The following is a 50,724-nucleotide window of genomic DNA, read 5'->3' as shown; positions in this document are numbered from 1 at the left end:
GTGTGTGTGTGTGTGTGTGTGTGTGTGTGTGTGTGTGTGTGTGTGTGTGTGTGTGTGCATGTGTAGTATTGTGTACGTATATTCATAAATACATGTGTGTATTTGTGCATGCGTGCGTGCGTGTTTGTCTGTTTGTGTGCTGGGGTTTGAGTGCGGTGGTGTCAGAAACAGATCAGCAGTGGTGGGGGAGTGTTAAATCAATGTTAAGTCAATTCTGGGCCGTCGATGAAGGGTGCCGTCGCAGCGCACACACGCCAGACCTTCAGGTGTCACACGCTCGCCCACACCAGGTGCATCACAGATGGGAGAGCATGGCAGGAAAATGTGGTGTAGGCAATGGTTACATTTACATGCCACACAATCACACACACTCACACACACACACACAAACACACACACACACACACACACACACACACACACACACACACACACACACACACACACACACACACACACACACACACACACACACACACACACACACACACACACAAATACATACACACGTACACGTACACATACACATACACATACACACACACTCACATAAAGACACACACACACACACACACAAACACAGACGCACTCCTCAGATGGTGTTGAGAGTCAGCTGTACTCAATCACTGTTTACACTTACAAGTTAGCCGGGCACTATTTATACTAATGGGGTAGGACACACATTCATTGTTCACACCGAACATAGACACTCTATGAACCATTACACAACGACACACACACAAACACACACACAGATACAGAGACATGGGGCCCACCCCTAGAAGGCCCTCATTACTCAGTGGTTCAGGCTAGGTGGTGGTGAACGTGAAGCAGACTGCACGTAGCGGGACATGCATTACAGGACCTATCTCCTGGCCTTATTTATCAAATCCCCTTTTCCTCATCCCTCCTCCTACCTTCTTGAACCACTCCCATCCTCGTTCCCTCCTTGACTCTCCTATTTGCTCTATCTCTCTCTCCCAGGTGTGGATAAGTGATGCATGATTTAATCCCATTCCCTCAGGGCCTCTCCAGTTCAGTCAATAGGTCGGCCGTCCTTGCCTCTCTCTAAGCCCACTGTCCGTTCACACACTGCAGTTCCTATTGGGTGAACAGCCTCCCCCGGGTCATCCAATCAGACTCCAGGGTCAGGCTCTGGGACTATGTTCGGGGTCTAGAATGCAGAGACATTAATTGGGTGCATTATTTATTTCAGCGATGGAGTCTTGGGGGTGATTTTTTTCTCTGTTTTTCTTTCGCCTTTTGCTTTCTCTTTCTTTTTGTGTCTCCTGGTGATTGGACTTATACTGTGACTGATGGCCTGTCAGCAGTCAGCCAATCACATATGGGCGTACATGCATGACTATGCTTACACACACACACACACACACACACACACACACACACACACACACACACACACACACACACACACACACACACACACACACACACACACACACACACACACACACACACACACACACACACACACACACACACACACACACACACACACACACACACACACAAACACACACACACACACGAATACACATACACATAAACACACACACACACACACACACACACACACACACACACACACACACACACATACACACTCACACACACAGGCTGGTGTTTTTCTCTTTGCTTGTTGTTTGTCTGCATCTGTGTCATGGAGCTCTGCATCAGTGTCCTGGAGACCTTGGGAATAGTGCTTATTTAAAGTGCTGCTCTATGAATCCAATTTCACACAAATAAGATACATTTTACAATACAAAACAGGGCAGGAATTGAAGATCAGTCTTTGTTTTCCTGTTTGTATACCTTTCGCTATACACACCACTTCATTTTCCCAGAATTCATCGTGGGGAAAAACAATAACCAATACATGACGTGGGTGTGCATACACGCGCACGACCTCAGGCGCACAAAGTTGTGTCTCATCCTAAATGCATGGTGCTCTTTGAAGGTGCTTGGCTTGAGTGTCTACTGCTGTTGTAGTGGACAACACTCTTCTTTAATTTACTCTGTGTGTTGCATTTGTTGACTTGTCCTCTCTGTCTGGGAGTATGTGATGTCAGTGTGATCATAGGCCTTAATGCTCTCTTTCTCTTTCCTTTTATATGATTAAATGTGTTTCACTTTCCCAAGACCATCATGTCTCTCCCTCTGTCATTCTCTTTTCTTTCACATATTAAAATATATTTATCTCATTTGTATGCTCTGTCTTTCCCCCAATTCATCTTTCCTTGTCTCTCTACCTCCCACCCTCTCCCTCTCCCTCTCTAATCATGTCTTTCTACGTGTGTTTGTGTGTGTGTGTGTGTGTGTGTGTGTGTGTGTGTGTGTGTGTGTGTGTGTGTGTGTGTGTGTGTGTGTGTGTGTGTGTGTGTGTGTGTGTGTGTGTGTTTATCTCTGTTTCTCTCTGTCTCTCTCTCTCTATCTCTCTCTCTCTCTCTCTCTCTCTCTCTCTCTCTCTCTCTCTCTCTCTCTCTCTCTCTCTCTCTCTCTCTCTCTCACACTCCATTTCTCTCTTGTCATTTCGCTTGCTTTTAAAATATTAAAATACATTATTCTCAGATATTCCTTCACTCCACAATACAATTTTGTCCCCCACTCTCTCTCTTTCCCTCCACCCTTGTCTAACTTGATGGGTCTGTCTCCCTCTCTCCCCCAGACCCTGGTGCAGTGGTGGAGACACACAGTGCAGTACCGTATGCCGTCATAGGGGGCGTCCTCGCCCTTCTGGTTTTCACAGTCATCTGTGTCCTCATCGTCACCATCTGGTGCTCTGTCCGACAAAAAGGTAATACACACTCTCTGTCTGTTGCACACACATGCACACACACACACACACACACCTACATACAGACACACACACACCGACATGCACACACTGACACAGAGACAGTCACACACAAATTACACTGTGTGAAAAGTAATATAATTTCCTTACGGCAGCTGTGCTCACCTCAGTGGCTCCGCTGCATTGCATATTTATAGCAGTTTTCACAGACGTGCGCTCTCATTTCGTCGCCACTTTCTAATAAAACACACCAAGGGGGAAATCAGTTGAAATGCGTTTCCTGGAAAATAATCCCTTCTACAGAGGTGTAAAAGATGGCAGACTAAAGTAGATAGTACAGGAGGCTGCGCTGTGCCAAGACGCTCGTCCGCCTGATGGACGACCTTGGTCGGGCCCAGACGGCGCGATGGGGCTGGGGCTGTGAAATGAGGGCGTGGCGTCAGTATTTTATGACTCTATATGTTGCCGCCGAGAGAGAGACCCGGTGCATTCAATAAAAAACAGGACTATCTCTCCGGCATTCCCTCGCTGTTGGGAAGTGCTGGCAGCTCATCGACCGCGCACCACATGCTGCCAAGAGAGCACTTGGGAGGGGAGGGGCGGGGGGGCGGGGGATCTCAGAACCGTCCGGCTCACAGCGTTCACGGCTGTGGCCGGAGCTGCTGTCAATCAAGGCTCCGACGGCCAATCGGGCGGGCGGATGGGAGTGTTGCTACGAATGGTTGCGGCAACAGGGGGCATGAGGGCCCTGTATTGGCGGGGGGGGATGGGGGTGGGGGGAGACGTCGCTCGTTGCTGGTGCGGCCAGTCAATCTCTCTGGCGCGGAGGAGAATGAAGGTGTCACTCACCTCCGGCATTGCTGGGGAGCGTGCCAGCGCTGTGGCGGGAAAATGATTGGAACGGTTTCTTCTTACTCTCTGCTGAACCACGGCGGTCTGAGCTCATTCATCCATTAATCATGAGGGCGAGAGGGAGAAGCCGAATTGTTTTCTTTACGTGGAGGGCGGGGGGTTTGGGGAAGGCAATCTTGAGTGACACAAGCGTGCCATTTTTCTCTTGTACCTTAACTGTCCCTCCCATTGTTTCCTGTCAATCTCACCCTCTCTCTCTCTCTCTCTCTCTCTCTCTCTCTCTCTCTCTCTCTCTCTCTCTCTCTCTCTCTCTCTCTCACTCTCTCTCCCTGCTTCCCCCTCTTTCTCTTCCCCCGCCTCTTCCTCTCATGCTATTTTTGTGTATGTTGTGCGTATGAATTCACCGCCACCGCTGATAGGCTCGTACCGTACCAGAGAGCCTATCCTCGCCTGGTATTGACTTAATAATAATCAGTGAACTAATGAATTAATCCACCACAGGTATGACACTGGATAATATCAGCTCTCGTATTGGTTAGATAACGCTGCATGGCGCCGCAACGGTCATGACACTTTACTACCTAACCCGTCCCCGTTTTGTTTCTCATTTTGCTCTCTCCCTCTCTCTCTCTTGCTTTTGCCCTCTCTCCTTCTATAATACTTTCTATCTTTCTTTATCTCTGAATATCTGGCTTCTCTCTCTCCTTTCTCGACCCCTCTCTCTTTCTCTCCTTCTCACTCTCTCTCTCTCTCTCTCTCTCTCTCTCTCTCTCTCTCTCTCTCTCTCTCTCTCTCTCTCTCTCTCGCTCTCTCTCTGTCTCTCTCTCTCTCTCTCTCTCTCTCTCTCTCTCTCTCTCTCTCTCTCTCTCTCTCTCTTCTCTCCTCCCTCTCCCCCCTTTTCTTCTCGCCCTCACTCTATAACTCTCTCTCTCCCTCTCTCTCCTTTTCTCCTTTTCTCTGTCTCTATCTCTCCCTCTATCTCACCCTTTCTCTCTCTCTCGCTGTCTCTTTCTCACCCTTACTGTCTGTCTCTGCCTCTCTCTCTCTCTCTCTCTCTCTCTCTCTCTCTCTCTCTCTCTCTCTCTCTCTCTCTCTCTCTCTCTCTCTCTCTCTGTGTCTCTTTCTCAACCTTACTGTCCGTATCTGCCTCTCTCTCCCTCTCTCCTACTCTCTCTCTCTCTCTCTCTCCCGCTCCCTCTCCCCTACTGTCCGTCCCTGCCTCCCTCTCCCCTGCTCTCTCCCTCCAGGCTCCTATCTCACCCATGAGGCCAGCGGTCTGGACGAGCATGGCGAGGTGCAAGAGGCCTTCCTCAACGGGAACGACGCCACCCAGGGGAAGAAGGAATACCTGCTGTAGCACCTCTTATATCTCTTCCTCTCCTCTTCCCTTATCTCCTCTTCCCTCGTCCCCTCTCTTCCCTCTCCTCCCCCCCTCCTCGATTCTGTCCAGTCGAAAACACACAAATACACAAACAGACACACAAACAAACACACAAACACAACAAATGGCCATAAGAGGCAGCCTTCTGAAAAACGACTGTGCTACACAGCTACAGTCAATCCATACCTCTCCATTCCAGCCCACAGCCTTTACTCAATGTCACCCAGGGAAACGGAGACAGAGAGAGAGAAAGAGCAAGAGAGAGAGAGAGAGAGAGAGAGAGAGAGAGAGAGAGAGAGAGAGAGAGAGAGAGAGAGAGAGAGAGAGAGAGAGAGAGAGAGAGAGCACGAAAGGGAGGGAGAGAGGGGAGGGGTACAAATAGAGAAGAGGAGTGAGAGTAGGTCAATGAAATGGAGGAATGAAATGATACTGTAATTATTTTGAAAGAGCGGCAGCGCGGGAGCACAAAGACCCACTGCCTGCGGTGGCATTCATCTGGAAGGGGAGTTAGAGGCAGATGACTACCATCATTCTCCGCCCTGCAAAGAAAATTACCCTCGTTCTTTTTAGAGACCCATCTTTAACTGGACGAGGGAGGTTAGGGAGAGAGTGAGGTGGGGGAGAGAGGGAAGGGTGGGGGGGTGGTCAAACAGTAGCCACAGTCAGGGAGAAGAGGCCAGGAGACATTTTGAGCTTGACGCAAGCAAAATTCAATTATTTAAGGTTTTATTGTTCTTAAGCGCCAACATCGCAACTCCTATAAAGTTCCCCAGCAATGCTGAGTGAAAGTGCAGAGTCTCTAAGGGTATTCATAGTTTATGAACCGGTTAGTGATCCTCTGTATTTCGTCATCCCGCGATAGGCTATCTGGCCTACCCCCTGAGAGGAAGCCAAAACGAGCCGATAACTTAGATTTACTGCCACAAAAGTGCAGGGAAAAGTTCCTGTTGTTGTTTAATTTTGTGGGTGATTCATATCTAATGGCGTCCATCATCTCTGTTAATGGTGGGGTTTTTTACCACAGCACTGTACGGTACGTCACGGTATGAGAAGCGGTCTGATCCCGTGAAAATGGGTCCACTGTGTGGCGTTTCCACAGCTTCAAGCCAACAGAGATGTGATGGACAGGAGTGGTCTGTGGATGTCTACCTGTGCCCCTGTAGCTGGACATAGGACCTTCGACTATATGGCCGAAGTGTTGTATCCATTGATGTTCACTGTTTATATTCTGCCTCTTTGCGCTTGTGCTTGTCTGGTCTATTCTTAAGAACTGTTGCTGTGGCAGCCGACAAGGGGAAAAACATTATCTATTCCTAGAAACTTTGAACGTAAATCTTTTGTGAACACTATGTGGACATGATGTTCTTTTCTCTCTCTCTCCCCCTCTCCCTCTCTCTCTCTCTCTGTGAACCGTTCTATTATGTTCAAAAGGCTTTTCATTTTATTGGTTTTTAAAGTACACTGATGCCCACCCCCCATGTAAACATTCAACTGTTGATTTTGACAGTTGTGTATTTTTCCCATTATGTTTTCGTTTCCTCGATGTTGTCGTGTTGTCGTGTTGTCGCTGTCAGCCCTGTTAGACTCCCTGCTTCTCGCTATATCTCCTCTCTCTCTATATCTCGCTCTGTCTCTTTGCTCTCTCTCTCTCTCTCTCTCTCTCTCTCTCTCTCTCTCTCTCTCTCTCTCTCTCTCTCTCTCTCTTTGTTGGCTCATAATAATCGAAGGATTAGTCCTGGACTGCTTTTCAATTGAAGAAGAAAGAATAAGATTTGCTGAGGTGTTTAAGCAAAGCGTTCATTATTTTAAATGTCATTAAGAGGATGAAAAAGGTTCAAAGTATTACAAAATGGCAGTGGCGGGCTCACGATGAGATGAACTCCAATGAAATTGAATTGAGGGATATTTTTCTGAGCGCCACTGCATAGCTAAACACCACACACGCACTCACACGCACACACATAAACCCACACACATGCACATATACATGTAAACGTCATACCAGAACAAGTATACATATCTCTTTATTCCTTATTTGTATAAAAAAGATCAGCAAATATAAATTAAATGAAACTTTTAAGAAGACAGTTTACTATTGACAAATGCGTTATGAAGCAACTATACTAACAGAATATTAGCCTAGAGGTAAAAACCGAACAAACTATTGGTCCCGTGTTCTTTAAAGAAAAAAATGAAAAGAATAAAAAAATGTTTCATTTGTCTTTATGAAAAAAACTGAGGTCTTATTGTGTTCTTTTTTATTAATTATTATCATTATTTGAACAATTATGATTGTTGTTACTGTTATTATTATTGATGTTGGTATTATAATTGTAAATGTTATTATAATTGTAAATGTTAAATTCTACAGTTAAACTGTACACTTTCCATGTCATGTTTAGTTCAATCTACTGTAGAGAAATTGTTGTCTTTTTCACTATTTCCCACTCTTTCCCGGCCTTTCTATCTCCTTCTCCGTCTTTTGTGGCTAATTGTCTTCTCTCCTCCCCTCTATCTTTTGCTTTCCGTTATTTTAGACTCCATGTGTCATTGTTGATATATAGCTAACTATTTCTTTATAGGGGAAAGATACAAAGCACGACAAAATAAAAAAAACATTCTGAAAAATGCACCCCGAGGGGATTGTCTTTTGTGTTTACAGGCTAATTAACGGGAGGTCTTCTAGAAGAGCTCCTGAAAGGCACAACTGGAGACAGAGCATACAATCGGATCAATGGGTAATAGGGGAGTTATAGGTGGGAGGAAGAAAAAAAAAAGGTGGGCAGTGAAGCTGGTTCTAACTGGCTCTACAGCTAGACTAGACGGAGAATAAGCACAAACAGAAGGTGCTAATGAATCATCAAGACAGCTAGAAGCCAAAAGAGCAAGCAGCTTTTGAGTCAGAAGCAAGCTTGAGAAAAAAAAATGACTCCATCGTTAACTTTCCATGGGATCGATATAGAAGGGGTTCTGTCGGGAAGCACTCAACATGTCCATCTGTCTGCAAGGCCCGAGTTTGAAAAGCCGCTGGAGGTCGGCAGGTGATAGATCGATGTGTTTGTCTGCAATCGATGGCGAGGTTCCGCGGTCGCCTGTCATAAAGACAGACTGTCAAAGCACTATCAAAGTAATGGACTCCCTCAGACCCGCCGCGCTTCAGATGGCGCTCTGGGCAACAACTGATTAAACACACACACACACACACGCTCACACACACACACACGCACACACACACACACACACACACACACACACACACACACACACACACAGGCCCTAATCTTAATACAGGGAAGATACGACTTCAGTATAAGATGTCTGCAGATACCTCTGCTAGCTGGTGCTATCCGGCCCATCGTTGTGGGGAGTAGGTTATAAAATGAGAGAAGATTGCGTGTCGGTAAAAGCTAAAGCCCAAATTTGACCTTCGTGTAGGTGATGTATCCGCTGTTCTGCTGTTTCGAAAAAGACCACTGAAGGCTTTCTGCGGTAACATCTTTGCATAAGCAATTATTTTAGAACTACACTTGGACTACCCAAAGTTGACCCATTGTTAAGGGCTAAAGCTTTCAGTTCAAGCAAACAATGCTGCATCAACAATGGGGGAAGGGAGAATTAGAATTCATTTGGCTGCACATTTTTAGAAGGCCTTTTTTTGGCTAGCTGTTTCACTGGCTGTATTGCATTCTGGGAAACTGGCCATTATCCGGCCGTAATGATGAGGCCGTTCTGCCAACAAACCTGATGACATTTGGACCACCACTGTGATCATGAGGGTTATTTTCAAATCGATAGACATAACAGAAAATGAGCTTGGAACAAAACAGATAACAGTCAATTATACCCCCCCGCCCCACTGGATTTCATAACACGCAACACATGGACCATAATCCCGCCAAAAAGGACCCCAGCAGAGGTATGACAAACTCTGTGCTTCGCTTCTAGCGCGCTTGCATCCAAATTTGTGCCTCGCAAATGCTATAAAAAAATGTCTTGTTTACGAGCAGTTATGACGTTCATATTTCACTTCTATGAGGTTGCAGTCGACACGCGAGAACCATTTGGAACATTACCCCCTAACGCGCCGGTGGGCCATGAGGCCGCATTACACAGGCTGTTAGACTCCTCAAGGTTCACCTTGTTTCAACCCCACCCCCCCCCCGCGCTCCGGATGCGGAGTGACCGCGGTCGACCTTGTGTTATCTTGGTCGTGTAACCCTTCGCAAGGCTCAGAGTGCGCACGGTTTCAGGCTGCAGCCATTGATTGAGGCGGTTGAGTGTGTCAGGGCCTGGGTGTTATCGGGAAACAAGAGCTTTCAGGCAGTCACAACGATTGAACAAACACCAGACAGAGAGCGAGAAGGAGGAGATGCAGGCCTGGACATGTGGCTTTTTCTCCTCACCAGGTGTTTCCATCGACGCTGGGCGTTCCACTCAGCAAGATTGTTTTTACACCGTCGGAGAACCATCCGATATGATGAATCAATACAGCAACTATATTTCACCCTAAGTGAAGGAAAGCCGTGTGTTGTTCCCATGCCTACCATCAGGCAGCACAAACACAATCTGTAATAGTTTTTTTCTAAAATGAGCAAAAGTATAGTTTTTTTGTGAAGGCTATTTCAGTTCAAAAGACGGGTTTATCTTTACTGGGTTATGTAGAGTTCCCTTGAATAACTAGCAACTGTCTGAAAGGCCATTCTGTTGTTACTGATTATTTATTGTGTTTGATCAAAGTATTACTTGGTTGGTAGGACAACAATATGGGCTTACAGCGAGATCTCAACAAAGGGCATTTTATGGACACTGACATCTGTCAGTGGAGAAGTTGGCATTTGGAGTGTCATTTTTTCTCCCATTTAATGCGGTATTTCATTATCTACTAGCCTTTTTCATGTTGGATAGAAAGGCCATTTTTCAAAAATTAGTTGTTGACACAAAAAGTTAACTGAATATTATAATAAGCACATTTTATTTGGTCTACAGATTTATTCTTATGTGATCCAGCTTTAATGCACACAGAATAGAAGACCCCAACAATTACTGCTAATTCAAATTTTCACCCGATTGATGAATAACATATTGCGTGGAGCAGCGGAGACACAATACTTCCAAGGGCCGGCGCAAGCTCAGACATCTGGGCCCAGTTTGGGGGCCTTCAGGGAGTGTGTGTCTTGGCACCAGGGGGCCCTCTGCATGGTGTCACACAGAGCCATACCCAGGGCCTTCCCTCTGGAAGGGCCCACCACTGCAGATACCTGCGACACACCTAGAGGAAACGGAGGACCTCCCATCCATTTGGTACCGGGAGTGAAGAGCAGCGGAGGCACAAGACTGTACAACTGGGACAGGAACTTTGCCACAGGGTAAGCCCAAGTGTGGCTCCTGGTGTCTGGACGAAGGAGCCACAGTAGGTGGGTGGTGTGGAGGGGCAGACAGAGCAGAACCAGGAGGAGCAGGGACAGAGCCAGGGAATGGGCAAGAGATAGGTCGCCTTCGGTTGGTTCTGATGGATAGAAGTGGATCTGTCTGCGCCTGGTGCACAGGAGGTCCAGGTAAATGGAGAGCAGCCCTAAGAAGGGAAGCAGGAAGGTGGTCACACCGTGGACATACACCAGGAACTGGGGGCTGAAGACGGTGTCTGGGCCACAGACCCCAAAGTGGCTACCGTGGATCTCTGCGTAGGAGAAGTTACTCAAGTCCTCCATGTAGACCTTGGATAAGAAACCTCCGTACGGTAGGTCCTTCCCTATCACCAGGTAATTAAGGGGGTACCTGGGAGGCTTGGGAGTGGATTGAGGAAGAGGAGTATTAGGGGACAGGGAGGAGGTCCGGTTGTCCCCCAGACCCAGACCGGACGTGCCCCCTTCTGGATCGGCTGCACCGCTCCAGGTGTACAGCATGTCTGATCCCATCAACTGGGAGAAGGAGAACACCACTGAGCCCATCCAGCACAGCAGAACCACACACAGGGCCCGTCGACGGGTGACCACCAGGGAATACCTGGCCAACACAAGACATGGTTGATCCTATCATTATTAGTAACATTGATTTCTGAATAAGCTGTACGAAATGAAATCAGTTATGAAAAACAAGGCAACCAAAGGTCCATAATTGGTGTGAAACATGGCATTTATGAAATTGTACTGCGACAATCTGAAAGATATTGTGTTTTTTTTGTGCCTTCCTTGAAAGATTATTTCTTTCCTTTTGTAATTATTACCTTGAGGGCTCAAGGCATGACCCATCGCATTTCTTTTTCTGCTAATGAAAGAAAACCTGGCTAATGTTCTAATGCACTCTCACATAATTCTGGCTGTATTTCTGTCTCTAAGAAAGTATAAATTATTTGTTTTCGAATCAGTGATCTTAGACTGCGACTTCAAACCTATGATGGGACTGTGCTCATTAGCTGAACAGGTATGTGTCCTTGAGAGTGACCTAAACGGACGCGAAAGGACGGAGAAATGACCACACATTAGTGCATGCTGTGTCTAATTGGCTGGGGCAGTGGCCTTGAGGCCCAGCGCACATTAGAGTATACTGTTCATTAGCTAAGAAAAGTGGAAAGTTATGGAATCAATTAGGATGTTATAATACAAGGCATGCACCTCTGACATGTGCATTAACTGCCTTCTGCAGAAAGCTTTAGGATTAAGGACTCACACATCTTCAGACCTATTTATGTCTACTCTCTCTCTCTCTTCCTCTTTCTCTTTTTTTCTCTCTCTCACTCTCTCGCCAGCGCCCTTAACCTTAGTAGCTAAACCAGCATTAATAAAACTCCTATGGCATGACTTTGGCTATTTGTATGTGATGAAGAGCCCTAAAGACTTTAAATACCAGACTTATTTTGATGTAGCAATGATCCATATGGCTCTCTGACGCATCTGTTGCCCTCATTTTGCTTTGCCTTGCATTGATTTCCACTTCTTTAATGCTTTTAAGTGCACTGCAGGTCATGCAAGCTCACATTTAGCATTTTACGAATTCCCTGAGAAACCACTAGCACAAATTATGAGATTTCACAGTTATAGGCCAATGAGCACTTCACCAAGCCCTTCACTGCTCACAAAGCCTGAAGACAATCATTCGTTTTCAATCCTGCATATACGAATTGGCCAACTCTAATAGAACGGATTGATTGAAGCTCTCAATACATCTAATAGAGTCAGAACAATCATAGCTGTAGCATTGAAAACTAACAAAACACATTGGTTGACTTTGGTTAAGGATTTGTGTCAATTCAACAACAACAACAACAACAACAACAACAACAACAACCACAACAACACCAACCGACATCCCCCTCCTCCCCCTTGGCTCACCGGCCGGCCAGGCGCTGCTGCAGGTGGCCGTCCAGGCTGAGCAGCAGCAGCAGGCACACGGTGAACTGCCTGGCCAGCAGAGGGCAGCACACCAGGATCATGCACGTGTACAGGCAGCGCGGGGAGCGCATGTCCAGCAGCACAAACGCAGGCACCTCCAGTGCGCCTCCAAGTGCGCCCACCCAGCCCAGGCAGAGGCGGAGGCTGGAGGAGACAATGCCCTTGTAGTGGCCGGAGCCCCTGGCTGCGTCCCGGGACCGGGCCTCTGAGCCGGAGCCGGCCAGGGCCATGCACAACCTCACGCTCACCACGATCAAAGAGACAGAGAGGAGGCACTGGCACAGGGAGTAGAGCCAGGTGTATTCCATGTCTAGGGGGGGAGAGAGAGGGAGACAATAACACACACACACACACACACACACACACACACACACACACACACACACACACACACACACACACACACACACACACACACACACACACACACACACACACACACACACACACTCGTACACTCACACATGCACACATCACAAAAAAACACACACACACACATGCACACACACACACACACACACACACAAACACACTCGCATAAACATACACTCACATGCACACAAACCCACTCACACACACATACACTCACACACACCCCCCCCCACACACGCACACACACACACACATGGTCCCATGTGTATACAAGCACACACTCGGAAAAAAGCACAGACACACACACACATACATACAGAGACACACAATGATAGCAAGCAACGATAAATATGTTTTCAAATGGTTATTACTGCTCATGAAATAGCAAGAAAATCTATGAGGAAAGGGGTTACGGGGCCTTTTGCAAATCCTGTCACATCCACATCCATTCCCACTTCCACTGCAAGCCATTCCCTGTTTCCAATTGACTCCTCCATCACTGGTTACCCCAAGAGACTAACTCGCATTGTCCAGAGACGCAGTCAGACAGAGCGAGCGAGAGAGAATAGAGTGAATACAAATAGGATCACAGGGAAAAAATATAATAAAAATAGGTAGGAGGCAGACAAGTATTTGAGACAAACGTCTGGGATTTCGACAGAATAGTAGAATAGCTTGTGAGCAAGGGAGATGCAGAGATGGTGAGAGAGGGAGAGAGAGAGAGAGAGAGAGAGAGAGAGAGAGAGAGAGAGAGAGAGAGAGAGAGAGAGAGAGAGAGAGAGAGAGAGAGAGAGACAGGCAGGCGAGCTGGTGTTAGATGTTGTGAGGTATTGGAGAGCTGTAAACTTGCCTGCAAAGTGAAAAGGTCAGGCCAGCACAGGCTTGACACTACTCCCCCACAGAGGATGTGAGCACCATGCAAACACAGTGAATAAGCGCCGGGCTGGGTGGCAAGCACTCCGTTAACATGTGCTTTGTCTCTCTCCCACTCTTTCTTGCTCTCCCCACTGTTTCTCTCCCTCTTTCCTGTGACTGTCTCTCTCTCCCTCTCACTCTGTATTTTAACACGTCTCTTCCTTTCTCTCCCTTCTCTCTCTTTCTCTCCTCCCCCATCCCTCCCCCTGTGTCTCTCTCCCGATCTTGCCCTCTATCTCTTTCTCTCTATAGATTGTTACCCTCTCTGACATGCAGTTAGTTTGCTTCTCTAATCTCCCTTTGGCCCCACATTCATACACACATATTCAAATGTACATTCATGCTCCAAAAATAAAAACCATCGATATAACAATGGAGAAACATTTCAAGGCCGCGTTGAGCAATTTATACCTGCAAATGCATGCATTCAAATATGAATGGCAGGATATTTAATCAAATTCATGGGGGAAAAACAGCTTAACATGAGCCGAGACTATGAATATTGAAATAGCCGATTTTCTGCTCAAATATGCTGCCTGTCATTTATAAATAATTTCTTTGACCTTTTCGGATCACCCACTGATGAGCGTCAGTTTTCTATAATGATCCCGACCAGCTGTAATATCTTCTTTATAGCGCTTACTCTGCATAATCAGTCACACCGCACACTTCCGCTGTCCTGCCACTTAAAGACCCTTATCTAAACTAATTTACTGCAATGATTAACACTATTTAGTCCGGCTCGAGTTGGATTTTCAATTTGAATTGATAGCTGATCACTCTGTGACATTACTCATCTAATGAATCAATCATGTGCCAAGATGTGCAACGCAACCGCTACTGAGGGTCCAAACCTCTTTCACACAGGTCCAAGGGTCACCTCCCTACTGAGTTGAGGCCTGTCCGTCTGTCCCCCCCTAACCCCCACCCCCACATGTGGAGCTCACCTGGGAGTCTGACGTTGTGTCAAACGTACTTGATAAAGATGGACGAGGACGAAGAAGATGCTGTTGGTGGTGGAGGCAGTTTATACAACGCTGGGAGATATGTCCTCGGTCTGGCTGTCTTACTGTCCCCCTCCTTCTCTGCCCCAGTTAGGATCTCTCTCTCTCTCTCTCTCTCTCTCTCTCTCTCTCTCTCTCTCTCTCTCTCTCTCTCTCTTTCTCTCTCTCTCTCTCTCTCTCTCTCTCTCTCTCTCTCTCTCTCTCTCTCTCTCTCTCTCTCTCTCTCTCTCTCTCTCTCTCTCTCCCCCTCTCCCTCCCTCCGTCTCTCTCTCTGACTCCCACTTCTATCTCATCCCTGTGCCTGCTGACAGAATCAACTCACATAAAAAATAGAAAGCAATAGCTCTCCTCTTATCCAGCCATCCCCTGCCCTCACTATCTTCATTATTTGTCTCTGCAAACATATCAATTGTGTTAACGTAGGAGGACACCTGCCCTTTTCGTCAGAGGGTGTGCAAAGGGCAACAACTCTGCCAGGCAGGCTAAGTAAGTAAGGGACACACACACACACACACACACACACACACACACACACACACACACACACACACACACACACACACACACACACACACACACACACACACACGAAACACATACATGCATGGATACACATGTTCATAAATGCATGTACATACATGTGTATGCACCACGGAAAGAGTATGAGGACTGTGGGAGACAGAGAAGAAATGTTCTATAAATACGCAATACATAAATGTGAAGCCCTGCGGCATGCTGCTACCGTTCTCGTTTATGTATGATATTTGCAATAATTGGATTGTTAACATTCACCGGAAAAAGGTTTCACTTTACTTGTCACTCTCGTTTTGCTTAGCTGTTGAACATGTGATGGGACTGAAATAGGTTCTGAACATGATGCTCCCTGATGCAGGATGACACATGAAGTTGAGAAGAAGACATAATGAGTTGGCTTGTTTTATTAGATGTGTTACCTACAATAAGGAAAAACAGGGAGCTGCTAGCAAGTGGGGTTCAAGTTGCCCCCATTAACAGGTTTGTAAGTCTAAGATGTGATGTATCTTCATACCACTATTCTATATATATATATGTATATATATATATATATATACATATATATATATATTCGCTTTCCTCTTAAAGATAAAAGCTCAAAGACATCAAACTTCAAAGCATTCTTTTTCTCCATAAGAATGAACTTGAACCTAATTTTAAAACTGTTTGTTTTTACTGATTTCCTTTATACGTCCAAATGACCATTATTTTTATTATAGGATATAGGACTGACAGTTATGTGCCCATAATCCCCAAACACCCTTTGTGCTGTGACTCTGTAAATCCGTCTCAGATTAATTGCCAATGTAACAGGGTTCTCCGGCAATTCTATTCCTGTGAATGTCTCCACACAAACACGAGCACACGGCCAATCGATAAAGCCCTCAACAACCGTAACATTGTTATAGTCATCGCCAACAATATTTAGCAGGAGTTTGGAAAACCAGATTATTTGTTGATAGATCGAATTGTATAGGCCTACTCTAAATCAATTCAAAATAAATTGTTCTGAGCACTCTCTTGAACTGCGTCATTAACACCACAAATGTAACTCTACTCAATTTTTTGTGGTACCCTCATTCCAACTTCTCATTTGATGGAAAGAAAACATTTGTAACAGATTGCATTTTTTTCTTCATCTCCTCTGGAAAATTGACTTATATATTACATTTCAGAATTCAACATTGAATAAAGTAGAGAACATTTTGAAAATGTAAATTACAATTTGGAACAAATAATAATTCAGAGAACACAAATACTTTATTGAAGAATACTGTGTTCTGTTTAAGTTTGTGTATAGTGTTTCTACTTCGATGAGCAGAGGAATCGGTGGAAAAAACAACACTGACATATCGCGTGAAAGGACGAGATTCGCCCGCGTTAACACGCGTTGGAAACCCCGTTTTACCCTCTTCCCTGCGCTGTCCACAAGCAAGGTAAACCAATGTCTCGTATCCCCTTAAATATTTGATAAAAAACCCGATAATTCCGCTACTATACAACAACGAAACATCACCGGGTAAACAATGAAATGCTGATTAACCTCAGCGTGATTTTCGGTCGGTCTCAGACTCGATTATGAGCGTTTATAAACATATTTCTTGCATGCTGCGATCTTATGCCTGCTCATAGCGATGGCTGCGCCCATGCCCTCCATTAGAGGCCTGCTAGCTCACATGCTAAATACTATATCGGTATAGCTGTAGCTTAATGTTAAAATGGCTTTTTAGCCAAAGTAAACGTTTAGGGTGAAATCCGGTCGTCATTAGAGGTACCTCCAATCCAAACTTTGCTCATTCGGAAGATAAGAAAGCCATGCTTTGAGTGCTAGCTGAGCTATCTCTCCGGACATGCGTCGCATTATCACCGTTGAGTACCGGGTGGTACCCAGTAGGACTGAATTCTTTAATGCGACTAATGAATGATCGTAATGTTCAATATCAATGGATACATACGTGTCTACCCATTGGTTGAATGTCCGGATTAGTTCACGTGTAAGTAGGATCCCTTGCGATCTAAATTCACTAGCAGCGCTATCTTGATGCGGTCACGTCGGTTTCTACACCTACAGTCGTATTCAGAGTGTCAGATTAATATTTTTTACAATCTGTGTAGTGTATCATAAACTTGGCTTCGGTCTGTTTTTGGCTAGCTCAGGATTTAAAGATTTCCAAAAAGGCTTGCATAGATATGTAGACCAATACAAAGCTATGTAAGAAAAATGGCTGCTAACTAATGGAATCACTTGGTGATTATAAGTTACTAGACTCCAAGCTCAACATAAATCAAAAATAATACCTAATGTTCAAGTTGTGAATGTAAGAAACGAATACTACGTAACCTTACTCCATTTAACATGTGTTGTAATTATTGGCTTCTGTATTTCCCTAGGATTTATACTATATCAATTAATTTGCTACTTGAAACTTTATTGCTATTTTCGACTGAACGACAACCAATGGATAAAAGCCTGACCTAGACGGCAGATATGCATATAATGGGCGTCTTTAAATGCATCTCATGCATGTATTCATACAGACCTTTATTAACTAGCTTAGCTATCCACCTTGGTTAGACATTGTCTTTGGGTAGACGATGCATATCGGAAAATACATTTTAGTTGTATTATTTCAGATTGGTTTTCAAATAATTTGAAAACTTAAAGTTGTGTTATTGTGTTCCTCTTAGATGCCAGGTGTCACAGTAAAAGACGTTAACCAGCAGGAGTTCGTCCGTGCCCTGGCGGCCTTCCTGAAAAAGTGAGTGTCAGGCTGCTACAGTGATGGCTGTTGAGAGAAAGCTGTCCACACCATATCGATTGTTGGACATACTTAGATTTACACTATGCTAAAATAACAGTTTCCCTTCTCTCCCAAGATCAGGAAAACTGAAGGTGCCCGACTGGGTGGACCTCGTTAAACTGGCCAAGCACAAGGAACTGGGCCCCAGTGATGACAACTGGTACTACGTCAGAGCTGGTAAATAAAGCCCATTATCACTGTTAACATGACTAGTGGCGTTTAGGTGTTAAGTGCTAGTTTTTCTAACTATAGACTCAAGTTTCCAGTCAGAGTTTTGATATGGTTGCGGAATACACCAAAGCTGTCTTGATGTGGCCCAAATTCTGTAAATGACAGTAAATCCAAGGTTACGGAAGATGATATGTTGTAATTGGTCTCCGATCAAGTATGACTTTCATAAAGTTCAGTGGAAAATCGAATGACTTTGCAATTTTTATTGAAGATGGCACTGCAAAGTGCACACGCTCCAACTCTGGTCAGCAAAGCCTTGATTTGTTGATGCTAACAGTTTTTCTGCTGCTAGAGTATCCTGCGTTACGTTTTTTTTTTTTTTTTTTTTACCATCGGGCCAAACAAATTTGAAATTGCAAATATTAATGTATCTTGTAATGTAGGGGAAAATGGGCAACAGACGATTATTGGTTGTCAAATGGAAAAGACTATAGCCAATTGGGATGCATTGCCGTCTTAACCTAATGCCAACAATTAATCAAGTTATCATAACAAGCTATGGTTGCTAACGTATGGTGGTCTTCCGAAACGAACAGCTTGTATGGTTTAATATTTTCTGAAAAAATTATAGCAAAAGTTAGAATTGCTAAAGTCTAGAATTAGATTTTGAGATTGGCAAGGGTTCCTCTATTGAAAATCGGGACTGGGTTATTGTGGAATGGGATCAGTAGGTGTGTGTGTGGAATGCTGTTCGCCTAATCGCTTCCTTCCACTGACTAAACTGTTAAATGTAACTTAAGCTACCGTTAGACGTGTTGTCTCCCACTTTTTCTAAATTAAAAAAATTGTCTTTGTACCCAGGAATATCCAATGTATCAAAACGCAAATAATTCTGCTGTAGTTATTCCCCACTAAAGGAGTTCATCAATCTTATGCTAATCAAAAACTGTCATCCACCTAGTTTGTGAATAATACCGCTTATCCCTAACTCGGTGCTTATTTGTATGGAAATTATTTTTTCATCATAATCCGTCTATCTTGCTCATATTGAACATTATTTTCTTTGGTCTCCCTCAGCATCGACAGTCCGTCACTTGTACCTTCGCGGGGGTGCCGGTGTGGGCTCCATGACCAAGATCTATGGTGGTCGCAAGAGGAACGGAGTGTGTCCTGCCCACTTCAGCGTAGGATCCAAAAATGTGGCCCGCAAGGTGCTGCAGTCCCTCGAGCTGCTCAAGATGGTGGAGAAGGACCCCAACGGGTGAGCCCCATTTCAATGTTCCTATTATTATAATACTGTATTAATCTACAACCGCACAGCAATCTCCCTCTTTGTGTTTAGCCTAGAGGCAATTGTCTACCCGTTGGACGAAGCTTCCTTCCATTTGGGACACTTGTTTAACAGCGTGGTGGGATTTTAATCAGATCAGAAAAAACTGAGCCATGATCTTCCCCAAAGCTCCTTTAGTAGCGGTATAGAGCACATGGAAAACGACTGTCTGTGGCTCTTCTTGGTATGCGGTCATTGAAATGGGTTGAAGTGTTGGTCAAGGCAAATGGGAAGATTTGATATTCTGTATTTGGAATGGTTAGCGTTGCGATATACATCATTAAAAAAAAAAAAAATGCTGTATCATGTTGACTACTCATTTATCAATTCACTGGTGCTATGTATATGTGAAGGCTTTCCACCTCTCATCCACCACTATTGCTAGCTCTGACTCAAAGCTCTAGACATCCTAGAAGTATTGACTATCGTGGGTTCTGACCGTCCGAAAGACATCAGGGATGTACACGCCTCATGCATTCCCATGTAACTAGTCCATCAAGGCATGGTGTCACCACAGATATTGAAGGATGGGTCTGGAGATTTGTGGTTTTGTAAGGGCTAATTCACTCCCCTCATTTGGCAGGTTTGCTACTGGCCCAACAGCTAATGCTGGATTATAGGTGCATCAGTTGTGCACCAGTCTGCAAAATTAAAGTAGTTCATTCAAACTGTCCATTGTTTCCACAACGAAGGAAACAACTAACTTATTCAAACTATGTGGGTGAGGTTCACGGATGGATAACGGTTACATTTTTATCCAGTTTTATCTCTCATGCCACATTAACCAGGTTACATTTCTGCATGGCTTGGTCAAGATTGAAAAGTTGAATGATTTTCATTCAGGGCCAGCATTTCATGACAGAACAAAAAACTATATCCATGAATATAATGGCTGATATAGCTCTTTAATGTTGTGGCTTTTCAAATGAAAGACCAATCAATGACCTGCATGAATTTCAATTGGTTTCTTATGTGGGAGACAATTACCTTAGGCATCGTATATTTAAACGTCTTTGTATGACGCACGTACACTAAGGTTTATGTGCTGCAGAAATACCATTATATATTGATCTTCAAGACGTATAATTGGCTGCAATTTTCATGTCTGTTTTTATCTCCTCAGCGGTCGCAGAGTAACCTCCCAGGGAACCAGGGACCTGGACAGAATTGCTGGCCAGGTGAGAAAATGCTGTTATTGTTAGGAGCGCTCTTGACAGACCTGAAACCTGGCCTGCTACTGCATTTGGTCTTGACGTGAGAATGCTGCATTGTGGGATGCTGATTTTATTTGGGGCAGTAGAGGCATGTCTTAAATATTAAATAATCCCTCATTGAAGCCTCCTAAAACCATAAAATCTGTTTTGTTTCCCCCCCGAGTGAGACTTGTACCATGAAATATTTAGTACAGTACATGGAAGCAAGGCCTGGCCCCCCGGCCCTTAACCTCCAGCTAAACCAGCTCTGTGAGGCCTGCTATATCAGTGACATGGCCCCCTATGTCCTAACAGAACCAGTCCCTGGACAGCCCTGCCAGTGTACCTTAATTGAAAAGATGGGAAGGAACATAGTGGTCGGCCCATGTAGTTACTGTCGAAAGCAGCTCTGCCTGCGGTGGGACTTGAATAATACATCAATATCGGATCCCTGCAGAAATGAGTGACATCTCTAGTTCTTGCGAGCGCAGCCATGGTTGTTTTTTCCCTGCCGGGCTGTGTCAGCAGCATGCTCGTAGTTTTTATCTGAAACGCAGACCCACTCAGTGGTGCCCTGAAGCGGGTCCGATTAAAACATTATACTGGTGCTTTGATACAGCCACTTGTCTGTCAAGGGAATGTCTGCAAAAAGCCTGGTCAAAGCCTGGCATTAAATTCAGTGGTACTGTCCCTGAACACGCCATTTAACGGTTTTGTGGAGACCTATACAGAGCAGTGTGTGGGGCAGCTTGTAAAAATGGTCTTCTGACCTCCTGCTGTCCAAGAAGGGGCTAACGAGAGTGAACTGGAAAGGACAGTTGTCTCCAATCAGAGGAGGAGAGTAGGCGGTGTGCTGAAGCAAGGGTAAAGGGGCAACCACAAGAACAACATTTCATGCTTGGCATGCTGCCGTATGGCACTTGTGCTCAGGTTGTTTACACATGCTAATGAGCAATATGTGAGAAGGCCACATCACAGTATTGCTTTTCTTTTTGCTGCACAAACCAGGGATAATGCATTGTTACTGAAAGATGTTTTCTATTTGACATGTAAACTGCGTTTAACTGTTTGCGGGTTTTTTCACAGGTTGCAGCCGCAAACAAGAAACCTGTTGTTGTCCCTGCAGCTGCGGTTGTTGTTCCTGCTGTTGTTTAAATAAATCATTTTGGAGAAAGTAAATCCCTGTTTTTGTCTGTCTCTTGAATCACCATTGTTCCAAGAAGTGATCGAAATGAAACTTGGGTGGTAAACTTGGTGCGCTACAAGGTCTGTTAAGCTTCAGAATTGGGAAAGGTTGGACCTTGCTTAGACTTTTAGTCCCTGGAAAGATAGGGAATTTGAAAGTATCAGAGGAAATGAATTTATAACAGTTATAATCAGTCTGTGTTCAGGTCTCTGGGCCTGATTCAACCTAGACCAAATCTAAATTCTCTGGCTATCGGGTTAATATCAAGCTCCTGAATTGGTTCTCAAGATGTTGAGCTGCATAATCCTATACCGTTGTTTATTACAAACCTTGACATGAACAAAAGGTAGACGCAGTTGAAAGGCACTGAAATTGAACCAACACTAGCTGTCGAGGTAAATTATGATCGGCGTGTTTCCCGGTGAATAAAACGTTGACTTACTGGAGTAGGGAATTTCTATGTTGAACCAATTGGGTCATGTATTCAACTTGTTTAGGTGCAGCAGTGCCATCTAAAGGCCTCTTCATATCACTGCATTAGATCGTCTCTAGACGTGGCAACCGTTGCCGTTTCCTATAGCGATATCTTTCTTTTTGTTTCTGAAGTTAAACACTTTTTTACACTTGCGTAGGTGTTAATGTTTTAAAAAGAATAAGTAAAGAATTGGTCATTGGTAACGGTAGTTTAATAAAATGGCTACGATTGTGCTGAGGGGTATTTATTGTCCTGCAGGGGGTGCCAAAGCATAGAATAAGGTTATAGTATATGTTCATTATTCTGCCCAGTTGTAGGCGACAATACGTTTAAGGTATTCCTTTCAGAACGTAGAAAGAACAAAATTCAGGAGTGTCTTTTATGTTGGAAGATACTAGGCCTGATGCCCAAGAGCACAGTTAGGCCATAGGGTGACCCTCATTTCCATTATTTTAGGCCAAAGATCCCCAACATTTAAATTCAGTCTATCCTCCGTAGCGTTGGTCTTTAACCATTGCTATTGTCCCTTTAGTGCAATACGGATTTCCTTAACATTGTATGTCCAATTTACATAAACAGCCAGGGGGCTCTTGTTTTCTGTTAGACCCATGTGTATGTTGGGTCCCTTGATTTCCCAGTTACTGGGTGTTGTGTGTATGTCAACGACTAGTGTGCCTTCTGTGTTTACTGTCCTCTTACCAATTGTGTGGGTTGTACAGCACCAACGGTACCAATCTCCGAGCCAATGTGTTAATTCACCGATCCAATTGTTTTTTTTTATATATATACTCATAATGTAAACTCCAATCAATCATTCCACACGTCTCCAAGATCCACTTCTACATGTGTAGTAATAATATTTATTTTTTAATCCGATAACTTCATTGTGTGTGTGTTGCGTGCTTTCTCTAATTTATTATTTTCCCCCTCTCCCTCTGATTCCCGTCTTTATTTGCATTCTAATACCAGCTGTTCCTAAACACCTGAACCACCCGCCCATCCCTCCTCCCTCCCCTCACCCCCCGCCCATCCCTCCTCCCTCCCCTCACCCCTCCCTCCAGCCAGCCATTTAGAGGAGCTTGAGCTGGATAAACATGTCCTTGAGTGATAGGCAGAAATGTGTGGAATGCAGGAGAGGTCTTCTGTGTTTATGCACTTGCTACCGGCAGTGAGTTCAGTGTGTGAGTCTTTGTGTGTGCAAACATGGGCTGTGTGTGTGTGTGTGTGTGTGTGTGTGTTTAATTGGGTGTTGATGTTTCCAGGAGTGTGCCTATTTTTCTCTTTTTTTCCAATCAATTTTGGTAGCCTTCTGTCAATTTGTTTGTGCAGCCATGTGTCATTGTGTGCAATGTAATTATCAGCATGCTGCAGAAACAACCGCAATGGAACATTGACAAATTCACAACCCCACATTGAGGCAGCCTGTCCCTTTGTCCCTACGTCCCCTCGACCACATGTGGAGAAGGTGTCTTTTTGTCTACAGCCAGCAGAAATATCCCTGTACTAGCTAGCTACACTTAAAATTGTAAGTGTACACCCCAACACACACACACGCACACACCCACACACACACAAATAAACACAATCAACAATTATGCCCACACTGACAAAAACAATGACATATTTTGGCCTGCAAGTAAAAATGTCCCTGCATTTTAGCACTTGCTATATTAAGTCCATGGCTGTTTCCCTGTGAAGCCCAGGCAGGTCACTCTGAATGCTGATCTCATCCTAGCCCCGCCTGGATAACATGAAGCTCTGGCTGTCCCACGTCACTGCCTGTCCTCAAAAACACTAATGTAGCTCATTAGTAAAGCAAATCTTTATTTAGACCTTCTTCAATGCAGATCAACGAGGTGTGAGTGTTTTAGGAAAGTAGCTGCCACTTGTTTAAATTGATCTTGACCATCTCAAGAGCCAATTATTGTTGTTCCATCTTTTTCTGTGTTGATGTAGGTCTAGGAAGTAGGTTGAGTGTATTCCAATTCCTGGGTTTAAAATGGCACCCACACAGGGGAGATCAGCGGAGTGTCAGGGAGAGTGTGTTTGTGCTGTGGTGCGTAGCGTCAAAGCGCCCCATTGTCGTGTGTGTCTGAATGAGTGAGCAGGCAAAGTAAGGTCATGGTGGTGTTGTGTCAAAGAGAAATCCGCAACTCCTCTGAGTCCTGTCAGACTTGAGGTAAGACAACTCCCTGGCCAATCAGAGGCCTAGTTTTGAACATTATCTGTCCCAGTGAGTCTGTACCGGCTGAGTGCGTTAGAGGAAAGGGTTTGACCTCAGTATATCAGTTAACATCACTGATGGTTTTAGGGTCTATGATGTGTTTGTGTCTTTTGTGGTCTGTGGAGTAGCAGTGCAGCAAGTGTGTTGTTTTCCTTCAGCTAATATGTTATATGGTCTTCTAATATGGTCTTCGAGCAGGTGGTGTGAATCCGCAGCTAGTTTGGCACCACTGTGCACTGTTCTACAGCAGGTGTGTGTGTTTTATATGCTCTTTTACACTGAACCCCCCCCCCCACACACCTGTCCCATAGAGTGGGGGCGAATACACGAGGACCGGGCTGGCTTCATGTGTGTGTGTGTGTGTGTGTGTGTGTTTGTGTCCCTGTGCTGTCTTTGACGCAAAAAGAGTGAGATTATTGGCTCTAGCTATGTGAGTGACGGAGTAACTGGTGAGCTCGGTGAGAGTGATAGGTAGAGGATGGTGTGCAAAGGTGTTCCTGCATTTCATCATTTTGAGGCTGTCTGGCTGCATCTCTGTCTTCTATTTCTTCTTTTGTGTGTGTGTGTGAGTGGCTTCACCGCGAGTTTGCCTCTAGGTGTTTGCCTGTCCCAAAGACATGCCAACTCGTGGCTCAGGCAGTAACTGAGATGTGTATGAACTTGGCAAACATAATTTGGACGTGCCTGAATACGCTGCAATCACATTGCAATGGATCACCTTGGGTTAAACATCCTTCTGCCACATAGACCTCGCCAGCTGTGGTGTCCATTTCGAGCTGTAACACCAGCCATCGTCTTAACTCTCTGTTTCTCCTGAACAGGGTACGTTGTAAGAAAGATGAGGCAAATGTATGAGACAACTTCGCTCTGGAAGGTGAGTTGGGAGGGATCTGGGAGAACAACTTTCTGTTATTGGCTCTCTTTGGGTCACGAGGCAAGAGTTTGGGTCAAGTGAGAGGTAATTAAATCCCTCTATCTTCTACTCCCGCTCTTCTGTTTACTTAAATTACCCCCCCCCCCCTCCTTGCTCTTCCTCTACATCCCTCCTCTTCATCTACATCCCTGTTCTCCAAACACAAGCATTCCTCTGGTGTTGCTCGCCATTCTCACCTCTTCCTCGGGCAGAAAACATCCCTCTCCCATCGGACCAACTCCATGCAAATACTATCACTATTCAGTGATAGTTTGGATGGATTGTTGTTTCTCAAGACTGGGCGAAGTGGCTTGCATGTTTTTTTGTTTTATTCCTATACGCCTTTCCTCTATGTTCTATATGTGAGTAACCAGATCACGTATCCAGCGCCGGATCCAAAATACTTTGTCCAATCACAACAATGTTATAATATTTATGCATAATATACCCCCCCCCCGGATACATAACGGCGGCAGGGGATTTTAATGAGTAGCTTAAAATTCGTGGAAATCGTGCAAGCCACCAGGCATTTTAGTCAAGGATCATAAAGGTAGACTGCGAACATGTGGTACCGAACCAAGAATCTTTCATCTGATAATCAAGCACCCTAGCCACTGTATTTTTCAGATCCTTGCGTCACTGCAATGAATGAGGTCACCCTGCACCAATCAGCTCCTCACGGTGACATGTTAGTCATCATCATTCCATTGCTATTTTGGAATTTTTTTTGTAGGCAAAAAGGATTAATTGATATTTGCATGAGGATTTGCATACATATTAAGAGGGTAGAGAAATGGAACAGGCAAATCCCTAAGTCATTTTGATGGTAATGGATTGTGGTGATTAGTAAACAAGCAATAATTGGAAAATGGCTCACTGAAGGTTTGTTAAAACGGGAAATTGTTTTTATTATTTTCTGTAGAATGGACATGCACAGCTAGAAACACACAGAACTAATTCCCTCAGAGCTCTGGATCATAAACCCCGAGCTAGATATTATTTGTGAACCTTATGCTGTTATTCCTGTCGTCAGAAGTAGCTTCATGAATTCATCATCACCGTCTAAAGTAAAAGTGAGCCGGCGGCCTGGGTTATTTCTTGACAGCGACTTATAGGGATTTTACTTTGGCTGTGAATATGCTCCGAAAGGATGTGGTTGATCTTTCACATGCAGCTTTATAAGTAGACACTCACCACATACCACCTACTAAAGCTTAGTTAATGCTGACCAGCAGTTACTCTATGTGGCAGTTTGAGTTTGTATGTGTGTGAAGGGAGGTGTTTTTAAGGGAACTAGGACCCTGTTTTTGTTGACCTATTGTGTCTCGTTATGTCTCCTGGCTCTAACTTGACCCGTTCTCTGACCCCGAGCTTTGGGGTCAGTGATAGCTCTCACCTCGCTCCCACAACAACGTTGGGTTCACACACATCTGTGGCTCGGTGGTGCAGTGGTAAGCACTGTTGTCTCACAGAAAGAAGGTCCTTGGTTCAATCCCTGAAGGCTAAAATACATCCATCTCAGGTTAATACTCCTGCCAGTACCCTTCACCTAGGCACCAGGCAGAAGACCTAGAGGTGGTCCCGGGCTCTGCCCTGTGGCTGCCCAGTGCTCCTAGTGCTGCGAGTGATGGGTTAAATGAAGAGACGTCTTTTTCTGCATAAAACTTGCAATTGTGCAATGCCAAATACAGAATCTTCTCCTTCTACATCTGTCTCTTTCCATTTCAATGCATCTAATGTTTATTTGTCGCCTTCTGTTTTTACTTAATTTCCTTTTCCTTCCTCCCTCCCTCTTTCCCTCCATCCTTTCCTAATTTCTTGACCCATGCCTCTTTTCCTTTGCCAATTTCTTCCTCATTCCTCTTTTCCTTCCTTTCTTCCCTTCCTTCCTTAATTCTTTCAATCCTTTCCTCAATTCCTTCATACCTTTTGGGCTTCCTTCCTCCCTTACACCTCCTTGCCTCCATCCCTCCTTTCTTCCTTCCTTCTTTATGTCCTTTGTCACATCCTCCCTCTCTCTGTCTCAGGGCCAACCTCCTTCTTCTGACCGTCGTATCTGTTCTTGCTCCTACTCACTCCATTGACATAAAGCATTACAGTCTGTGTGTCCTTGAGACCAGGGGACGTCCAGACTGTCAAAAGGGTCCCTGTTAGTGTATCTCACCCTGTCTAGAGGGAGACTGATAAACCTGCCTATCACTTCGCCGCTGTCAATGGACAACTGATCCTGGCTGGGCTCTCGGCTGTGCTGTGTGTGTGTGTGTGTGTGTGTGTGTGTGTGTGTGTGTGTGTGTGTGTGTGTGTGTGTGTGTGTGTGTCTGTGTCTGTGTCTGTGTGTGTGTGTGTGTGTGTGTGTGTGTGCGCGGGCGGGCGTGATTGTTTCCTGTGTGTGTGGACACAACTCTGTGTCTATGTCTTCATTTATTTATGTGTGGGTGAGAGCTTGTCAGATGGTGAAGAAAAGAGGTGGGGATTGTGTGTGCGTCTGTCTGTCTAGTGTGGGTGTGTGTCTGTGTGGAGGCAGGTTGTGAATAAAGTATAAAAAGAGAGATACTGCTAAATTGATTTTGTAGATGTGTGAGTGTGTGGATGTGTATGTGTGTTTGTGTGTGTGCATGTTGCTGTGCAGCTGACAGAAAGGTGAGCCCATGTTAGTGGAAATCATATTAACCGCTGAACTGCTTTCAAAGCAATCTGCCATCTCCTGTTTTCTTGCGTCATTCTGTCAAAACACTGAAACACTCAGTTGACTCCACAGCCACTCTGCCTCTCATAGATGATACTTTCACACTTTAAAACTGGATGCTTTTTGAACATATGAATGCCATTTTAGCCGATAAAAAATACACAATGAAAACAATCGTCAATGTACAATGTGTACTATAACAAATGCATTTAAATTGGGCCATTTTGTTTCAGACACATAGGTACTCACTGTAAGTCACTGTGTCTGATAAATTGACTACAGAGTTACGGTTATTGACCGCCTCTCTTGACTTCAGGGCACAAGACCATTAGCAGGTCCGGCCGATGACACACATCCATTGGTCGACCGTCCCCCAATCGCTCCAGCCACAGGGATTTTCAACCGTTTCGTTCAAACCATTTAACAAATCTACACACTTGTATATTCAATAATATCCAAACGGAATTTCGATATAATTTAAACTTTATTTGGAATCACAATTTTTGTTTCATACCGGTGTGGGTACCAGATTGACTCGTCTACCAGATCCACTCGGGGTCCTGCGCTTACAGATGACGTATCGACACTTGACGTATCGACACAAGCCAACCGTCAAAACCCGCAAGGGTTGTTTATAAAAGGGGCTCAATCATGGACATAAAAAGAAGGCTCAATCCGTTTTGGTTTTGATTTCATTGAACGCAGCCCGTTCTTTCGCACAAACAAAGCCATTGGAAACACGTCTAAAAGCACTGATGAATGCATATGTAACCCAGTTCCTGTTAGGGACTCTTATTCTGAAGGAGGAGAACGGAAGTGTCTGCGTGTGGGTCGCTGTTTTGACTCTGTGTTGGGAGCGCTGGAAATAAAGTGGATCGCCCCGTTCAGTGAATGGAGTTAACCGATTCTTCTTTTATATATTACCCAAGTATAGGCAACAATAATTTGTACATTAGATCAGGGCTCCAGACTAACTTTTTCCTTGGGTGCACTGGTGCGCCTACATTTTTAATTTGGGTGCACCAGCACGTATTTATGGTGCACCCAAGTTTTGAGTTGTTGAGGGGGAGGGGAGGGGGGGGGGGTTGGACCGTGCCTGCCTTGCGCTGAGTTGTTGACGGATGGGGGGGGGGGGGGGGGGGGGGGCAACCCGGGCAGCTGCACCGGTTGCACCGTCGATATTTACGCCACTGATTAATAATATTTTGACCATTAAATAAATGCCTTCAATAAATGCCGAATCTGTATCTCTCATAAAAAATATCGTCAGACAATGCCAAGGGATCGGTTCTGTCCCGAAAAACCCTCTATCTCCAGAGAGACGCCTGTACGATAAGTGCGCCGAGGTCCATGGGAACACCCACAAATGGTGACGCCATTATCGGAGGAGGGGCTAGGAAGCTGCGCACGCCGATATAAGTAGCCGATCTCTGGGTAGACTCGCTGAAAAGCTGCTCCCGACCAGGTTTGGTTGCGAGCGTAAGTCACCATGGTAATACAGCGACGATTAAAGAGATCGACTTTCATGGTACAGCTAACCCAGGCTTTCAGCTCAACATACCTCGCTAACCCTCTAATCGAGCTTCGTAGTACAGGCCCCTGGATTGGGCTTTGCGGGTTTGTTTACCGGCGTTGCTATTGTTACCGGTCTTGCGTGTTCCAACGGTAATAAATCGCCTTCTAATCAATACTTCATTCACTGCCTCTTCCGTGGTTATTACAATATTATGAATAGACTGCTCTGTAAAAAAAAAAATAATAATAATTATACCAGATACATTTTCAGTCGCACCGGTGCGCCCAAATAAAATATTTGGTCGCACTACCCCGAATTCTAGGCGCATGTGCGCCCAAATTAGGCGCACTCTGGAGCCCTGCATTAGATTATTATTCATAGATTTGAAAACAAAAGGAGATCGTTAATAGTTGGGAATAACATGGGAATGAATGAAACAAGCATGCGCATTTAAAAGACAGCGTTTACAGGAAGTGCAGCATTATTGCGCATCTAGGACCCCGAGTCGATCTGGCAGCCGAGTCAATCTGGTACCCACACCGGCTTCGTTTTCAGTTGGTCTCATTGATTTACGTTGACGCTGGAGCCTGAGGACGTTCAGCAGTGTTGCCAGATTGGGCTGTTTTTCCAGCTCTCTTGGGCTACTTTTAATCACGCACCGGCTCGCTATTCTCTTAAAGACACACACACACACGCACACGCGCACGCACACACACGCACACGCACACACACACACACACACACACACACACACACACACACACACACACACACACACACACATTTGAACTTTCAAATTCCTCTTTACATTTCTGCATTTTTAGCAATGCTTTGCGCTTTTCATTCAGCTGTCACTTTATTTGTTTCTAACCATTTACGTTTTCTTAAATGGTGTGCATTTTGACTTTTGTTCAAATCCCTTCACTTGATTTAAGCCATTTAACGTTTCTTTATGTCTTAATCTTTCTGGCTTTATTAAAAAATATTTTCAACCTCACTTTGTAGGCCTTCTGCAGCCCTCAACGCATTTACTGCAGGAAATGCATTTTCTAGTTCTCCTTTCTCTCTGCATTCTCTGTCTCTCGCTATCTCTCACACCTTCTCTATTTTGTCTCTCTCACCCCTTTTCCCCTCTTTTCTGTCTATTTCTCCCTCTCTCTCCAATCTCTTTCTCCATAATCAGACAGTTCCAGCTGAGTTCTGTGTTCCCTGATCCCCACCAATTCTTTAATTTTTTACAATCTAGCAGCAGAACAGCAATCTCATGAATAGCAATGCATCCGCCGACAGCAAGCCCACCAGACACGGTGACCAAGGACTGGGTGTATGCGTATGTGCCTGTGGGTCTATTTATGCCTGTGCTTTAGAGACGCCAGCTCGTGCTTATGTGCGCACAAGCCTTTTGTTGAATGAGGCTTTTATTTCTCGAATAGAAGAAACATTGTTACGGAAACATGCTTCTTCGTACTTATCAGACAGGCTGTCCGCGGCCTCTCCCTGTGTGCCTTGTGTGCACAAAGAGACCGTCTTTCATCTCTCACAGTGGCACTCCTCTGTGACACGCCAGCTGTTAGGACCAAGGCCTACTCCTCCTGCACGGGTCAGGTGGAGTTTAATCACACAAAACCCGCCTGCCCCGGTACGGCCGCTCGGTGGGTGTTTGTTCTTTTTGTGTGTGTTTGCCTCAGATCGATTGAATTGCGACGGGACATGGTATGTGTATCTCACACTGTCGATGCGCTGCACTAACGATCAGTAACACATGACGTCCCGTGTTTTTCCCTGGCAGAGGCAGTCTGATCTAGAGGCGTAATCTGGCTCACTCTCTCCTATTTCCATTTTAATAACCACAGAGTCGGGGCGCACCGCATGCTGATCAGCAGCGAGTTACCTCGCCACACACAAGGAGGAGGAAGATAAGAATAGGGGAGAGGAAGACGAGGCGATGAGAAACAGGTGAGGAGGAGGAAGAGGAAAGGAGGAGGAAGAGGAGAGGACGAAAGAATACAGGAGGCAGAGGAGCAGGAAGGGGAGAGAGCGGCGGCATTGGTACTCTGAGTCATGTGGCTCGGCAGCCTTGATGGGAAGAACCTAATGGACATTAAATCATTACAAAGAGCACAAAGAAGGTTGTGTTGGGGATTTAAAACAGTTTACTCCATCCGCACATGTGTGACTCTTTGATCTGTGTTTCATCCATGGAACACCCTTTTTAATTGAATTCAGGTGACAAGGATACTTTTAAGAATTCCCTCCGCTGAAATGAAAAATGGTTGTCTGTTTTAGTTTGAACTCTAGTGCTTTGAACATTATGCTGAGAAATGTATGACATCATCGCTTTTGAGTGGTCATCACCATCCAGAAAAAGAGAAAACTTGCTGACTCATCTCTATTCCTTTACAATCTCAATCAATACGCCTGCAGATTCTCTTACCCGTCTTTCCACATGACAGCCTTACATAAATCTGAGCCATGGTTATCATTTCTCTTCCTCTCTCCAATGTCTGTAGTCATCCCTCTCCCCCTACCCAGATCACGTTGGCTATGACTATACACCCACATGGTCAGCTTCACCCTCACAGGGCACATGACTTGGCATCCCAGGGCAACCGACACGATGACATCATATCCCCGGCCAATGAGGGAAGAGCTCCATTTGTGAGTCACAGCCGTGTGGCATCTAGTGCGTGGGTCTCTGTGTGTTGAATTGGCCGATTGTACCCGGACCTCTCGCTGTTATCGCACACAATCTGTCCCAGTATTGTCCACCATGATGGGCCGCGGTGGCCGGGCGTGCACGGTCGGGGACTCACGCTAATTGATGGTGATCAGCGCTGGCCGGGGCCCCAAATGCATTATGCTCGAGTGCCATCCAGCCAGGCACTCGAGTTTCGCTCGGATCCCATTTGGAGCAGGAACCATCTGCTGCCAATTGATTATGACAACAGATATTGATTTGAATGGGCATGCTCAGGAGGCCAAGTAAATTACCCATAAGGGGTAGGGGGGCCAAAATACGCTGAACACTTAATGCAGCCTTCTTAATCATTAATGTCCACTAGCGTCCGCTACTAGAGTCAATGCTGTGTGATCTGTCTATCGGTGGGTCCCCCTGTCTGTATTTGCGTCTTTTTCTGTCTGTCTACTGGCTCCCTCTATAAATACAGGCTTTATCCATATATGCGTGAAGGCTATTGTCTGGTCTAGAGACTAAAAATAGCAAGTGAACCGTATGACTCGCTTCTGTTTTGCGGATTCAGCGAGAAATAACGTTGATTTAAGGTTAAGGAGCCTGTCTCCCTCTCTCAGCATGTCTGCGCTCCTCTCCCCCTCTCTCTGCCACGGCGGCGTTATAAACGCCCACCCGGGCCCGTCCCTGCAGCCCACCGTAGAGCAGCTTTAAATCTCTTGATGCCAAGCTGCGTGCCCGGCACAGCAGGCCGGAATAACACACACCAGAGGGTTGGGGGTGGGCGAGACGGGGAGGAGAGGAACGGGGGCGTGGGCTGTGTTTCTACCTCCGTCCCCCCCCCCAACCCTAGTCTCCACCTTCCTGCCTTTGAACGGTTCACGTTCTCGCCCATTTCTCTCTGGGTTCATCTCGCCTGTGCGATCACAATGTATCTGTCTAAGCAACTCTCTCTCTTCATCCCCGATTCGCCCCGGTGCTCTCTCTGCTCCACCTGTCCCCGTAACGCTGCTGCAAATCAATAATACAGCCGTTGTTTATCTATATTTTTGAACCGCCTGCTCCCTTTTTTCTTCCCTTTCACCTCCACTCCTCCTTTCATTTTTGACCCCCTGCGGCGTCGAAGGGCACGTTCTGGCTATTGTGTGTGGGTGTGTGTCGGGGTCCCTAAGCCCCCCCCCTCACACCACCATTGTGTCCGTAATTACCCCCCATTAGGAGAAGGGAGTGATAGAAAAGGAGAGGCTGGGTCCCAGGAGGGGCGAGGGGGCACCGAGAAGATGAAGGAGGGGAGTCTGAAGTGTGTTTGGTTGTGTGTGCGTGTGTGTGTGTGTGTGTGTGTGTGTGTGTGTGTGTGTGTGTGTGTGTGTGTGTGTGTGTGTGTGTGTGTGTGTGTGTGTGTGTGTGTGTGTGTGTGTGTGTGTGTGTGTGTGTGTGTGTGTGTGAGCCCGCCCGTCTGTTTTGGGACCTGACTCAAAGCAGGCATACCCTTGGCTCTGTCTCGTGCTGGGGAAGGGAGGCGGGTGGTTGGGGGCACATCAATAGAGATGTGATGGCTTAAGCTTCACTGAACACACACAGATGGGTCCTGCTCACATAAAACAGTACACACACACACACACACACACACACACACACACACACACACACACACACACACACACACACACACACACACACACACACACACACACACACACCAACTAATCCCAAGAGGTTAATGTGCACAATTGATAGATGGGTAGGTAGCTGAAAAGAGAATTAAAGGTAATGACATAATAATCACTGTGCCGTTCCTTTAACGCTGTGAGCGCTTATATTCTGGTGAAAAATAGCACGAACATAGATGCACGCAATGCTAACAAACGGCTAAGTCACAGTCGAGCCGCTGCTGTCAGGTTCATCCCTTTGTCTGATTAACCCTGATGACATATCTGGCCCGTTACAGTTTGATGATGACATATCTGGCCCGTTACAGGGTCGGCGGTGAAGGTTGATTCCCGGCGTCAGTCTCTAATTGCCAGTGGACGTGTCTTGCCCCTCTCTACCCCCCCACGCCAACCCACTCCCAGCCTGATGTGACAGAGAGTTAAAGTGACAGGAAGTTGCTGCTGTAAGACAGGATCGGAGACATGTACGTTCTGCGCAGTGCAGCTTTCTTAAGGTACCTCCAATTAGGGTTTGAGTTGGTTTGGCTCCGCATCCCCGCTGCATGCCCTCCGTGGCGGTGGAATCCGGTTTGTTTATGAAGGCCTTTCTCCAGCTCTCTCTAAGGGCATCACTGGGACGGGTCCAAATGAGGTTTGGCGGCAGCGCTGTGCCGACCGCCTTCAAACAGCTAATCAGAAGACACTTCTGGATACCTTGTGAGAATTTGTTGTGGCTGTTTATAATGTGAATATGTTACTGAGAGGTTGCATTAATGCAAGGTGAAAGGCAACAATGGAAAGCAATTCATGTTATTAGTGTTCACAAGCAAACAAATGCATACATTTGGAATCAAGCCTTTGATAACCTTTTGAATATAATTATGGTTCAAAGTTCATTGGTTTTGTCCAAAACCAGTTTTATTTTTTCCTAATGGGATTTAGATTGGTTGTAACATGAAGCTGTATTGACTTTATGCTTTAATGTCACTATATCAAGTACCCCCTCCCCCCCAACAGTCCGTCTGTGTAGTGTATTATATTCCCTCCTAAAAAGAAAATTTTAATACTGGTTCTTGTTGCTCTTAAAATACATAATCTGCTTCTGCCTGGATTTAATTACAATTTCAAACCTTAGTGTTACATTTAAATGGAAAATAAAACAGGGTTATGTTGCCATGGGTAACACCATCAAATTAAATGCAACATCCCTAACATGCAAATAAGGAGGCTTTAGTAAAGGAAAGTGCTGTGTTTTCATTTTAACCGAGGCATGAACAGTTCATATATGTTTCCTGACCCTGAGGCAGACCCCACACACAAACACCCACACAGACACGGCAACACACACACACACGCACATATACGCATGCACGCAGACACCCCCAAACTAACACATGTCACCCACCCATCCACCCACCCAACCCACCCACCCACCCACGCACGCACGCACGCACGCACGCACGCACGCACGCACGCACGCACGCACGCACGCACGCACGCACGCACGCACGCACGCACGCACGCACGCACGCACGCACGCACGCACGCACGCACGCACGCACGCACGCACGCACGCACGCACGCACGCACGCACGCACGCACGCACGCACGCACGCACGCACGCACGCACGCACGCACGCACGCACGCACGCACGCACGCACACAGCAGTGGTGAGATAATTAATATTGGACTAAATGAGTTATGTGTTTGTGGTGTACGGCCTACAGTGCTGCAATGCGTAGGCGAAAGACACTAAGCTGGTGGAAGAGTGATGCGCTGCTCATAATGCGGCTGATGTACATTTATGATGCGGGTGGGTGGGTATGTATTGCCGCTCTTCCACTGCATGGTACCAGCTCGACTCGACTCGACTCGACTCGACTCAGCTCGCATTTTTGGCGTTTCCACCGCGAAAACACGGTATCTGGTACCTGAAGTGGCTGCTTTTTCTAGTACCGCCTCGCTCTAGGTTCCAAGCGGCTGAGGCGATGCTAAAAGGTGACGTCGGCAGACGGCCGGCCACTGATTGGCCAGAGAGTGTGACGAAGTCACTAGAGCGACATGGCAACCATGCTGGTAACAGCCATAGCAGCGCCGCAGCCAACATATTCCACTTCTTCAACTTCTTCAACATGCCAGCTAATAATAGTAATGTTATCGATGTCCTCCATTGTTGTTACGTGGGTTCTCTCCATGTGTGGGTTGCGTAGGTGTTGTTTGCGTCGCGTACAAAAATTTGTCACGGCCCTTTCGCGCAGCCGACCCCGCCCACGTCCAGGAGGTACTATTTGCGGTGGAAAACGACCCGTGCTGCTGCCGTGTCGAGTCGTGTCGAATCGAGTCGAGTCGAGTCGAGCTACATGTGCGGTGGAAAAGCGGCATATGTGTCCTAAGCCTCTACATCAAGGTTTGATGTTTTAACACTTAAATCCTCTGTTTACTTTCCATTGACCAAGTTCTGTAATGGCAAGTGTCATGGGGAATTGTATGTGTTTAGCAGAGGCTTTTTTTCAAAGCAATGTTGTGTTTTTTATTCAATTTTGTTTTAATCTGGGATCCAGCAGTCCTACGCAATTACAGCAGAACTTGTGGAGGAAGAAAAAGAGCCTGGAAGGCAGAGCCTGGACCGGAAGACAGAAACTGAAGCGGCAGAGTTCTGAATTGTTTCATGGGAGATATTATACAGAAGAAAACTCACTTTCCGAAAACTTCGGATAGGGAATTCTATAAAGTGAATTTCTACAGCACGCAGTGTAAACGGTATTATTATTATTTTTTTTTACTGTTTACAACTGCTGGCCAATTAGTTAATTACCCCCTTACAGATCCCTGCCTCCTGCTACAAGATTAGTCGACACAAATCGATTTGAGCTAGTCTGATTTGTGGGACTAGTAGGGTTTAGGAATCATGCTCAGGGATGCCTCCTGGAAAGCTGTACACATAGGGGTAAAGCCCAGTAGCTAACCAGTCAACCGTTGACCACAGCTCACTGTCAGGAGTGCGTTCTTACAGGCGGAGCAGCCAGAGCCCCAAGGTTGTCTGGATTGTGAGACACTGTTTCCTCACTGCTCCGCCCAGTGGTTCGACCTACACAGTGTACAGGTCACATACTGTCCCACTAGAGCTAGCATAAGAGTAGGTGGTACATTTAGCCTGGCACGCACGCACGCACGCGCGCGCGCGCATGCGCGCGCACACACACACACACACACACACACACACACACACACACACACACACACACACACACACACACACACACACACACACACACACACACACACACACACTACTTAAAACACATTGGTACCCTAATCCCTGAGCTTTGAACAAAAACTGGCATTCAGAATACATAGTTACTTTGTTTATAGTTTGGAAGCACTAAGCTTGTGCACTTTTAAACTACAGTATGCAGTACATCCAACACTAACTAGTACGCCCAAGAGTGGGTTGTAATGCCAGACAGAAGGAATAAGACCAGAGAAATGATGATATTCATCTGACAAACAGTGGATCTGCCAGCTCAGGAGGAATAGAATGAATTGTTTGCTTGTTTCTTGTAACGGCTGAGTAATGGATATTATTGACCCAAAAGGCGCGTGCGATTGATCACGGTGCTGGTGATGGAGGAGGGGGGAAGTTGGCAGCGAGAGAGGCCAGGGAGGGGCATGAGAGGAAAGGCTACTGTTTTCACCGTGACTCATAATGCTGCATCACTGCCTGGAAGAATCTCCTGTCTTGTTTACAGGCAGATATGAGTAATGGTTATTTAAAATGTGTCAGAAGAGTTATGAACAAAAAAGTATGAAATACAACAGTACAGTAATACAATGAATGTACAAATTATTAAACCCATTATGAATTGTGTTATTGTTTTGCCCATTTTTTCGCAAAATTATTTTCAATTTGATTTCATTGTTATTTGTTCTGAAATGTGTAGGGCACTCTGAGCTGCAAGTTTTGTCTGAAAATTTTAATTGTAAAGTAATCTTGGAACAAATTATGATCGTATCTTAAAACCCTAGACACTGCTTGATGCTTCATGCAAAATTAATTAATGCTATCCTCGAAAAAGACCTGCTTGAAAGATTCGCAACTCTATTTTTATTTTTCAATTAACGTTTTAGTAGCTTGTGGTTTGATCCTCTCATAAAAAATAACTCGCCATAGAGATCTGAGCGAATACTAACGCACACGTTTTCTTCTTTCTCAAGCTGTTTACTGGCATCCATAAGAAAGGGAAGAAGGGGGACATAGAAATATCAAATTAAAGAGGTTGATGAAAAGGGAGGAAGAAGACAGGGGAAACTCAGATGCCTAGACAGGAGAGAGAAACGAAAGAGATGAAAGTGGACACGGGACCATAGGAAACAGATTGGGAGGGTATGAACGAGAGAGGCGGATGAGGAGGGGGATGAAGAGATGGGGGGGGGGGGGGGGGGGGGGGGAAACAAAGGGACACATCAAAGGGGAACCGAGGAGATGAGAGATGTGCAGCAGCACCTCCGTCACATCCTCTGCCCCATCACACACTTCACTAAACTCCCAGTAGAGAACTGTTAGGCATTACACATACTCTCACCCGCACTCACTCACTCTCTCCTCCTCTCCCCCCCTCGCCTCTCCTCTCTTCTTTTCTCTTAGCCTATATATGCATCTCTTTCCCTCGGGGCCTGTGTTACCCATGGACTGACTTTGGTATTAAAGTGATCCCTCCCTCTCTCTCCCCCTCTCTCTCTCTTTCTCCTCTGCTCTTCAACTTCTAATCTGCTCTCTTCATTATTCTTTCATTACACCCCTCTCGCTCCCTTTCTCTCTTCCCTTTGTGGGTCTGGTCCGGGTGTCTCTCCACTTATTCCCTTGCTCCAGGCTGATAAGTCTCATAGGTAACCCCATTTTAACAAGGGGCCGGGGACAGTGTGGGGAAGCCAAGCAGTGCACACTATGGTGTTGAAGGAGAATGTGTAACTGAATGAAGCATAGTGTTCTTTCCGTCATCGTAGCTTGATTATTATGGAGTAACATACTGCAGTTTTTTACAACATGAATATAAAGTAGAAAAAGGATTTAAATCGAATCCCGGCCGAAAGCCCTGGGCTGCAAACGCATTTCCTCATCGAAATGTTTTCTCATATTGCTTAGTCTTAGCCACTGCAGCTGGGATAGTCTGGCTAATGCATTGACTCTGGACCAAGTGCCAGCGTCTTGTAAATCTTCTTTGATCTCGTCGACAGAGCACTCTTGCAGATGAAGGGGGCCGTGCCGCTAGCCCAGACCTTAATAACCCCGGCTCCCGGGCTGGTTTGATATCTGTAGCTTTGGATCTTAACAAATCACAATCCATGTTGCCCTATTACTCTTACCGGCGCCTCACACAACCACCGCCGCACTGCTGTTAATTGGCAGAAGCAGGGCAAATGTACGTACCAATCAGAACATGGCATGTGACTGAGGGGACAGAGAGAGAAGAGATGCACCAATCTTTACATGCTCAACAGTTTCTGATGATGCTATGGCCTCAACACAGATACCACTGCTCGGCTAGTGCTACCTTTGCTCCTGTCGGTCTCTAGCCCTGCCAGGGGCTAGGGGTTTGATTTCCACTTTCCACATGCGGATGTATACAGCCATGGTATTGCAATAGTCTCTAGATCATAGCATCCCTCATGGCATTTATATGATTGATTTGGGAAAATTCTGGAAGACCCATATCCTCACCAGGATGCTAATTTTCAAAGCCATCTTCAACTTAACATATCTCCAAACAACTCCAACCGTATACCTAAACCTCACCATCTATTAGTGCATCCATCTCCATTAAGGTATCCATGGATAGAATATCTCCACATAAGGGTTGGGTTTCTGGTTGCCTAAACCACAGGTTGATGGAGCCATCTCAAATATTTCTGTTTTGTTCTCTTTGACTACACTTTTGTCATTTTTCCCAGAGATAACCACTTCATAACCTTCATACTGATACCTCATTAGGCGATAGTTAGTGACTAAACAGACATTTATTCACATGAAAGTCGTAGAGATTGCCTTTTTTAAGACATATGGTGGACAAACTCAAAACAGCTTGTACTCTCATGCGAAATACCAACATTTTAGCATGCATAGGGCTAAAAACAAACAAGCATGAGATACCCTTCCTCCGTCCTCCCCACTCCCTCACCCTCTCACCTCCCATCCTCTGTTATTCCATTATCTAATCCTGTCTCATCCTCTCCTTGTCCACCCTCCGCTATCCTTTACCGTCTCCTTCATCTCTCATATTATTCTGTCCGTCCTTTTCTCCCAGTATCCTCAGTGTCCTCCTCTCCTTTGCTTGTCCTTCCAATCACTCCCTTCTCTATTCCCTCCCCCCGTCCCTCCCCCCTCCATCGGCTCCTCACCATTAGGTAATGAGCCAGGTCAGTAAATCACAGCCACCCCAACTGTAAGTAAGCTATTGCATAAGACTGCCAGCGCTAGGCTAAAACAGCGTTAGCCACGGCTAAGTGCTAAGCCATTGGGCTTGATGCGAGACGATGCTGCGGGTCACGTACAGATATGCTAAGTCATTCTTCATGGAGGGGGTGATAGCGGGAGGTTATCCCGACGGCCAAGCACAGCCCTGCTTCTAAGTGTACGTGTGTGTAAATCAGTGGGGGGTATGACTATATTACTGTGTGTGTATGTAAATCATGCGATATTGCAGGAATGTATACTGTTGTGTGTGTGTGTGTGTGTGTAAATCAGGGGTATCTGTAAGGACACGCAGAAGAAGAGAGTAAGAGAGAGAGTGTTTACTAGAGAGAGAATGTAAAATCCGAGGGTCTGGGCTGTCACACAGACATCAACCTTGGAGTAGCCAAGGTAGTATGAGAATGGCACGTGTTCAGTGCAACAACGCCCTACTAAAGTGCTGAGCTCTGATTGGTTGCCTGTCCATAAAACTCATAAAGAGGCGTCTACTTGTGAGTTGGTGAATTGGAAACATAGATAAGGCTTCCCCATGAACTTCCAACTTCCAACTGGGGCAAAATAAAATATATTAACCAGCTGTTTTAGGAAAAGTTATGCCTGGAATGTTTGTGTTCAAAGTCGACCGGTGCGCAACACACTGTTATTACCTGTAGGGATGGGCAATTATTCAGTGCAGGCCCACAGTCAACCCGGCTGAAGGGGACCAGAGACTACACGTTATTATTGTTTACCTAGACGCACAGCCGGGCATTGCAGATATTTAGTCATCTTATATTATACTGGGGTTAAGTTTGTGCCTGCCAAGATCAAAGCTTATGAGATTTTGTCTAAATTATCAAATGCCTATGGGTCAGAGACTGACCAGGCAACTGCTCCCAGACTGGGATTACAGCGCAGCCTGCTCAATAAGACACTTTAAACCACCAGGATGACTGAGTATCATGCCTGTAGATACCCAAATGCAATCTATATGGATTACATGTCTAGGAATGTATGGTATGTTGTTGACGTCTGCCAAAATGTCATGTTTGATTGTGATGTTCACCAAACTAACCTGTCAACTGCGTCCTATTCAAATAGAATAAACAAGTGCTGTACTTCTTAGGTAGTGTGTTAAAGCCCAAAACGGATTAGGGGCACATGTGGCACCTAATTCTTTTGAGTTTATAGTCAGAATTCTGACTTTTATCTCAGAATTTTGACTTTAAACTCAGAACTCAAAAAAAGAACCACATGTGGCCCTAATCATCTTTCGTATAATATTGATAATCGTATACACTTATTCTTTTCACAATTTAACTGGGTCACAACGACGAAACGAAACACTAGGAACTTTTAAAAGTCCCGCCGGGCTTCTACCACTACGCGATTAGTCAGTCAGGTCTTTTCACGACCACTGATGTGTGGACCGGCAGAGAGGGAGGAGGAGGGCTTCTGATATAGGGGGAGGGAGGAGGCTGGGGGACGGGTGGGGGGGGGTTACCTTTTGTGCAAATATATCAACCAAGACTGCTACCGGCATCAGATTTCTTTCACTGTGTATGTGTGTGTGTTGTGTGTGTGCTGAAGAAGGGGCTTGCTTTACTGAGTGAGAGAGAAAGAGGGAGAGAGCTCAAGAGGCATTGAAAAGACGCGCTGCTGCTAGATTTACACATTCTTCAGCTAAAACAGACGGCAGCGACCCGAAGAAAAAGTTCAAAAGAACCATGGACGGGATAACGTTTGGACGCTTTTCGCTCGTGTGCACCTTGCTACTTGTGACTATGCGAGGTAAGTTGCATTGAATTAATCACTCCCTCAATTATTTGTCTGCGGCACCAGTACATTTCTTACGGAACTTTGCTCTATTTATCGTTGATACTTTTTTAGTAGACTTCTTTGCGTTTTGTTGCGCCAAGAGCTCTATGTGGTTTTACCTCGCCACTAAGAGTCATCATACCTCCTTTACTTTGATCAAAGTTGTATCCGCGCGATGCACTTGTGTCCAGCTTTGATTTTTCGAACGGGACACATTCAACCTGTTCGTGTCGACTAAACCTGGAAAAAAACAAAAACCATGGAAGCAGGTGCAAAAAAGAAAAGAAAAAAAGCGCCCCGCTCTTCTTGAAAAAAAAAGGTGCGGTGTATGTGTAACAGTTAGGCCTATGTGTAACAGTTATCTAGGCACAACTGAAACGGAGTTGTGTCTAAATAGCAGAAATAACTGGCAACCTCGGATTGCACCCTTGTAAAACTGCGTTATGATGAAGGGGTGGATTGAGTTGTTTGTAGTCAGTCTGGGAAGCCCCCTGCACGGGAGCTGCGCTCTGTTTGAATCCAACAGACTGCAGTTCACGGTTCCCCCCCTCATGCGCCCGACGAAGGTCCGCTATTGGAGCAGAAACCTGATCTATGATCTCTGCGAGCGGGACCGTACAGCGTTTTGCCTATCGGCAACTTGACGTGGTTCTTTCCTTATTTTCTTTAAATAATTTTTACATTTTTAATACAGCCAATATAATGCATGTGTATTTTTTGTTGCCCTTCTTGGTCAAATTGTTCTGTTTATCCCTCCGGATAACATTTGCTGTTTAATCGGTCAAATGTTTAAACTACTACTACAAAAGTCAAACCATGGACAATCTGTGATTAGGTAGCTGGGCGATTCGCCTCTGAATACACACAAACCTCAATGTAGTTTAATTTTTCCTTTTAATTGGTTTTAGATTTTTGAAATCCGTGTTTTCCAAAATGTCTGTCTGTCTGTCTGCGCAGAAGGGTTCTCTCCCTCCTCCCTCTTGTTCACTCCCCCCCCCCCCTCTCTCTGTCTAAGGCACACAAAAATGTTTTGCCATCCTTTTCATCCCTAGCCCCCACCCCACTCCCTCTCCCCACCCAGTGCTCACCTGGTCTGGGAGGCGGGCTACGGGCATTCTGTCTGTTCTTTGTGGAGCCTCTGTATGAGCCTGTCCTCATAAAAGGCCTCCCTGTAATTGAAAGACATGTTGCACCCTGTATGTCTCTCTCCATACAGCTGTTCAGTGCATTGATTTAATAGTTCATCCGCACATCTCTCTCGCTATCTCTCTCTTTCTCTCTCTCTCTCTCTCTCTCTCTCTCTCTCTCTCTCTCTCTCTCTCTCTCTCTCTCTCTCTCTCTCTCTCTCTCTCTCTCTCTCTCTCTCTCTCTCTCTCTCTCTCATTCTCTGTTCCTCTCCCTCCCCCCATAATGCTCTTAAATGTGCTTGGCAAGCAAGAGTACAGCCGTACAGTGAATTAAAGAGCTATTTTTTCCCTCCCAATGCACTTTAGAAACAAAGACAAGATAATGCTAGACAAATGACCCTCTTTGGTAAAATCACAGCCTATCCCTCTCTCTCTCCATCTGTATCTCTCTCTCTGTCTATCTGTGTCACTCTCCCACTCTCTCACACCAACTCTATTTTGCTCTCCTTCCTCTCTCTGCTGGCCGGGGTCTGCTCTAAGAATAGCCCCTAGCTGAGCCCAGTAGGACTCCCAAAGCCCCGCATTCCCACCAGTCCCCAGATCACACTCACACACTCACGCACTCCCAACGTCCATGTTGCATGACTAAAGAGGACGGGATACATTTTCATAAGTGGTAAACATGGTTGATCATCCCCACATCGTTCCAGCAGGGCTCCATGTGGATGTGGTCCATAGGGCGTGTCTCAGGTGGTAACTCAGACACCGCATCTCCCGGGCTTCTTTTCGAGTGCCTGAACCTCAACCCTTGACCCTTGACCAACTCGCACAGGCACGTCAGTGAATGTCTCCTTTTCCATATTCCTGGCATGCCAGGGAGGCTTTCCCACTGGTGTCAACCAGAGAGAAACACCAGCGACATCATGTAATATACGACTTCATCTCCGAGGGGGCTTCCCCTCTCCCCCGGTCTGATCTGAAAAAGGTCTTGAAGTTTGTAACACACACAGTCATAAACTTTTCAACATAACAACTTTAACATCTCATATTCGCAGGGTCGAAGAACACATTTGCTAGCGATAGAGAGGGATAGAAGAGGGGGAGAGAGAGACAGAGATAGAGGGAGAGAGAGGCAGAGTTAAAAGTAGTCAAGAGGCGGCGGCCAGAATCACAGCGACAAGCATCGGCTGAAGTCAAGGTGTAACCCTCTTAACGCACAGCGCCGGCTTCATTGTCTGCCCCATCCCTGAGGGTCACACCCATTTCCCTCCTGTTTAATATCCCTCTTCCTCCACGCACGCACACACGCACACACACGCACACGCACAGACACACGCACACGCACACACACACACACAAATAGCCAGCCCAGCATCAAACGCTCGCCCCCTGCTGCCATGTGTAATTATTATGGTATTAGGCCAGATAAACAGCCATTTAACCAGGAGGAGCTAAACGTCAAGGTGGTGGGGGCCTCTTTCACCGGCCATCTCCGGGATGAGCTGGTGTGTGTTTCTGCTTCCAGTTTAGTTTTCCACTAGTGAGCAGCCAGGCACGCTTAGGATTCCGGATGAAAGCCAAAGGCATGAAGTATTCTCGGTCAGGACGTGTTTGCGCAGGTAGAGGACTTAGGGGTCTGCTCCAAGACACAAGAGCTTACTTCCCCCCACTATTCACACACACACACACACACACACACACACACACACACATACACACATACACATACACACCCACACGCACACACACCTACTCTCTCACACATACTCGCTCGCTAATACAACCTTAGTTTCTGAACACACAAACACACACACACACACTCTTGCACACGTTAAACACACACACTTACACAAACACACGCACCGACACACACACACAACGACATACACACACACACACACACACACACACACACACACACACACACACACACACACACACACACACACACACACACACACACACACACACACACACACACACACACACACACACACACAAACACACCCACACAAGCACACACACACACACACACTCACTGGGTGTACATTGTACATTGAAGCATACATCCGCACATACACACTAAGCACGCCCTGCAGAGATGCATGCCTGGCATCGCATAAGGGTGTTACTAGCAGGCTGGGACTGACAGATTGATGGCCACTGCTTTAAGAGTGCTAGTTCACATTGTGACCCTTGTCATTTAGCCCTCTAGGGGGAGAGGGGCGGTGGGGAGGTAATTATTGAGGTGATTCATGCCATGGTGTACACCAACACACACATTGTGTGGGTGTGTGTATAGGTGTAAGTGTAGGTGTGTGGGTCTGTGTGTGTGTGTGTGTGTGTGTGTGTGTGTGTGTGTGTGTGTGTGTGTGTGTGTGTGTGTGTGTGTGTGTGTGTGTGTGTGTGTGTGTGTGTGTGTGTGTGTGTGTGTTTGCTCATTCCATGTTCATTCTAGTGGGTGAATTAGTGGCATTCCTCCGGAAGCTTGCTTGAGACCACTTGTCCATGTATGTGTCGGGGTGTGGGTGTGAATCTGTGTGTGTGTGTGTGTGTGTGTGTGTGTGTGTGTGTGTGTGTGTGTGTGTGTGTGTGTGTGTGTGTGTGTGTGTGTGTGTGTGTGTGTGTGTGTGTGTGTGTGTGTGTGTGTTTGTTTGCAGGGTGACTGTGGTCCGTTCACACATTGGGTGCATTTTTGTGGCTTGCCTGGGTTTCGGTCAGCTGAACACGCAAATGATGGCCTGTTTAACATTGGCCTGTTAAGGAAGGGCAGCAGAGTGCAGTCAATGAGTAAGAACAGCTTGAATCAGGAAAGAGGAATTTTGTCTTTGAAATGTGTGTGTGTGTGTGTCTCTCTCTCTCTCTCTCTCTCTCTCTCTCTCTCTCTCTCTCTCTCTCTCTCTCTCTCTCTCTCTCTCTCTCTCTCTCTCTCTCTCTCTCTCTCTCTCTCTCTCTCTCTCTCTCTCTCTCTCAGTACACTTGAGGTCTAATTAGAGGAGTTTGATAAGGTTCTGGTTTGTTTGTTGAGCTGGCAGTTGGCGCCGGAGGGCACCTAGGCATGGAGCGGTAGTCTGGAGCCCGCACGTTTAATCCCAGTTTAAAGTCATCTAGCCGGGGTGATTTACCCCAACGCTCCCATTTAATCCTGCTACCCTCCTCACAAGCTCTTCAAAGGAGGAGCTGAAGCTGTGATTACGGCAGGCACGGACACGCACACACACATGCATGAACAGGCACAGACCTGCACATGCACAAACACACACACACACACACACACACACACACACACACACACACACACACACACACACACACACACACACACACACACACACACACACACACACACACACACACACACACACAGTCACAGGCCCACAGGTACTCATTGGTATCCATGAGTCGTTTTAGTTCAGATTAGCTTTATCTGTGGTCCCATCGCGCTTATACTGCATCTCTGCTCTTTCCTTTGTCTGTTGCTCTGTCTCCCGATCGGTCTGTTTCCCCTTCCCCTCTGTCACATTAACATGCAACCTAGATTTTTTTTCTTTTCAACCCTATACATGTTGTCAATGGATGTGTGTGTGCGTGTGTTTCTTGTGTGTGTCTGTTTGTGAACGCTGTGTGTGTGCTACTGTGCCTTTGTGCATGGTGCATAGTTTACAACCCGGCCTCTTGTGGGGAAGGAAGATTGCCTGCTGTGTGTTAAGAGGAGGAGAGGAGATAGGGTTTGGGGTCAGAATGTGTTTTTTCAAGGGCCACCCCGTGGGGCTGTTACAGCAGCAGATTTATTGCCAGTGTTGATGATTTTTAAATAATGGTGACAGCCCCTTGCCATTCAAACACTGCGGGTTTCCTCTTCCAAGGCAAACATTCCAGCGCGCTGTCCACAGCATCTGCTGCCTCTTGTCCACCACTGTCTGCTTTCTTTGTATCTTAATGCTGCCTGGTTTAAGCAGCTGGTTGGCACCGTTATTATCGGCGCGCAGACGCGGATCTACTCCCCCGGCGCATGACCGTATCACGCAGCACACGACCACGTTCTCACTTCAACAAAGCAAATGCTATTTCATTAGAGACGCACACGAAATTGAATCATTTTCCAATGGCAATTATCCAAACATGTGCTGTATATAGGCTTTATGGTTAACATCCCCGGTACAGTTTGCTGGTGAGGGAGACGCATGGGAAACAGCAGCTGAGAGAGAGCGATAAATAGACACAAAGAGACAGCGAGAGAGACTTAGAGAGAGAGAAAAGGGATGCAGGCGGTTTCTTTGGTCCAAGGCTGTCCCGATTCAAATGGAGGTTGAAGAAACAGGAATTAGAAGCCGGGGAGCATGCTGGGAAAGGCAGATGGATCCTGGATGGGGTCTGTTTGTGTGTGTGTGTTTGTGTGTGTGTGTGTGTGTGTGTGTGTGTGTGTGTGTGTGTGTGTGTGTGTGTGTGTGGTGTGTGTGTGTGTGTGTGTGTGGGTGTGGGGGTAAGGAGAGGAGAAATGATAGCTGAGGAAAAGATGGGTAATAGGAATTATTAAGTGTAGCCTTGAAAGGAATGGTTCCATTGTGTGTATTTGTGCCTGTGTGTGAGTACACCTGTAATACTAATGGGTGTATTCAAACCCCTTTTTGGAGCTGTGTATGATTTGGGAGGATACTGGGTAGGACGGAAAATTGAAAAATCTCTCCGGGCGGACAGGGTTAAGTGCTGCCATTGCATTTGTGGGAGGAGAGCAGTAGCAGGAGGAAGCTAAGAGCACTCTGTGGGCCGTCCATTGTGATAAGCCCTGCACTACAGCGACGGATTTGGACAGCAGCTCTCCCCACACCTGTCCACATAAACTGGCAAGTGTTATCATTAAATGCTTGTCTCTCCCACCTCCGATAAGGGAGGAACTAGCACTGCTCAGCGCGCTGTGTCTGCACAATGCAGGACAGGTGGTTCTGTTCATCAAAATGGCGGCCATAATGCACTTCATTCTACTACTGTATATCTGGCCCACTTGTGCTTCAATCAGTCACATAGAATGGAAGAGGAGGGGGGGGGGGGGAGGGGGACAAGGGGGGAATGGGCATTCAAATAATGAACGGGCAAATATGTCAGGAATGATCGCTGCCAATTAGGAATGGGGAATGTCGTGGAAAAGCCTGGATCTGAAGCCAGAGGGGCGTGGTGGAGGAGGGGGTCGGTGGATCATTTTCCTGGCAGCCTAGGAAGAAATCCTAACCCCTGCATGGCTCTTACCCGTCTGCGTGCTTGGCTGACTGCTGGGCCCGTCCGCCGCTCCGCCGGGAGACACACAAGCTGTTGCTCCACAGACGTCAACAGTTGCCCCTCCCCAACAGCCGTTGAGGAACACAACGGCCCCCGAGTCCACTCTCTGCCCCGCCACCCAGGCTCTTGGGTTCCATTACCACCCTGTGTCTTTCTGCACCACTGGTTTGTCCTGGTGGGAGACAGGCAAGCAGAATGTGGCTGGCTGGTTATTTTTCCCCCGTAGTATGAGGCAGACTTGTTTATCGCTTCAGATAGTAGTGGTTGAAAAGCGCAGCTGGAAAAAACACGCTTCAATCTTCAGAATATCAATGAGAAAAGTCATGAATGCCCGAATTGATTTCGAGCAAACCAGTGATGTTACATTTTTCAACACGCTTCCAGAGACGTTCTTGTGAAATAATTTAAAACCGTAGGCTTCAAGAGAGGATCTTTTGAAATAACTTAAAACTGCCAGCTTCAAAAGATGCTCTTCTGACTCTATTTACTGTGGGCTTCCTGAACACCCTCCCCCAAACCCAAGGTTTCTGTGTGGTAGGTAGTGGTTCTATATTGAATGCGTTTGTGGTGGGGGTATGCTGGTGTGAAGGAGTTTTGTGTTTCCCTCCTCACCTTGGTCTTACAGCGATAACAACCAGGGACAACAGGTCACTCAGCCACGGAATAATGTGTGTGTTGGTGGGTCATACATGCACGCTTGGGCACACATGAGTTTGTGTGCGCGTGTGTGTGTGTGTGTGTGCACAGGGATTTTACTCCCACAAAAGATGGCAGGAAGAAACAAGCGATGAGGATTGCTCTACAGAACTCGAAACCCCTGTATCAGCTCCAATCTCCTCTTCTGTGTTTGTCAGAGAACATTCCGGTGCTCCCTGTCTTGAGCCGTAGTTTTTAATGTAGTTAATGGTTAAGCAGCCGCAGTTAACCTCTTTGGGGACGCTGGTCACTGTTTGACAACGGTTCTTATTGCTTTAACGGGGCCGGGGGGACCGGTGTGGGGAAGAAAAGGACAGCACTTTATGTGTGAACATTAATTCTCCACGCTGGAGTGAACGGGGGGGAGAGGGAGGTGGTGGACGCTGGAGAGTGTGGGTGGGTTTTTATGTGTGTGTGTGTGTGTGTGTGTGTGTGTGTTTGTGTGTGTGTGTGTGTGTGTGTGTGTGGGGGTGGAAAAAAGGCTGGCATTTGCTTTGGGCTGTTTTACCCACAGTTGGAAGCCGTTGTAAGGGTTCTTACGGGTGAGTGTATGCGTGTGTGTGTTTGTGTGTTCATGGTGGTTTTGTTCCTCTGCATGACTTCATGTCTGTGTGAGATTGCGGGGGTTTTCCCGGTTACCTGAGAGCTGGGGGGAGAGCAACAGAGAGCCGATCTGCCCCTGCTCTCCCCCCCACAGCGAGGCACTCAGGTGATTGGCCTAAGGATATAGCCCACCTTTGTTTTATTTTTTACAGAGGTGTCATTTACCCAAGCGGCTCTGGAATCAGGACCGCACCAGCCAATGTTTTTTCTTTCGCCTGACTTGGTTTGTGTGAACTTGAATTTGAGAAGCAGCAGGCTTCAAGTTACTGAGTGTCAATGTGCCTCCCTCAAGTCTCATCGTGAACTCGGGCTCAGCATTCAGCCTTCATTTTTTCCTTCTAGGTTGGTTCTGCCTTAAGTTTCAACGTTATCACATATTCGTATCCATTTTGTCTTTCCTCACCCCTCGATTATTCTGTTTCCATAACTGTTCTGGAAATTACCCCATTTCATACAGCCTGTCCTTTCTCCCAATATTTCACCCATGTTTCCTCCTCCTCCACCTCCTCAGCCTCTAGCCTTCCATCCATCATCCCTCCTCCGTGACAGAGACGTCCCGACCATGTGCTGTCTAATCATCATCACAATGGCCTTGCCAGAAGGAGCCAATGGGGGGTCTCGAACAGGGTGTGGGCCTGATTTTAATATGCTTTTGTTTGACTG

At 46.1% G+C, this 50,724-nt stretch overlaps 2 protein-coding genes and 1 long non-coding RNA gene across 3 annotated transcripts; 2 read left to right on the top strand and 1 right to left on the bottom strand.

Annotated features, from left to right (window-relative positions):
• Positions 1-2,691: 2,691 nt before the first annotated feature.
• LOC130391887 (uncharacterized) lies at positions 2,692-5,663 on the top strand. Its single transcript, XR_008896952.1, has 3 exons — positions 2,692-2,815; positions 4,087-4,168; positions 4,915-5,663. It is a non-coding gene; the product is annotated as an uncharacterized LOC130391887 (long non-coding RNA).
• Positions 5,664-10,177: 4,514 nt separating this feature from the next.
• LOC130391719 (uncharacterized) lies at positions 10,178-12,744 on the bottom strand. The gene is made up of 2 exons (XM_056601968.1): positions 12,377-12,744; positions 10,178-11,051 (listed from the first exon to the last, which is right to left on the bottom strand). Exons 1-2 carry the CDS (start codon positions 12,742-12,744, stop codon positions 10,178-10,180), a joined length of 1,242 nt encoding a protein of 413 aa, XP_056457943.1.
• Positions 12,745-16,658: 3,914 nt separating this feature from the next.
• rps19 (ribosomal protein S19) lies at positions 16,659-21,935 on the top strand. The gene is made up of 6 exons (XM_056602585.1): positions 16,659-16,697; positions 17,950-18,020; positions 18,139-18,239; positions 19,311-19,494; positions 20,687-20,741; positions 21,843-21,935. The coding sequence occupies exons 2-6, from the start codon at positions 17,950-17,952 to the stop codon at positions 21,909-21,911; spliced, it is 480 nt and encodes a 159-aa protein (XP_056458560.1). The 5' UTR covers positions 16,659-16,697; the 3' UTR covers positions 21,912-21,935.
• The last annotated feature ends 28,789 nt before the right edge of the window (positions 21,936-50,724 follow it).

Source organism: Gadus chalcogrammus, chromosome 11, assembly GCF_026213295.1.
Source record: "Gadus chalcogrammus isolate NIFS_2021 chromosome 11, NIFS_Gcha_1.0, whole genome shotgun sequence".
Lineage (NCBI taxonomy): Eukaryota > Metazoa > Chordata > Actinopteri > Gadiformes > Gadidae > Gadus > Gadus chalcogrammus.
The sequence above is the reverse complement of the archived record's forward strand: the minus strand, read 5'-3'. Positions and strand labels throughout refer to the sequence as shown.

What these genes read in the sequence shown, in the direction of transcription:
- LOC130391719 (XM_056601968.1), bottom strand. Translation starts at nt 12,744, where the DNA reads ATGGAATACACCTGGCTCTACTCCCTGTGCCAGTGCCTCCTCTCTGTC. An exon ending in CAGCAGCGCCTGGCCGGCCG is followed by an intron (nt 11,052 to 12,376) that starts GTGAGCCAAGGG and finishes TGTGTTGGCCAG; the next exon opens with GTATTCCCTGGTGGTCACCC.
- rps19 (XM_056602585.1), top strand. Translation starts at nt 17,950, where the DNA reads ATGCCAGGTGTCACAGTAAAAGACGTTAACCAGCAGGAGTTCGTCCGT. An exon ending in GTGGAGAAGGACCCCAACGG is followed by an intron (nt 19,495 to 20,686) that starts GTGAGCCCCATT and finishes TTATCTCCTCAG; the next exon opens with CGGTCGCAGAGTAACCTCCC. An exon ending in TGGACAGAATTGCTGGCCAG is followed by an intron (nt 20,742 to 21,842) that starts GTGAGAAAATGC and finishes GTTTTTTCACAG; the next exon opens with GTTGCAGCCGCAAACAAGAA.